The sequence below is a fragment of the Macaca nemestrina genome, chromosome 5 (assembly GCF_043159975.1).
Source record: "Macaca nemestrina isolate mMacNem1 chromosome 5, mMacNem.hap1, whole genome shotgun sequence".
Lineage (NCBI taxonomy): Eukaryota > Metazoa > Chordata > Mammalia > Primates > Cercopithecidae > Macaca > Macaca nemestrina.
In genome coordinates, this window is record NC_092129.1 from 169908872 (window position 1) to 169967499 (window position 58628).

Consider the following 58628-nt stretch of genomic DNA (forward strand, 5'->3'; position numbering starts at 1 on the left):
CTTAATATATGCCAGATACCAGACTAAACAATTCACATGAATTACACATTTAAGTGTTAAAGTAATCCTATGAGCTAGATTACAATTGTTCGTCGTTAGCGGTGGTGGTGGTATAGCTATCATTTTCTGGATCGTACAGTGAAGGCTTAGAGATGCTAAGTAACTTGTGCACGGGTCTCACAACTAAGAAGGAGTACAGCTGAGTTTCATATTACAGTCATCTGACTCCAGGACGCATGCTCTTAAGTGGAAATTGGTGTCTCACTATGGAAGCTACGTGGAAGAGCAGAAGAACAGAAAGCTCACCATTTAAATAGAAATAAAATCAGTATCCATTTTACCTAACACATCCCATTCCACCTAGCAGGCTACCTCCCTATTACAGTATAGACTGGGATGATTTCTTCAGATTCTGTGTTCATTTCTCAGTTACACTGTGGCCACATTATGTCACTGGAGTCCTACCCATAGGAACAATCTTTAAGTATCCCAGTCTTACTATGAAGTCTTTGGGTAATCCCCTAAATCTCATTGGCTAGGGTCTAAGACGGAATCTTCTTATACTAAATTCCACTCAAAATTTTAAAATATTTTCATAAGGACCCAGTACATTTACAGAATGTGTGAATATCTCTTTTCCCACTTAAAAAATGAGAGAAATTCTGGATGAGATATTACCACCAAGACAGATCATCTTCTCCACATTAGGACTGCGGGCAACCAAGGAAATATCATGATATATGGAAGAGGAGCTGAGTGGGAGAGCCCTTCTGAAAAGACCTCATGAAATACTTGCTTAGAAAAAGGCACTCATAGTTCAGCCTCTACTGACTCAAAGAACAGGGTTGAAATAATTTACATTCGATGTCTGCATAGCAGGGAGTATAGAATTCAGCTCTAAATATTTTTTTAAAAACCAGACAAATGTTTCTTTGGGGGAGTGCAATCTGACAGCCAGGCCCAGGATCAACACTAACGTGGTCAGACACTTGTGCGATCAGCTGCAAAAATCACAGCAGGCGTGGAGCTCCGGGCAGCCTCCTGGAAAATGTGACAAATAGCCGAGCTGCCCACCCTGGGACATACCTGCGTACACCAGGATGCGATTCTGACTAGTAAGTGTATTAATTATGTCCAAGGCCTGGCAATAACTCTCAGGAATTCTGTAGCAGAATTTCCAGGGCAGCACTCTGAGCACTGTCAGAGAAGGCAGGAGGTGGACTGGGAATATTCCCACGTGTGGCCCTAGGCTTCCCTCCAGCATCCACCTTCCATTTCTTTAGCCACATTTACATCATGTCCAAACCCGGCTGAGAAATAGAAAATGGAATAATTCAGTTATTCCCTTGAATAGCTCCCCAAATTTGTACTGGTCACTACAGTATTCCTAGCATGCCTGGACTTTATCATTCTCACCTCCAGCATTTTCTTTCATCTTCCCCAGAGGAGCCCCATGCCCAAAGGAAGCCCATCTCCCTGCCCCTTCCATAACACGTGGCTGCTTCGACCTCCTAGCCCCAGGGGATGCTTTCTCCTAGCCTGGGGTGCTCTCTACCCCTCTCCACAGGCTCACTCACCTCCCAGACCCTGTTCAGATCCTGGACAGGTGGTTGGCTGTCTGATCGTCCCACCCCACTCAGCTCTCTTCACCGACAATGGGTGAAGGCTGAGGGGAGGTGACTGCAATCAGAAAAGGATTGCTTTTTTATTTTGCGGGTGCTTGCTTATCTGGCAAGCCTAAGTCCCATGCACAGGAACGCCATGGAGGACCAGTGAGTATAAGACTCTCCACTGTCCACCCAGAAGAGACAGGGGGGTGAAGGAGATGGGCATAAAATAGAAAAATGAGGGGAGCGGGGACTCATCTGAGGCTGCTCTAATTCAATGGAAGGGTGACCCAACGAAAAAAGTGGACAACCGTCTTACACCTTCTGGAATTTGCTGTCTAGAGCTGTCTATCAGCAAGATTGTGCCCTTGCGTCCCACGTGACTTTGAGACATAGTAGAAGTTAACAGCAGGGCTCCAGAAGACACTGAGCTGCCCTTGCCTTCCTTGATTGTACCTGGTTCTATGCCTTTCCGGCATTCATTATCAGTACTGCACACACTTGCTCTTCAGTCGCCTGTCTTCTATTTTTGCACGCTCTCTGGGTGTACACCTTTCCTTCCAAATGAGTTGCTAATCTGGAAGGCAGGGCTAGTCTCCCATAACCTGGAACTTAAGCATGCGCTAAGTTACATAATTTTTTAAAATCTCTAATAAGATGTAGTTTTTCTGTTATTGTGTCATATAAAAACAGCAGGGTGGATTTTCATCATCTTTGCAGAGTTTCAGATTTTTTTTTTTCTTAAAAAAAAAAAAAAGGATTTATCAGCTTTCAGGTCTGGAGGTCAGAAGTCCCAGACGGGTTTTACTGGGCTAGAGTCCAGGTGCCCGCCGGGCGCAGTGGCTCACGACTGTAATCCCAGCACTTTGGGAGGCTGAGGCAGGTGGATCACTTGAGGTCAGCAGCTTACAACCAGCCTGGCCAAGATAGTGAAACCCCATCTCTACTGAAAATATAAAAAATTAGCTGGGCATGGTGGCGGGTGCCTGTAATCCCAGCTACTAGGAAGGCTGAGGCAGGAAAATCGTTTGAACTCAGGAGGCAGAGGTTGCAGTGAGCTGAGATCACGCACTGCACCCCAACCTGGGCCGCAACTGCGAAACTCCGTCTCAAAAAAAAAAAATAAATAAATAATAAAGTCCAGGTGCCAGCAGGGCAGTACTCCTTGTGAGGCCTGCAGAGGGGCATGTTTCCTTGCTCTGTCCAGCTGCTATAAAGGCTGCTCCTTTCTTTGGCTCAAGATCCCTTTCTCCATCTCGGAAGCCAGCCACAGAGCATCTTCCCACCTCTCTCCAACTCCCACTCCCCTCCCTTCCTCTTTCCCCTATAAGGATCCTTATCAAGGACACCTGGCATGGGGCTCAAGCCACTCTACCCTACAATAGGGCACCGTGTCAGAGTGAATATTTTAAGCCAAAAGAACTTGAGAAATAGCACGTGCAGGAAAGTGTCTCTGACTCCCCCTGCCCTTCTCCCCTGGGGCAGGTCATAAGAACCTCATGTAAGAGGAGCCTCTCTACACTTAGAGGAAGGGGACATTCTTATCTCCAAGATGAGGGACACTGAGAGGAATCTGAGCAAAGGGTCTTGCTGTTCCCCCAGTTTCTCACCCTGAGCTTATACTCCTTTTGTTTTCCCTCAATCATATTTTTCCACGACTCTCCACTCTTCTTCAAGTCCACTATAAAAACACTCGGGTTTGGCCAGGCGTGGTGGCTCATCCCTGTAATCCCAGCACTTTGGGAGGCCAAGGCATGCGGATCAGGAGGTCAGGAGATCGAGATCATGCTGGCCAACATGGCAAAACTCCTTCTGTACTAAAAAAATATACAAATAGTGAAACCCCATCTCTACTGAAAATACAAAAATTTAGATGGGTGTGGTGGCATACCCCTGTAATTCCAGCTACTCGGAAGGCTGAGGCAGGAGAATCGCTTGAACCCAGGAGGCGGAAGTGGCAGTGAGCCGAGATCATGCCACTGCACTCCAGCCTGGGTGAATGAGACTCGTCTCAAACAAACAAACCAACCACTGGGGTTTAACTGCCTCTTGGGGGTCTTCATTTCCTTGTAAAAGTCCCCATGTCACATAAAAATGATATTAAATAGACTTGTATGCTTTTCTTTCTTCTAAATCTATCTTTTGTGACAGAGGTCCCAGCCAGTGAGCCTAAAATGGGTGACGCAAAGAAACTTTTCCTCCCTTATACTTGGATAATTCAGGATACTCTCTTCTCAAGGTTCTTAACTACAGCTGCAAAGTCCCTTTTGCCATGTCAGGTAACACAATCACAGGTTTAGGGGACAGACATCTTTGGGGGACACATCATTCTGTCTACCACAAATGGGAGCTGTTATTATCCACAGGCCTGAAGGGGCAGGAAAGGGAACTGTTTCTAGAACCCAGAGAGTATGATGATGGGGAGGTGGTGGGAGGCCCAGTGGTGGTGGTAATAAATGCCAGAATTCAATCTCTTCTTACTTTGTAGTCTTTTTTTTTTTTTTTTTTTTTTTTTAAGATGGACTGACTTAAAGTAGAAGCTGCACAAGAGCCCAGCTGAAGGTTCAGACACTGTATTGCAACACAATGAAGGAAGTCGATGTCCAGACTCTAAAGCCAAGTCTCTGGGCTCAAACCCTAGTGCTACCATTTACTGGCTGGATGACCCTGGGAAAATTATTTCATCTCTCAGTATCCCCATTGTAAAATACAGATGATGATACAAGTATCTAACTCATAGAGAGGTTGTGAGTATTTAATGAATTGGTATTCATGGAGCACTTAACACAGCTAATAGTAAGTGCTATTGTTATTATTCTTTAGAGAGACTGAAGTGGATTTCAGGGAGAACCCTCTCCATGTTGCATACAGAGAAAATAAAAATGGTTTGAGAGTAGAAGGTACAAAGTCAAACACTCTGAACCACAGGTCCTGATTTTCAGACAACCTGCTTCTCATATTGGGCAAGTCTGTGTGGACTCCCTCCAAAGTGCAGAGCAAGCAGGATTTACAAATTTAACAAGCACATCTGGAAAGGCCGGCTACTGCTCAAAACATACCTGTCAAATTGCATCAAAGCAACAGCTCTGATGGATTTAAAATATGTCCTTAAAAGACAAGATGGTATGTGTCTTTGGAAAGTAAATCATAAAAGGCATTGTGGTGTCCTTCTTGGTCCTTTTCTTGGATAATTTACTGTGGCAAAAATGAACTGCTGCATCATAAGGACACTTAGGAAGCCTAGGGAGAGACCCAGGTCGTGAGGAACTGAGGCCTCCTGCCAATAGCCATGTGAGTGCGCCGTCTTGGAAGTAGGTCTTCCGGTACCAGTCAAGCCGTCAGATGACTGCAGCCCCTGTTGATCATCCTGACAGTAACATCATGAGAGACCCTGAGCCAGAATCGCCAGCTAAGCAGCTCCCAGAATCCTCACCCACAGAAACTGTGAGATAATAAAGGTTTGTTGTACTAAATCACTAGGTTTGGGGGTAATTTGTTACACAGCAACAGAGAACAAAGAAAAGCTCTTTTGTTGATAAGCTATCAAATAACCAGTCTACCTCTTTTACCAGTATCATCTTAAAACTTGTTTCAACATCATGCATATTTGCCCGATTTCACACATTGGGCAGTGAACTTGAATCCTTTAGGGTTTGTAAAGGCATTCTCAATGTGTGCATGTGTACCTCTTGAAAACCATAGGTATATCTTAGGGGTCCTCTTTGCATGCCCTGTCTCAGATATGGAAGATAATTATTTGGATGGTACTGGGGCAGTGTGCCCTGTTACTATAGGTGCCCATCAAACCTTTTGTCATTTTTAAGGATCCTATCAAAGACTTAAGAAAATTGTTCTAATTCATTTTTAAATAAAATCGTAATCTAATAGGTCCTGTCATTCTCCAGCAATGTCTCACACAAATATACACACAAACTTAGGAAGCATTAAAGTTCATTCATTTAACATTAAGTAATTATTAATAAAGTTAATTAATAATGAATGTGCCAGGCTGCTGTCTTTACAAAAACAAAAAGACATAATCCCTGCCCCCATGATCCCACACTAGAATCACATAATATTGTTATGTAGGAACTGCAGTGGAGAAGCAGCCCAAGATGCCTGCAGAAGAGCAGGGAGACTGCACAGGCATTAAAGAGCGCATGTTAGCACTGAGACCTGACTTTCACTTTCAAAAAGGATTTTTGCAGCAGCTCCAGCACCCCTATTCTTGGGTGGAAAATCAGAAGGAAAAGGAGCATGATGTTTCTGATCAGCAGTATTAGCCAATGCCTAGTGGAGTGTTCAAGGTCAACAAAAGCACCAAAAAAAAATCTACCATAATCCAAGAAGTCCACAGGAGCCCTGAACACCCGCTTGGTTCTTGTGAAAGGTTGTTGAGTGCTCAGTGATAGGCAGGGTCACAGCAAACATTGCTTTTCCTCAGCCGGCTTTGTTCCAGGTGGGTCTGAAAGGTACACAATACTGCCCGAGCTCAGAGGCCGGCAGAACTCACAGAACAGGTGGAATTATATACCAGAAAGAGACTTGAGAGTGTTTATTCGCTTGCCAGATTTATTTATCAGGTATGGGATTGAAAGGATTTCCCCACAGGATAAGTAGAGATTAGCATGCGGAGAAAATGCTTTTTCAACAAACGCTTACGCTAATCAGGCCTTGGTTTTCGTATCCAAGCACAACAGTGTTTGCTGCCCTTCCCAGGCGTTGCTGGTAAGAACAAACATACCCAGTGACAAACAAAGCAAGCTAAAATGTGGACACCTGTCTGTCACTCTGAAGAGCAGCTGTCACTTTTTAAAAGCCCACAAACATATTTTAATAATATGTTAGACACGTTATATTAGTTCCTTTATGATAAAGCCAGTCTAGGTCTACCTGAGCCTCAAACATTTGAATGAGAAGGGAAAATTTCTCTCATTCAGTACTTTGTCTACCTGGAGCCAATGATCAGATTGAATGATTTCCAGAAACTTCTCAAGCCCACGCTGGGTCTAAGGAATGCGTTCATTAAGAATCGATCACATCGAAGCTTAAAAATGCAGCTGAATGTTCATGGGTCTCCTGAAGGGCAAGTTGAGAATGAGGACAAGGCCACTCCAGCAAGCTTCTTATATAACTGCCCTCTTTCGCTGTGTCTATAGAGAGGCCAAAGCATCCAGATGAAAAGCGAAAAAGTCATCCCTCATCTGGTCTGGCTGATGCCGAACATCTGGATGTTATATAATAAGCCATTGGGGTCGTTTTTCTTGCTCTCTTTTAAAAGTAGGCCTAACAATTAATTCTGGATTTTAAACTCTAAATTTCATCTATTTTTCATAAGCTCTTTGAGCGGGCTGGTCTCGATTATTCTCCTCCATTAAAAACTGTACAGGAATGCTCAGAGAGGAAACTGCTCAAATGGAGCTAACAGCCACAAAGGTAATCTCTGACCCTTCCTCCGAGTCTTCAGATTTCCATTCATCATGAGTAAAGGGCCTTACCACAGCGAGGAAAATACCGACATGCGAAATGTTCATAGGCATCAGTGACCTCACTTTGAAAAACACTCACTTCTGCACAGTGGCTCAGTTTTACACAAAAGTGAATCGTACCAACAACTCAAGCAATTCCTTTCTGTTTAGTTCCTTACAATTTTTCAAAGCTCCTTGAAACAGGACAATGGACTAGAAAGTGCTCTCGGGCCACAGCTGACCGTAAAGTCGCCAAGTTCTTGGTCAAACACAATGCATACTCGTGAGGAGTGAGCCTCATGGCCCTCTCCGTACCATGCGTTCTTCTCATTGAACCCCACTCCAGGACCCACGGCAGCCTCCTTTAATTCATCAGGAGCTGGTATGCCTTTCTCTGCTCACTGGAGTCTATTTTTACTTCCCTTGCTACTTTCTTTTGCACCTCTTGGTTACTCCTATAGATAGCTAACTTCCAGCCATCCACTCCCTGTTAAAGAAACAAGCACCGAAGCAAAAACAATGAAACACCACGTTTCAGGCACTGTAGTGGCAGCATTTTCTCTTAAAGGAAGGTAGTATCTCTACATTATTGTGGGAAAACTGGGGCTTAAGAAGATTAAGTAACTTGCCTTCCACGTGGCTGAGTTGGGATTTGAATTCGGATCTGTCGTCAGAAATGGAGGTGTCAAACAGCAGATAGGCGCTTGGCTTTCGAAGTCAACAACACGTGGGTGCGAACTTGAGCTCTTGTGCTTAACTGTGGAACTGAGCGAATTGTCAAACTTCTCTAAACCTCACTTTCCCCATCTGTGAAATGGAGATAATGACAATAGTGTCTCCATTGGGTTTTGGGATCATAGGATTGTAGAGTACTTGATTTAGTGACGACTGGCATGCTAGCTTTCATCATTATTATTATTATCTACTAGATTTCCTATGTTTCATTCTGTGACACAACTTCAACAAGAACACTCTTGTCTTTTCCTATTAGGTTTTTAAACAAATGCCCTAGTTATTCTACATTCAGCTGCAACTAACAAAAACCCAGTGAAGAATTGCTTAAACCATCAGGATATTTATTGTTTACTCTACAAACAGTTGGAAAGTAGATGGTCCAAAGGTAGATTTAGGAACTGAATGATGCCATCAAGGAATCAGGCTCATGTATTATCTGCCACAGCTCCAGACAGCACATCCTCATATGACAGAATGGAAGAGAGGAGACAAAAAGAACATTCTCATATTCCTCTGTCTTATCAGGGAAGGCAATATTTCTCAGATGCTTCCATCAGAATTTACCTTACCTTTCCTTGGTCAAAAGTGGTTATATGACTACCCCTAATCTTAGCAAAGGAGAATGGATTGCCATTGTTGCCTTAGACCAAGGGTCTTCAAACTTTTTGCTCAAAGGACCAGATAGCAAAGAATTTAGGAGGCCATACAGTCTCTCTCACTACCACCTAACTCTGCTGCTATAATACAAAAGTAGCCACAGGCACTAAGGAAGCAAATGAACACGTCTGGGTTCCAATAAAACTTTATTTACCAAAAGAGTTAGCCGCTGGGTTTGGCCAATCCTTGCCTTAGGTCAGTCACCATGTCACTGAGTACTTGGCTGTCCTAACTAAAATTGGATTCTATTAGCAAAGAAGAAAGAGGAATGGCTAGGTATAGAGCCTGCCACAGGGACGGTGGCTCCAAAACACTCCTGAGAGAGTTGAGATGTGACACTGTGAGAACCAGATACTGATGGAGGACTGTCAGGAAGCCAGGGGCTACATGTGGACAGACAGACAAAAGGAACATGCTATCCAGTGTTTCCCAGTGTCCACACCAGTGGTTCAAACTGCCCTGGAAGAGCCCGAGGATTCCTCAGAGGTGCCTGGCATGTGCATATAGGGAACCACATCGATGAAGTCATATCTGGGTCCCTCCCCCATGATTTTAACCGGAGCCCTTTTGCTTTTATCTGCTTTACAAATTGTGTTCTTATATATGGTTTAGGGAATTTTGAGGCAGGGAAGAGGGAGCAGGGGAAAATCTTAATGATAATAAAAATTGAAACCACTATCATAGAGGATAAGCATCTAATCTGCCATAAAACATCCCTTTCTAATCTATCTCCCATGATCCCACTAAGTAACCTCTGCCCCCGTGAGATGCTCTAGCCAAGTAGGCCGAATGTTTCTCATGTTACTCCAGCATTGCACCTTCTCTCCAGCCTTGGACCTCAGCTCATCTGCATGGCTGGAAACCCCCTCTTCATTCTGCTTGGATAGAAACTTTCCCCAAATTTTGTCAGTCTAATGAAAACCATACTTATTTTGTACTTATTATGTACAAGTCCCCAGGTTGTAAAAAGGAATGAGAAACATAAAAAGATACAATCTAGGCCACGCACTTTGGGAGGCTGAGGCAGGAGGATTGCTTGAGCCCAGGAGTTTAAGAGCAGCCCGGGTGACATCGCGAGATCTCATCTCTACAAAGAAATACAAAAATTAGCCAGCTGTGGTGGTGTGTGCCTGTAGTCCAGCTCCTGGGGAGGCTAAGGCAGGAGAATTACTTGAGCCAAGGAGGTCGAGGCTGCAGTGAGCTGTAATCCCACCACTGCACTCCAGCCTGGGTGACAGAGCGAGATCCTGTCTCAAAAACAAAAGAGAAAAGAAAAGAAAAAGAAGCTAGTCTCCTTCCTCACAATTTCATAATCTAGTTGCACAGAAAGAACATAAATAAATGAAAGCTGAGTACAATGATGAGCATGATTAGAAAAATTGATTAAAAAAAGGAACAGATACTTGCAAATGAGTTTTACCCTGCATAGATCCTTTGGAACACATGCTTTCCAGTAAGGCTGCCAAGACATACTTTTGGGGGGACTTTTTTGGGAATCACACTTAGTTCCATCTTTTAAACCATAGAAGAAAAGCAGTCTCATTCAGTTAGAGTGCACCCTATTTCATTGTACCAAAAATGGTTTCTCAAAGCTTGACTGCTGGCTTTTTCACTGGACTCCAAGTGGTGTCTGGATGGCTCCAAACATCCTATCCACTATCAAAAGAGCAGTTCCAGGATCGAACGTATTTAATAGATGTACTGCAGGTTCTGAACATGATTCCACAAAAGAAGCCCCCACTGTCTAAGGTGACGGCCACTCTGCAGCCACGACGGCACCCCTGGAAGCACAGGACAGTAGGGGAGGCTCCTTCAGCTGACACAGCCAAGGAAGCTTCTGAGCTGGGGAGGTTGGAGTTAGGGCTTGAAGTCAGGCGAGGTTTGGTTAAGAATGGAAATAAGGATTCAGCGATGGGGAAACATTTTAGTTCCACAACTAGACACTGAAGTCTGGATTCAAATCCCAGTTTTGCCATTTACTAGCTGTGGACCTTGACGAATTTCTTAACCTCTCTGGCCTTCAGCCTCCTCAATTATGCAATGGGAATTATAAGAGTTGGTGAAGCACACAAACCTAATTAATAAGTTAATAAGGCCGGGCGCGGTGGCTCAAGCCTGTAATCCCAGCACTTTGGGAGGCCGAGACGGGCGGATCACGAGGTCAGGAGATCGAGACCATCCTGGCTAACACGGTGAAACCCTGTCTGTACTAAAAAATACAAAAAACTAGCCGGGCGAAGTGGCGGGCGCCTGTAGTCCCAGCTACTCGGGAGGCTGAGGCAGGAGAATGGCGTAAACCCGGGAGGCGGAGCTTGCAGTGAGCTGAGATCCGGCCACTGCACTCCAGCCTGGGCGACAGAGCATGATTCCGTCTCAAAAAAAAAAAAAAAAAAAAAAAGTTAATAAATGTAAGACACTAAATGTGGTGTCAACGTTTGCTATTATCCATATTTTTATGTTATCCCCATGGCAGAATGAAATCTCATGGACCAGCTTTCCTGGTTAATCTCATAAACTGTCTCATTTTTCAACTATTACAAAATACAGTCCAACCAAACTGAGAAATGTGACCATCTCATTCAAATCAGTACTTCTCTCCTCCCTCCAACACCTGGAGGCTGGCTTAAGTCTGGAAGCATGTGGCTGGGAGGGGGACCCAGTCAGTGTTTGTTCCTGCTTCCTGGATCCTCCACCTTCTCCAATCACTGAGCGATTCTGGAGGCTGGAAAGTCCAAGGTCAAGGTGCTGGCAGATTCAGTGTCTGGGGAGGGCCTGTTCTTCACAGATGGTACCTTCCACGGGTACTCTCATGGTGGAAGAGGAAGGCAGTTTCCTTCTATCTCTTTTATAAAAGCACTGATCTCATTTATGAGGGCTCCACCTTCATGACTTAATCACTTTCCAGAAGTCCCACCTCTTAATACTGTCATATTGAGTATGAGGGTTCACAATCAAATTCGGGGGGGGGGGGATATCAACATTCAGACCATAGCAGTTTCTCAGGTTCCAAAGAACAAAGCTCTTCAAGGATGGATTCAGTTGCATCTAGGGGTTGGTGCCCTTGGGAGTGGCAGATGTGTACACGCTGGCTCTTCTGTGGATGCTTTTGTGAGTTTTCTCAATCCTCTTCCTCTATTGCTGCCAGTTCATGAGCTGCAGCTCCGGAACATGGGCAGCCCCTGTTAGCTGGCACTCACTCGTCACCTTCAGGTCCTGGCATGTGCTGCTCACCTCGCCCCGGTGGGGGGACGTGGATCCACCCTACCCCTAGGGAGACTTGGTGCATGTATGACTCACTGACTCTTGGAAGAAGAGGTAGCTTCAAATACCGCCTTCTCTCGCCACTGCAAACAGCCGTCTGCTTTGCAGGTCACATCAGTCCTTACGCCTCCCAAACTCCACGAGACACTTAAAGCTCTCCAGGGAGTTCTCTGGAACCCAGGTCATTTATCTTGAGGTAGGTGAAGAAGCACAGCATATAGACACCCCTCTAAAAAGAAAGACTCACTGCTAGCCTCTCCTGCATCCTTAGCCTCCTATTGTATCGCCCCAAGGCGAGGCTGGTGTCAGTCCCTTAATACCCCACAGAAGGTCCATACCTCACTTGAGAACGGAGGTGGGAGTTGTTTGACACATATATTGTTCTGTGTCAGGGTCTCAGCAGAAATTCTAGCAGTCACGAACACAGAGTCCCTTTTAGTGTCCTGTCAGGGGCTGGAGAAGACTAGGGGCATCTTTGGAAGTTACCCAGAGGGTAGCCCAGTGTGAAAGGCCTGACTACCAGGGAATGGAATCCGGGCTTCGTGGTGTAGACAATGGGCTGGCAAGGTGTGTTTCTCTTTCCTTTCCACATGTAGGTAAGTGCAGCCCCGGTTCCTGGACTTGCCTTCACATCCACGGACCTGCCCTTTCCCAGGGTTAGCTGGGTTCAAAGGGCTCTCAGAATGTTTTCTTTAAAGGAAAAAGAGAGAGTGGCAAACGCGTGCCTAGGTGGGAGCAGGGGGTAGAAGGAGGCGGTTTAGACAGTAGTAAAGGGACATCAGACCAGCTACAAGCCAACAAGGAAAAAAAGTGACGTAAGGAAAAAAATCCCAGGGAGCAGAGAGAAAAGTAGACTCTCCAATGCCTCGCAGTAAATGAGGACGCCTGGCGCCTGCGGCGAGGTCAACTGAGGTCAGACGAGCTTATCGCTCCTGTCCCGGGAATTAAGGGCATCCTGGGGACAGCTGCAGAGCAGGAGGCTCCCTGTGCCCTCCTCTTCCTAAGCAAGTCAGGATCCCAGGAGGCGCGTGCGGGGAGGCCCCTCCGAAGGGCTGCTGGCTTGTGTTTTGCACCAGCGCAAAGGGAGGCTGTAGGTTGCTTCTGCAGTGAGGCAAGCTCAACCGGACGCCCAGAAGAGAGACGAGGCGCCGCTGTCGGGGTGTCTGCCTGCCTCTTTAGGATCAATTATTAGCGTACAGATCCTAAAACAAAACAAAACAACAAAACAAAAACATCGACTTGCATTAATGACAGGCCCCAAGTTCGGGACGCCAGGAGACGCCAGCGGGGCTGTGAAGTGCAAATCGCCCCGAGGCAACCCGCGAACGGGAGGGCTGTCACCAGCCCGCCCGGAGAGTGCGACGCCCGGGTCCGTTCCGGAGCAGGGAAACTTTCGCGGGAGGCTGCGCTGGCACCGGCCGCCTGGCGCGGCTCGCGCGGACCGGGGCGAGGGGACACGCAGCGCGGCACTGCCACCTTGTGGGCATCAGCGGCAGCGGCGCGGCGGGGCGAAGCCGGCGAGGCGAGCGACCCGCGGCTCGGAGCCCGACGCCGGCCAGCGCACGCCCGCAGGAACGCGCCGACCGAGCGGGAGCCCGCGGGGGCGGGGCGCGCGGCGCCGGTCACGTGGGTTAGCAACAGGCAGCAGCCAATGAGAACGCGAGTCAGGTGGTGCGTGCGCCCGCCGCGCGCGGGAGGTGAGGGGTCCGGGAGGAGGCGTGGGCGCGCCACGGGCTCGGTGGGGCCGCGGGTGGGGAAGTCCAAAAGGGTTGCTCTTCCCTGTCGGGAGCCGCCTGCCGCAGGCGGGATGAACAAGAGTTGTAAAATGGGACTGTCCCATTCACACGCTCCACGGCTGTGACCCCTGTACGGGGCAGTGGGCGGCGGCGCGGGTAGGAAGCAGGCGGGAGCGACGCCGGGAGTCCAGTTTGTCCCTACTCCAGCCACTTGTTGCTTTGCCAAATCCTTGGGCCTTAGACTGCCATTTGGATCCACATAGGGGAATTAAAACAAAAAGATAATGAGGCTCCTGGCCGTGGTGGGGTGCGCATTGGCCCTCTTGCCCTGCATGTAGCAGGTGGAGGAGACAGGCTCCATCCTTAGAGCTTCCCAGAGCCCAAGGCTGGCACGAAGACACCAAAGCAGAGGACAGCCAGGAATTGGGTCAGAAAGAAAACCCTTCGTTGGTTTTAATTATTTTAAATAGAAAAGCCACATCCAAAAGTACCAATAATGACTTTTCCAGTAATCCCACCATGTTGACATAAAGCAGCCCACCCCTGAACGCAGAAGACTGTAGCACAACCTGTGAGAGGCGTTTTGAAGGACTGGGGCAAAACCAGAACTGACAGGGAGGCGTGGTTTCCATCAGGGTCTTACTCTTCTGGTTTCCTAGTTTGAGCAGATTTCACCCTGTTAATAGGGTCCGTGGATCGGTCTCTCTCTCTCTCTCTCTCTATTTCCATTTCCATCTCGTGTTTCATTCCTCTGAAACAAATCCAGAGAGCAGATGGCGTCAGAGGGTATCTAATCCATGCCCGACCTCGAGGCACTTCCTATAAGCTGTGATACCGTGGTAAGGTGTTATTATAGAGACAAAAATATCTCAGACTGCAGGATCTAGCCATCCTATTCTTAAAGTTCCCTAGGGAAAGATGTTGTACAATATTCTTTGATAACCTACTACAAATGCTAACCACTTTAAGTACAATATAAGAACGTTCTGATCCTAGGTTTTATTTGTTTCTGTTTAAACTCATTCAGGGTCAGGCTACCCCAGAGGGCAGTTGAACACCTGTCCGGTGGCTTATGGGAATGGCTTGCACGATATGCACTTCCCTCCATCAGGATCAGTGTGTCTGCTGACACTGGGGACCATGCCTGACACACAGGTACAATTGGGCTCTGCCAGGCAGCTCAGAGAAAGTGATCCACTCTGAGTTAGACTCTGCCGGCTGAGTAACTTGCTTCCTTTTTTTTTTTTTTTTTGAAAGGGAGTTTCGCTCTTTTTGTCCAGGTTGGAGTGCAATGGTGCAATCTTGGCTCACTGCAACCTCCGCCTCCCAGGTTCAAGCGATTCCCCTGCCTTCAGCCTCCTGAGTAGCTGGGATTACAGGTGCCCACCAGCACACCCAGCTAATTTTGTATTTTTACTAGAGACGGAGTTTCACCATGTTAGCCAGGCTGGTCTTGAACTCCTGACCTCCAGTAATCCACCTACCTCGGCCTCCCAAAGTGCTGGGATTACAGGCATGAGCCACCACACCCAGCCACTTGCTTCTTTTAGAGAGCAGGCTTTGTGCACTTACCAGTATTGAAATACACTACCATACTTAATGGTTATGCTTCTACAAATTTGATATATATTTGATTTTTAAATGTACCATACTCTTGAGTTCCTGACCAGTACACTGTTTGAAGGATGTCATGAGGACGTGCATTTAAAAGTCTGAATCCACAAAAATGTATTGTGCTCTAAGTGCCAGGCCTGGGCTTAGATACTGGGGATACAGCATTGCAGGAGGAAATTTGCAGAATGAAATGGAACCTTGAAGAAAGCAAATGAAAATAAATCACCCTGTTTCCATAGTCACCTCCCCCACACTAGTGACTATTCTCTCTTAATCGGCTCCCTCAAACTCCTGCCTCTAGGATCTTCATTCTCTCTGACTTCTTTGATCATGAAGCAGTAAGATCACCATATGTTGGATATTGTTAAATAACATGATATGTTGGGAAAAGTCATGCACTAGGAATGGAAAATACCGTACAGCTAGCTTCAGCCCTGGCTCTGCCACTTGACAGAATCCATAACTTTCTACAAAACTTTAAGATCTGAATTTTGGTATCTTAGTTTCCTGATCCCTAGAATGGAATAAAGAGTCTTACTTGGCAACTCCACAGGTTCAAGATTCCAGGCCTCAGTTTTCTCGTCTGTAAATTGAGGGGTTTGACCTAGATTTACAGCTTGCAAATTTTCCTTAGAAGTGGATTCCCCATTTATAACAAAATCCAACATAAAACCCCAACATGTAAAACAGATAGAGACAGACTTGCTTTAATGGCCCTGAGGGAGAAGGCTCTGAGTCCTATATACTCTCTTCTCCTACCTTTTAAAGGCCTTGAGGCATCTGTGCAGAACCCTGGGGTTTCACTGAACACAGTTTGAAACTCACTGTGCTAGGGATTGTTTTAAAGTACCTTCCATTCCTAAAATCAAAATCTCCTAACGTTGTATATTTCTATGATGAGATTTAACCCGTTTTCTTTCCTCATTTATTTAATTATGTTATAGGAGACAGTCACAAGCTAAAACAAAAATATCTTTCATTACTCCCTCCCTATTTGTAAAGCCAATCTCTCTGCTACGGCGGGGGCGGGGGAAGATTTTGATGGAACACATATGGCGTAATGAGAAAAACACCACAATGGGGATGAGAAGACATTAGTTCTAACCCTGGTCCTGCTTTTAACTGGTTCTATAACCAGTTAGTTTGATCAAGGAATCTTATTAACCTATCTAAATCCAGAAAATTAAGAGGTTGGGTGACTTAGTAACCACAGTCATGCACATGAACATTGCAGGAGCCTGTGCCCTCGTGGGTTTCCTTAAATAACTCAATTCCTACTCAACCTACAGGCTGACTTACTTTATCACCCTTTCTTTAATATATATATCCTCACTCCAGAGGGAGTGAAGGGTGAGAAGACAAATTAGGTTGTAAGTGACACCACCAGGACATCAAAATAGAAATATCAACTCAGTCATTGTTGTGTTTGCACAGATGGTTCAAGCCCACAGCACGCCTTGACCCCAGCTCCCCAAGCAGGAGGCACATCTACTTTAAGACAGGGTTCATGCAGTATACACATTCATAAGGGCAAACTACGAAATCTTAAAAACCCCAGAATTTGGAGAATGTTTAAAGGAAACCGTCTGGGTTAAGGACCCAGGACCTGGGGTTGAACCAAACGGAGTGACCCCACAAAGGACAAACAGTATGATTCATTGCCTCCGAGTAAACACATCCTGGGAAAAGGCAACTTTAGGGGTGGATGCAAGAACAACAGCTCTGGTCATGGCTGTGACTTGGTTATAAGTTAAGTTTATGGGTCACTGAGTGTCTGGAAACAGACTATAAAAAGAAGAAAGGATGGCCCAAGCAGCTTTGTGTTGGAAATGGCTGTGACCAGTTGCTTCTGGAAAGGAGATGTATTGACTGCAATAAAACTTGATAGGCTCAGCACTTGTCTGTTAAGGCTAGGATCGGAAGTCAACTTTGGACCTGAGTAATTGGTATAAATTTGTGTTTAAGGGCAGGACAGAAGGGATTTTACTCCAAGTGGTAAACAATATGGTGTCCAACTGCTGCATATGATCTGCCTTCTCTCTGACCTCTAATCCCACGAGACTATCTGCACCATCGGGGTAATCCTAGTATCCAAGTAAGTGGATACACTTTCACTTTCACCATACTGGTTTTTTTTTTCTTTTTTCTTTTCCTTAAACTTTGCTGCTCTTGGCAATAGCAGAACATTTAAGGTAAAAATAAATAAACACATCATAGATACTTGCTATTCTTAACTATGTCTGTTCTTGGGAAAACAAATGGTACACAATGTTAACTTCTAGCTAATCATCATCCCTAACTTTAGTGTCATTTGGTTAGCCGACAATTATTTATTAAGCACACACTTGCACATATCTAGTGTTACAGAGTCCAAAGTTGTAGGCAATAAATATAAAACAAGATGATGCCAGAAATGCTTCAAAAAATACACATCATGTTTTATACTTAATTATTTTTCAAGCGTGGTGGCGGGAAGTGGCACAGGGGGGTGCATTGTAAGTTACACTCAGAGTATGATGTAGAAAAGCCTTGAGCTGAGTTTCAGAGGCCAAGAAGCTCATTTTAAATATCATTATCTATAGCTGTGTGGCAGCTGAACAGAACATCACATTTCTGAGGCTCAGTTTTTTCATGTGAAAAACAAAGGAGGTCGAACTAGGTCGTAGTCCATATCACAAAGCTTAACAATGACAGTAGCCAATATTTTTTGAGACAAGCACTTTGCTTTATCAGTTACTCCTCATAAGAACCCTATGATATATGCATTACTATTTCCCCCATTTTTCAGATAAGGAAACTGGGTTTTGAAACTTAACCAAGGTCACACAGTGAGTAAGTGGCAAATCTGACATTGAAGCTAGTCTTTCCCAGCTCCCAAGTTGCGCCCAACTGTTTCACAATACTGAACTGCCTCAGAGTTTATCTAGGAAGAAGATAAGATTTTTTTTTTTTTTTTTACTTATTCAGATTTTCACCTTGACTCCCTTAGAGCTGCAAATAGAAGTCATCCCTCCATTGGCTACCACGATATGATCTTCAGAGACTCTCTTAAACGTGGATGGATGCTGCAGGAAAACAAGGTAGAAACGGCTACTCGGGGAGAAAGGAGGTAGCTTCAGGAAACATTGTGCCCACTCCTATGAGGATTGAGTAGGAGACTAGACTTTTGCTTAGGGAGTGTGCCCCAGAATTCTACATCTACAAGGAAATGAGCACCCAGAAATGACAGGTAGGAGGGAAAAGGGGAAACCAATGATGCCTGGTGAAGACCTTTCTGTCACTTCTTCTCACAGACCCCTTAGACCAAGCCTGGCTTCTGAATTTCCCATAGCTGTTCAATCAACACAGGGCCAGGTATGTACCTGAGTATAGCTAGGAAATAGCAGCTGAACCCTGCTTAGGAAGCTGGGGTGTCCAGTGGATGACATGGCCCGATTTCATTTCTGGTCCCCCACACCTGAGGTCACTGCTGCTGCATGGATGCCTGCAGAGTGCTCACGAGCTCCAACAGACAAAACACTACGTAGGGCTTACGTGCTGAGTGATCAAAGACTCGGAGCCTCCGGAATGAAAGGATCCCATTAATGCAGATAGGATCTAAAGATAGTATCTGCATAGATACTCTGCAGTCCATAGTCCTAAAGGAATGTTTTGGCTTCCACAAAAAAATAGCACTTTATACTGAGAGGGACAATGGAGCCAAAGACAGATTACACAGAGTCCCTGCTCTTGGAAAAACTCACTATCTCTTGGGGTATACCAGGGCACCCCTTTGGGACTGCTTGGGTTAGTCTAGTTATCCCAAGATAAGAAAAAAAGTACACGAGAGATACGTATGAGTGTTTTATAAAAATACACAAGTTATTGACATGTACTTAAGGGATTAAATAGAAAATAATCAGTTGAGGAATGACAACTTCAAGAAATTTCACATTTTGTCTTGAAAATACTGGAGATGTTGGCTGGGCGTGGTGGCTCACGCCTCTAATCCCGGCACTTTGGGAGGCCAAGGCGGGTAGATCACCTGAGGTCAGGAGTTTGAGACCAGCCTGGCCAACATGGTGAAACCCCACCTCTATGAAAAACACAAAAATTAGCTGGGCATGGTGGCACATGCCTGTAGTCCCAGCTGCTAGGAAGGCTGAGGTGGGAGGAATGCTTGAACCGGGGAGGCGGAGGTTGCCACTGCACTTCAGCCTGGGTGACACAGACTATGTCTCAAAAAAAAGAAAGGAAAAGAAAATACTGGAGCTGTCAGGAACAATAAAAATAATCTTACCCGTTATCAAGAAAAAGGAAGTGATTATGCATATTCTCAAAAATAACAGTCAGAAGAGTTAATTCTCCATGTCTGCTCTATATTAGATCAATCTTGAATCTGTATTTCACATGTAAATTACACTTCCTCCAATACATTCAATTTTACAGATGTAGACGTACTCCTCTTCCAATCTATTTTTAATTGCTTGAAAACTGCCCCACATTTTGCTGACCACACATAGATACTATGAACCCCTTTGTCAGCTCCCTGAGGTTACCATCACCATTTGGGGACTCCCGCTTGAGGAATGAGTGACTGCTCCAGTGGAAAGAGGTCTTAGACCAATAATTGAGTCTAGCTCTGCCTCTAACTAGATGTGAACTTACAGACAAATTACATGGCCTCTCTAGTTCTGCATACAGTAAAGGAGCAAAATTAGATTTCTTTTAGCTCTAAAATTCTGTCCTTGCCTAACTCTGATGAGCAAAATCAAGGGTTCCTTCTGCATGAAAACACTGGGCCTACTGGGAGGAATGGTAAAAGGACTCTGGGGACTGGAGATGGAGCCAGAGACTCTGGAATGAAGCACACAAACTAATGCCAGGGACAAGGACTACCCCCCAGTTCCCAGGAAACTCCCTGGATGGATTTCAGACAGAAGGAGAAATTCTGGTTTTATCCTGGAGCACACATTGGGGACTGAGACCGTTGGACACTTCGGGGTGAGACATTGGATAGACCTGTTTGTTGTCCTCTGAGTCAGCCAAGGATACTTTCATCCAGAGAGAGGACAGTTGTTTTTTTCTTATTTGTTCATTTTTTAATTCAGGAAGAGTGAGACTACCCTTTGAAGAGCTCAATAAAGAAAGACACAAATGGTGAAAAAATACCCATCTCCCATCCCAGTGGCAGTAGAAGCTACTTGCTGGATTCTTGCACTCCCATTGGCTGTGATAGAAGCAGAGAGTCAACATGTGTGCCAACAGCAATGTCTGATCCCTTGGAAGGTCTGTGTTGAGAAGTAAGGTAGTAGCAGCAACAGAAGCACTGCAACCAAAGAGATGGACCCAAGAAAATTTTCACAGTTTCAAAGGCAACATAGGAGTCCTCAAATCCCAGCTACAGCAAGAGAGGAGATTTGGAGGAGAGGAAAGAGGGGTGCCAGTGACTTGGTGCATGGATGATTCACGCCAATGCTTGTTCTCATCCCCCCTATAATTACTATTTGTGATTCACCTTCCCTGGGTTCCTGGGGCCTGGTAAAGAAGGGTTTTTTGCTAAAGCCAGCATATCCTCCAGCCACCCACTGGCAGGGCTTTGTCATCCACTGTTGCACTTCCAGCCTGATATTGACATCTCTTCCACCTTCTAGGACTTGCCTCTGATTTGAACATCCAAGGGAGAAAATTTTTTCTTCCAATTTGAACATGGGCGTCAAGGTGGCTAGAGCCAATTTTGTTCCCATCACCTGAAGAAAATACCAGGACTTGTAGCCTTTCTATGCCTATATGACAGATCCATGTACTCAGCAGCTGAAGTGTACCAGGAAATGAGGAATCACTTAAACTCACCCAAAAAAGCACTTTGTGCTATTTCTAGCAGGCTCTCTCTTCTTGCAGCTTGCTAGTTACTTTGGTATTACTTTGTGTGTTTGTAATGACAACATTTCACAAGGGGCGAGAATTTCCACTCTCCATTATTCATTTTATACACGTCACCCCCTTTCATTTTCAACGCAACCAGGCAACATAGCATTATCTTAGTTTTACAAAAGTGGAAACTAAGGCCCTGGGAGGTAAAGTGCCTTCCTTAAGCAGGAGAGCTGACAACTACAGCAAGTTCTTCTGATTCCAGGGCCTGTGGTCTCCTTCCACCCCACAGTAGGCAAGAAACCAAGTGACCAAGAAGAAGGCTCAGGAGCCGGGCCGCAGACAAAGGGATGGCAAGTGCAGACAGTTTACCGCAGCGTCGGAGAGCGAGGAGTTGGTGTGTAATGACTTGCCATGTGGACAGACAGGCTAAAACAAGGACATTCTTTGTATCTGAGCATCCTTTATGTATGAAACATAAACGAGGCAGGTACAGAGCTGTTTCTTAGGAAATCCCATCCTGCCCCTGTGGGCTTTCTTTATCTTCTCATCTTATCCTCATAATGTTCGCTCCTTGGAGTCTTCCTGTCCACCAGCGCCTGCCTCATTTAATCCTGGAGCTAACGGGAGCCCAGAAGGATCCTGACAGTGCCAGGGGACAAGAAGGAAAAGAGAGAAGGGCAAAGCCACAGCACTCCAGAAGACCCAAGCCGTCTCCCTGTGTCAGGCTCCCACACAGCGCTCAGGCCCTGCTTCTCTTCTCACCACTCAGCCCCCAGTGGCTACATCTTCAGGGGGAAAGATGAAGGAGCCTTGCTAAGTTCCATGTTCTTCTCAAGTGCTGGCTTTCTGCATGCCATCCCTGTGAAACAGGAACTTTCTAGAATGTGTCTCATTATCACTAATGGTGAAGTGCTCAGAAAAACGTTCAGAAGGAGGGGGTGCTTTTTTACTGGAGCAGGAGGGCAGGGAACTAGCTGCAAGGCTGTTCACTCCAGGCAAGAGACAAAACCCTGGAAAGAAACCAGAAGCTGGGTGAGTGAGGAATCAGGAGGCTTGCATGAGCTGAAGAGAAGGAAGGACAGTGTGTGCGCATATGTGTGCATGTGCGTCTGTGTGTATGTGAATCTCTATGTGTGTCTGTGTGTGTCTGCATGTATGTCTGTTTATGTGTGTCTTTCTGTGTATGAGTCTGTGTGTATGTGTCTGTGTGTTTCCCTCTGTGTATATGTGTGTGTGTATCTGTGTGTCTGTGTTTCTATGTGTCTGTCTATGTGTTTCTGCATGTCTGTGTGTCTGCATATCTGTATGTGTGTGTGTTTATGTGTCTTTGTGTCTGTGCACAAAGACACATAAACTCTGGACGACAGGGGGTGGAGGGACAGTGGAGCGGCAATGGTAAGGGCTAACGGGAGATGATCAAGGCTGAGAAATGCTCTGAGCTGAAGGTTGGCTTTCAAAAATTTACAAAATGCTTGAAAATTCGAACTGGAATGCTGCTCCTGCCACCTGACTGCATGCCTGACACCCCAGGCCCCACAGCTCGGAGCTCCTCTCAGCAAGGGGCCCCGCAGCACCCCACAGAGATTCCCACTCAGCTGCCTGTTCAGAGGACTCCTCTGGTCTCTGCCAGTTTCCTGTGAGATGATTGCACATCCTGAGACCCCACTGCTTCATCAGCGACATGGGAATAATACCAATACCCACTGCACAGGACTGGAGTGAAAAACGAATGTGTGAACACAGGAGAAAGCACAGTGCCAGACACATGGGAGGGGATCATATGTTTTGGTTTCTGAACACCGAGTGGGTGACAGCCATGTGGCAAGAGGAGGCAAGCGTGGAGTTGGGGGCCAGACAGACTCTGCATCAAGACCTGGTTCTCACCTTTCTCACTGTTTGGCCTTGCGCAAGCCCCTGAACCTCTCTGGACCTCAGTTCCAGCCTTCCTTCCACCACGGCTCCATTATGAACCCCACCTCCAGCTCCAGGACTAATCCACCTGCAAAACCCAGCCCTCTTGCCCAGGGAGATAGGGAGAAGCCGCCAGCCAGACGGGAGAACACAGGTCCAGAATTGAACTCATGACCTCAGCTCGTCTTGCCAATGTGAAGCATGTGACTTCAGTTTGCAGGTCAGAAGAGTGAAGCTGTCCATGCTGACTGGACATGAACAAGGAGGCTGCCATCCTGTGAACAGTCCCCTACGTGGCTGGTAGCCATTTTGTGATAATGTTGGAAGCCAGGCTTGGGGTGATGTTGACTCTGAGGAGGCTAGAGAGGCAGGTGGAGCCAAACCAGGGGATATTGTGGAGCCACTGGATCCAGTCCCTCCTGAAACCAGCCCATCTCTGGCCCTTTCAGTTACCGCAGACAATTAAAGCCCTGTTGTGCATAAGTTAGTCTGAGCAGGTTTTCTGTTGGTTGCAAGAAAGGTGCTCCTTACCACCTTACACCTTACACTTTGACACATTGCCAATCTGAGCCAGAGTTTTTGGTGATCGTGTCTGTTTCAAGAAGACTATCCTCAGCTCAACTCAGACCCATCTAAATCATCTCAGAGAAAATTCAAAGCCCCAAGTCCTTCAAGGTACTCAAGTCTCCCTCTGCTGATTTCTTTGCTGCCCAGGTGCACAAAGTGTGTCCCCGAGTCTAAAGATAGATGTGGATCTGCTATGGTCTGGATGTTTATGTTCTCCCAAAATTCATGGATTGAAATCCTAACCCCCAAGGTGATGGTATTAGGAGGAAGGGTCTATGGAATTAGGTCATAATGGCAAGACCTTCGTAAATGAGATTAGTGCCCTTAGAAAAGAGGCCTGAGAGACACTCCTCATCCCTTCCACCATGTGAGCACATGGCAAGAAAGTGCCATGTATGAACCATAAAATAGGCCTTTGTTGAATCTGCTAGTACCTTAATCTTTGACTTCTCAGCCTCCAGAACGGTAAGAAATACATTTCTGTTGTTTATAAGCTACTGTATTAGGCCATTCTTGCATTGCTATAGAGAAATCCCTGAGACTAGGTAATCTATAAAGAAAAGAGGTTTAATTGGCTCATGGTTCTGCAGGCTATACAGGAAGTATGGTGCTGGCATCTGCCCAGCTTCTGGGGAGGCCTCAGGAAGCTTTCAATCATGGCAGAAGGCAAAGAGGGAGCCAACATATCACGTGGCCAAAGGAGGAGCAAGAGAGAGAAGGAGAGAGGAACACACTTTTAAATGACCAGATCTTGCAAGAACTCATTCACTATGGTGAGGACAGCACCAAGCCATGAAGGATTTGCCCCTATGACCAATCACCTCCCTTCAGGCCCCACCTCCAACATCAGGGATTGCATTTCAACATGAGTTTTAGTGGGGACATATATTCAAACTATATCCACTACCAAGTCTATGGTATTTTGTTACTGCAGCCTGATTGGACTAAAACAGGATCAGAGTCAATTTTCCACTCAGAACCCTCCATAGAACAACAGACATCACTGTGAATAATGTGCTCTTTGTCTCCTCTACCACTGTATTCGTTAGCTATTGCTGCATAACAAATTACCCCCCAACATTACCAACTTAAAAGAGATGGTAATGTATTAAAGTATTACCTGAGGGATCTAGGAGCAGCTCCTCTAGGTTGTTTTGGCTCAGGGGCTCTCATGGGGCTGTAATCACCTCAAGACTCACCTAGCACCAATGGAGTTCCTTGCAAGATCACTCATGTAGTTTCTGACAGAATTCAGCTCCTTATTGGCTGTCGTCCAGAGTCTTCAGATCCTTGCTACATGAGCTTCTCCACAGCTGCTCACAGAGAGAGATCCCAAGAAGAAGCCATGCTCTTTTATAACCTAATTTTGAAAGTGCCACACTGCCATTCCTGTCATATTCTAATTGGCCACATAAACCAGCCCCAGTACAACATGGAGGAGAGTTATGTTGTGTGAATACTGGGTGTGAATACCAGGAAACAGGGCCACCTTGAAGGCTGGCGGCCACAACCTCCATGGGGCCTTCCTGGCCCTCACTCTCCTAGTCCAGCCATGTCACTGAGTTTTCCTTCTCTCTCCTCTTCACCCAGCTCTTCCCTCAAAGCAGTGAACTCTCTTTCTTAACCCTTGTCATCTGTCCATGTCTATGGAGTCTCACCTGCCCCAAGCAGACGTTCCCAAAGGCAGTTCTCTCTCCAAAAAAATTATTAGTAACTCTTTTAAGAAATGGAATGTTTGTATCCTGTTCTACTATCTATATATGTATTTATGTATCTATTTATTCTTTCTTGATAATAAAAGAAAAAACTTTAAATAACTGTAAAGCACTGTCCATTCCTTAAATCCTTCTCCCAACTTTCCGCATGCTCTACCCAAGATCACGGTGCTCTTTTTCTGTGAGAATTATTTATCCTTAGAAGTTCATCCTTGTCGCTGTAATTTCCCATGCCTCATTCTGTCCAAGCCATGTGGAAAGACAGCATAGCTCTTAAATAGGCTGGGTCTGGGGAGCAACACCAGAGAGTAGCTCCCCTTCTGTGCCAGGAAATGGAAACATCATGAGCTTCACTCAAACATAAATGGAAGTGGCCGGGCAGAGACAAGTGGTTTTTCTCAGATGCTGCTTTAGAGGAATAAAGTCCTGAGATAGAGGGGAAAAGTAATACAGCAGATCATTGATCCAGGATATTTAAGACCTAATTTTCATGTTTGCATGTATTTAACCAATATCACTGAACATCCATTAGGTAGCAGGCACTATTCCGTAGCCCAGGCATACAATAGGGAATAAAGACACCCAAAATCCCTACCCTCATGGAGCTTATGTTTTAGTAGGTAGAGCCCAGCAATAAACACATAAATATATATTAGGCCAAGAAGAAAAATAAGGCAACCCAAGTAGAATGTCAAGATGATGCACTATATTAGATCAAGTAGTCAGAGAAGGCCTGATAGCCCATTTTGCTTAACTTTATTTTCAGAATTTAGATCTGTTGACTCCAAAGAGTATAATCATTGAACAAAAGGTCTTTTACCAGGTAAAGAATGGCACATAATATGTGACATAAAGGAGTTAAAAAGAGTATGCCTTAGAAAACTCTTTATATAATATACATATTATATAATATATCATTGGAATCCACCAAAAAAAGTATTAAAAATCATTCTGTAGGGCAGGCTCAGTGACTCACACCTGCAATTCCAGCACTTTGGGAGGCCGAGGCGGGTGGATCATGAGGTCAGGAGATCGAGACCATCCTGACTAACACAGTGAAACCCCATCTCTACTAAAAATACAAAAAATTAGCCAGACGTGGTGGTGGGCATCTGTAATCCCAGCTACTCGGGAGGTTGAGGCAGGAGAATGGCGTGAACCCAGGAGGTGGAGTTTGCAGTGAGCTGAGATCCTACCACTGCACTCCAGCCTGGACGACACAGCGAGACTCTGTCTCAAAAAAAAAAAAAAAGAAAAAGAAAAAAAAAATCATCCTGTATCCCCTGAATACATCTGGATCTACCTTAAAACAAAAATAATATATTACAAATGAAATGCAAAACATTTAGTGATGGAAACAAATGAATACATGTCACTTAACAATTCTTTTCTGGAAAATTGGGATATTCAGTGCACATCCACTTCCTTAAAGATGACCCAAACAAAAAAAATCATGTTATAATGAAAAATCTATGAAATTGCTCTTCACTGAGAAATCCTTCTTGATTGCACAGGGAGGAATGGCAAATTCACTTATCCTCAGAAGTTGTTAGCGCATTCAGATAGAAAGGGAAGAGGGCACGATGGCTCTTTCACGAAGATCCATCTGTATCATTTTTGGCCCTTGCTATGCTTTTCTTTCCAAATTTCCTATTCAGCTTTTTTTTTATCTGATAAGTCTATTGCACAGTAGTCAATGACCAATGTCCTATGAATTTGCAAGCCTTTCACAAGATCAAACAGCCTCTAATGGAGTCATGTGTGACCACGACCACTCTACCTGATCACATTGAATTGCCATCAGCCTGCTCACCTGTTGGGACTGTCACCAGGCACCATGTGCCTTAGCAAACTGTTCTTGGAATTGGCATTTAAGAAAACAAATGGATGAGAGCTTTACATTTCTATTATTTGGAATATTCCTACGTTTGGGCATCTACATTAGGAATTGGCTATAATATCATAGTGTTTTATGATTTACAGAGCTGTCTCCTCTGCTTTCACTCATTTAATCTTACAACAGCCTGGTGAAAAACTAGGAGTTGGAATTGCCAGTCAGTGGCCAAAACCATTTCCTTTTATGCCTGCAGACATCCCTAGATGGCATTTCCCAGCATCCCTTGCACATGGTGGTGGCCATGGGACTGAGTCACTTTCTGGTCCACAGAAACATCCTACAGGAGTTTTCCACACTTCTTCACCTTCCACAGCAAACCCGTGGAGGTGGAGGAGCCACAGATGAAAGGGGCTTCAGTCTCTAAATTTACCACAGAGACTGGAGCTACCTACCTGCCAGTTAGGAAGACCCATTCTGAGAAAAGGAAAAAAAGAAAATGTCTATTGCATCACACTGCAGATATGTGGGAGTTTTCTCTTGTAAAAGTTAATGTTACTTAAGAATGCTTATTTCTCCAGTGTTTCCTTATTAACACAACAGTTTCATATACTTTATCTCATGTTGGGAAGCTGGGAATTAGTATTTTCATTACACACCCCCTTCCTTTCAAATTGGACATACTAAGGCTCAAAGATGCTGAATAATGTACCCAAAGTCACACAGCTGGGAAGAGGTGGAATTTGATGTTTTATTTAGGTCTAGTCAGACCCAACCCTGTCGCCTTTCCACGAGATCATGATAATTTCACAAAAGTTTAGTGATTACACTGGTCTTAATGTTCTAGGTGATTTTGTAGGTATTGTGCAGAGGGAAATAATTAACCAGTATGCATTTGCTATTGGTATTCTTCTGGTTCCAAATTTAGGACTTAAATCATGTTCACTCACTTGCTCACCGCCTACAGGGCTCCATAAATAGTTTTATGCCATTGTTCTTTGGTAAGATACCATCTATCTACTGGACTTTACTGTTCTAAAATCTGACACAAACACTTTAACCCTTTACTTCTCCCTCACGTTCACAGCAAAGGCTTGCATTCTTTAAAAAAAATCATTGGATAAATATTCACTGTCCTCTAGGTGCAAGGCACTATTTGTGATGCTGTGAGAGATATACAAATAAATAAAACACACAGTATAGTGGTTAAGAAAGTAGACTCGGTTCAACCTTGGAAAGCTGAAAGAAAAATTTGGGGGGGTGGGGGGAAAGACAGCATACTCTGGAATAAGTGCCTGAATTTGAATACAGGTTCCATTTCTTACTAGCTTTGTGACTTTGGACAAATTATCAATACTTAACTTCTCTGTTCCTATGTTTCTTGCCCTGTGGAATGGGGATAGTATTGTTAGCAGTGGCTGCAAATCTATACGAGTCTGTAGCATCTCAATTCTTGCCTCCTCAGAAGAAAGTCTTCAACTGAGGGCCCGAAGGAGAGACTGAGGTAAGTTTTAGAGCAGGTGTGAAAGTTTGTTAAAAAGTTTACAAGAGGAACAATAGGAAATAAAGTACACTTGGAAGAGGCCCAAGTGGGCAATGAGAGATCAGGTGCATGGTTTGACCTTTGGACTTGCAGTTTTCCATGTTGGCATGCTTTGGGGGTCTTGTGTCCTTCTCTCCTGATTCTTCCCCTGGGGTGAGAAGAATCACAGTGGCCTCTCAGCACTTGGGAGGGGAGCCTGTGCAGTGTGTTTACTGGAGTTGCACGCATGTTTACTTGAAGCACTCTTCTTTTACTAGTCGAACGTACCTAGCAGGTCATATACCAGTTAAGCTCCGCCATTTTGCCTCTTAATGCGCATGCTTGAGCCCACTCGCCCAACTCCTGACGCGTTATCAGGAAGCTGCTGATCCCCGGTTTCAGGTGTTTGTGTTTATTGGGAGACTGCCTTTTCCCTGGTGCTGGCTGCAAACAACTATTATTTTAGAGAGACAGTTAACAACCGCCTGACCATCACCTGGTGGTTGCCTGACATTTTTGGTGGGGGTGGTGGGGAAGCCCTCTCCTGCCCTGCTCATGCCTGACTGGCTACCTCCTGTAACAGTATTAGTGCCTACTCATGATGGTATTTTGAAGATTAAATGAAACAACACATATAAAGCACTTAAAGGGCACTTGGCACCAAGCAAATGCACAAGAACTGTTAACTTACTAGATAAATGAAAGACATATGCCTAAGCGTTGGCTATGAACAGTTATTGTATCAGTGCCATCCACAAACGCAAATAGTTATGAGCTTCCATTGTCCTCTTACTACCTAAAATGACCAAGATCTTGGTGCAAATTTTTCTTAAACCATAAAAACCTCTTTCCTTCATATATTAGCGAATAGTGCATTTTAAAAATTCTCCCATCTTTTCTGTAATCAGGCACTCAGGAAGGAAACACACACACTCTTTTTTTTCTATGCCAGGCACTACACTAAGCACTTTACATCTGGGTTTTTGGTTTTGTTTTGTTGTGTTTAATCCTCTCAACAATCTCAATTTCTCATTTGCAGATGAAGACCCCTAGACTTCAGAGAAGATGATATCTAAGTGTCACAGCTGGGATTCAAAACCGGATCTGTCCACCTCCGAAGACTGAGCTCATAACCCTCAACACTAATCCCCTCTCTGACCCAGCGCTGTGATTCTAGGCTAGTCTGATTAAAGCCCCAGAATTTCACAACCTTTTAAGAATACAGTCAAAAAAGGAGAGATCATTGTTTCAACTTGCCTCTGAATGGTAGGAAATAATGGGCCCTGATATTAACAAGGCAGTTTCCCTCCTAAGTGCGAAGGACCCTTGAAAAGGGTATCTTAATCATGGGTGTCATATTTTATGATTGTGTCTGTTTGTATTTAGTACACTTGTTATCCTTGATGTTTTCGCCCCGAGGACATCAACTGAACAAAATTGCATACATCTTTGTGGATTACCCTTTCTGCATCCATAAGTTATCTGCCCTTTTAAAATAATTTGCACTAAAACACCGAGTGTTTTTTCTAATGGGAATAGACAGCTAGTGTTTTTTAATGCAAATGACTTCTCCCCACATTCTCCCCAGCCCAAAGCTACATCTGCAGCAGCAGTGGAGGGGCTCCGTGCTTCCAGAAGCAATTTAGGCACAGCAGTTGGGAGCAGCAGTGTGACTTAAAGCCCCCTGCTCCATATTAGGGAAAGCTACACGAGAATTCACAAAGAGATTCCATAAGATGAGCAGAGATGTGTTCAGGGCATTTATTATCATACTCGCTGCTCTTGTTTTTAAGAAACCAGCTTCTCTTCAGGTGGTTTTGTTTGTATGCAAAGATTAAACTGTTAAATAAAATCACAAGCACCATCTATTGTATCACAGACTTTCATTTTCTCCCGGAGGTGAAACATTTTGATTTTTTAAAACTATGACAGTATTTCTGAACTCTATCTACAGTGAAAATCAAAAAGCCCAATTTTAACTTACACCTTATTCCAGCACTTAAACATATGAAGTTATGAGTTTCTAAGTATGTACCTTTATTTAGCTACTTCTACCAGAATAAACCAAATCTCAGTTCAATATAGTAATAGATCTGAATATTTAAATAGAGAAAGAGAAATAAGCCCTGCACTGAGAAGGAAAGCTTGAGTATTGCTGCCTCTTGGCTAAATATAAATCTATTTCTATAGCTCCTGTTTTTATACAACTATAATCCTTTTTTATATGTACAACTGACTCTGGAAGAAAAAATTTTATATAGAAAAAAACTATTTTAAGACTAATGAGATGTTTGAGAAATTAGACTCCGCAGGCAAAAGGCAGCCCACAGAAAGAATTATGCAGGACCTCAATTGTTGTTAGGGTCATAATTAATAATTACAGTTAGTTCTTAAGCAATAATTGCTACAGTGCCACTTCCAGCAACTTTCTGGCCAAAGCACCCCACCCAGCACAGTGGCTCCCCGCCTGCTAGCTGTTGGACAGCACAGCTCCTCTATGGTGGGAATGGAGACAATTTACCCTGGGAACCCTGACTGGGGGGATGTTAAATCATTTGCAGACCATTAAATGATCTGCACCCTGGGGGAGCAGGGAGTCCTGGAGCAACTTTCTCATGCATTCCACACCCCAGCCTCCCAGGCATTCCACTGTCCTCAGTCCACCCTGGGACTCCAGTCTCTCCTGTACACTAAAACCTGTCCTTAGGAGACAGGGACCTACCACCTCAGGAGCTGCTCTTTCAACTATCCCCCTCCACTCATTCTAGGCACCCACTAGGAATTTTCCTGGGTTTCTTGATTCTACGCCCTGTCCTTAGATATCTCATTTAGTGCATTTCAAGGCGTGCTTTGCAGAGTGCTCATGTCATGATCAAACCATGGCCTAGACCCACTGCATTGGAGCCTCAAGAGGTCCTAGGGAAAGGCACTTCATAGTCACCTTCCTGCCTCCGCCTGACTCTAATGCACACTGAAGATTGAGATGCACTCTACTCATCAAATGACTCATTTACCTTTCTATCACAGACTTCTCCCTTCTTGCTTTTTCTTCTCAGGCATCACTTTTACGATAGCTCATTACCATTCCCAAAAAGAACTCTAATAGTCTTTGGTCCTCCCCTAAAAGCCTTCCTTTCTGCTCAGTGCCACTCCCTAAACTCTTTCCCATGGGCAGACTCAAGGGCATTTTAAATTCCACGCTTTCCTTTTCCCCAACTTTAAAAGCAAATGCTTGTATCATTTAAATAATCATTCTTTCATCTCACTGAAATCTCTTCTAGACTCTTAGGCACACTGACAATCGGAGTACAAACCCAGGCTTTCTCCTCTGCTTTCAGGAGGCGGGGACCCTGGGATTAGTCCAGGTGACTTCCTATTAGGAAGATGGTGCCTGATACCTCCTCCCAAGCACACCACCACCATACCAAGCTTCAGAGCAGTGGGCCTCAGTATGTCTCTTCCGGCCATTCCAGGGTGTTTCCCCATAAGGAGGACTGGTGGATTTGTGTTATGAACAGCATATGAGAATGCCAAACGTGACTGTGCCAATCTGGTATTAACCCCCACCAGTGTTGCTTTCTACAGTTACACGTGGATTACTGGCAGCCTTCAATCTGTTCCTGGCAGCAAGAGTTATGCTCTTCTGGACTCCTGGAGATAGCCAGTGTGGGATGGACAGATGCTTTCTCTCTGTTGAGTTCCCAGGCAGGGCGCTATCTATGGGTCATGGAGTAGGAAGGGTGATCTTGGCTGGTTGGCTCTTCTCAAACCCCTCCAAAGCCCCTTGGGTAAAAGGAGTATTAAAAGTTCAAAGGACAAACATTAACTTATTAAAAAAAACTTTCAGGCTGCTCATGAGTTATGAATATTAAAATTAGGATTGTTCCGATTTTCCTCTTTGTTCCCAGGGCAATGGCTCCCCCGACTGTAAAACAGAGGCAGAGGAAGAGCAGCCTGCATTTAGGCATATAAGGGAGCTCTCGGTGCATTCCAGCTTGTTTCTGGAATTGCGATATCTACCACACCAGAGAGATATTTTTTTTCCTTTGCAGAATAAAATCCTTATTATTTTTCATACCAATCCCATGAGATAAGAAAAAGAAGAAGAAGAAGAAAGAAGAAGAAAACGAAGAGGAGAAGGGATGAAAAGGTTTAGGGTCTGCAATTTGACCCCACATTCTATTTGGGACGAGATGAATTATGGAGGAGATATTTTAAGGTGCTGTTTCTGACCCAAATAGCCAATGAATATCCTTCTTTCTTGCTCCCACTGCTTAAGCAAAAACCAGCTGTGCTCAGCATCTGGAAGAGTGGTTCTGACCTTGTTTTATCTTAGTTGATTCCCACTGGCTTTTATGTTTTCCATAAATGATTGAAGAAAAGTTCTCAGTTGGAAATAGCAATAAAAACTTCCATAAATTCTTGGTGAGCACCAGCTTCAGGCAGCTCATTGGATTCTCACTCTGAAGAGTCTAGAGGTCTGTGAGGCTGACTGTCTGAGATGCAAGGAGGGCCTGAATCCAGTCAAGGAGCAAGCCCAAGAGCCCGCATCCACTCCTAGGTCTAACTTCTGACAGCCACAGAATTCCTAGGGCCTCTTTTCAGCCACAGGTCCCATGTGCCATTCCCTCAAGGTTATTTTTCATCTCTAAAACTGTATTTTCCATCTATTAAGTGAGGATAGCAACAGTGTCAACCTCTAGCCACTTAGGACAGCACCTAGCACATTGTACAGATGCATTTTGATGATTATCACTCATTTATTTAATTTGTAATCATAAAAATAAGGAATACTTATTGAGTGACTGTGATAGGCATTTTACCTTCTTTGTGTTGTTTAATCCTCCAAACAGCCCTACTAGGTAGAAACAATAATTGCATTTTACAGGAGAAAAAAATTGAAAAACATTTTGTGAAATTAAGTAATGGACCGAGGGCCTCTCAACTTATAAATGGCGATGGAGGGGCTGCGCTAAACCATACCTGTGCTCTTTCCAACACTCAATAGCACCCAGTATTGAGGACCTACTGTGTGTTCTAGGTGCTGGGGGTACAGAAGGGATGATGTGGAGAAGCGCCTAAAGCTCACGGATTATACGTACCACTCTGCCATAATTCCTAATTCCTTAAATGATTGGTGGTGAGGTCGTAATGAAAGAGCCACCATCAGCTGCCTGTCAACTCCTGGGAACGCGGTTTCCCATCCTCACACCTCCCTACCCTCTGCTTATGTGAAGTTGCCTGCCTCTTAGTCTCTGTGATAGCTTTAATCCTCCCCCTGCCCTGGGTATTGTAATACTCCCAGCTTCATTTTTATCTGTTGGCAAAACAAGAGCTCCGATCAGACCAATTGCCTATCAAATTGGCTCAGAAAATTCATGTTTTACTTGGATGTGAACCTTCTCAGAAAGCCTGGCTGGAGGATTACTGCTCCCAAGGGCCCTGTGTCTGAAAATCGGAGAGAAGGAAAGACAACACTCAACACGCATTAACGAAAACTGTGAGAAAACCAACCCAAAGTTTACTCAACCCTATCCAGCCTCCAGCTCACGCCGCACATGGCTCGAGCCACCCTTCCTTCAGAGAGGGAGCAAGATTTCAGATCTTCCAACATGTGCCTTCCTATCGCACCTCCAGGGGCCCATTTGGCAATTTCAACTTCAACTAATAATGACATAAGGGGATTTTGCAAATTTATAATCTCCAAAATGTACATTAGCCAATATTCTATTATAATTTTTAAACTCCATTTCTTTCATTAAGGAGCTATTTTGGCTCTCAAGGGGGTCACTAGTTTTGTCTCCATTTTGACTAATTTAACACATATTATCAACCACTAACTAAGGTTGTCTGAGCTGATGGGAAACTTTCAGTTCTTGCTTTACCCAGCCTTTCACCAGAAGGAATCTTGTCAACTCCAATCACATTTAATGGACTTTAAATGTGTTTTCTATGACATTTTCCAAAACTAGAATAAGCGAAGAGTGTTTTGCATTTCCCATAGGGTAGTGCTAACCTCACTACAAAATTTAGGGCCAAATTTTATCCACTTGAGTCTCTTTTCATAACCCAAAGCTATGGTCCTAGCTGAATCAAACCAACATTTATCTATCCCAAATATTTATCTTTCCTTCTACTATTGCCTGATATTGTTTACTTTTTGGTCGAGATAAGATTTCTCCTCCCGCTCTTTAGCAAAAGAGGCCATAGGCTCAGGGACAGACAATTACACTGTCAAAACTGTAAACTCAGTATACGCTTCTGAAAGTAATAGAATGGAATTGTTTTAAGACCTTTTTCCCTAAGCACAACGGTTTCTGCGGGGAATATAAGGGAAAAGGATAAATGTGAAGGCAGGATGGTTTTCCATGTGACTGATTAGGAACAGCACATTTGTAAATTAATGCTATTTTTCAAAAACAGTAAATGGGGAATGGGATTGAGGGGCGTCTATTTTGTAATTGTCTTTACAACAGGAGTTTGAAACTTTCTATTTCATGGTCAGTGAAATAGTGCATCTCCCATTTCATCATGAAGCTGAGCAACGCTGCAAACCCTGGGAGATGAATGCAAAATGTACTCACCCTGCCTCTCCTTCCTGTTACTTTTTCAACTAATTTTTACAAAAATTTTAACAAATTTTGGAATTTGCCGATGACCTCTTTGGTACCGATCGTGTCTGATTCTTCTCTTAGTCTAATGCGATGGGAGCAGTGGAGAGGGACAGGTATGTAGCCAAACAGGGAGGGAGAAAGAAAAGAGCAGTGTCCACAAACATGGGTATAATCAACCTGGGTTGGGAAGCCAAGGAAAACTTCGCTAGGCCCAGATATAAATATTTTGCACCTTTCTGCCAGGCACTGTAGTTTATCACAGGAACCGCGGTTTAGAAATCCACAGGCAAGTGTTATAAATTTGAGAACATAAGTTGGAGCCCTTCCCATTCCAATAAGCAGTCGCAGGTGTGGTTTTTATGAAATTGTATATTTAGGGATGCAGTAGGAGGGAGGGAGAGGAGAGAGTTGCATGTTCTAAGCAAACTGTATTTGCATACACATTATGCATGTACCCAACACACACTTGTGCAAAGATGATTAAATATGTTTCATGTTGGCAGCCTCTTACTGTGTTTCCTTAAAGCAGGAATAGCAAATAGGTTCAACTTGCATGCCAAATCCAATCAATTTGTAGTGGCTGTTTGAAGTGTTATGTTGAGAAGGATTCAGAGGTCATATCTGGTTCATTCAATGAATTTTTATTTTGTGTCTACTATGTTCTATGCACAATGGCAGGGCTACCCCGTTTTATGACAGCAAGGTACATTCCCATAGAGTATAATACAACTGGTGCCTCCTGGAGTGGTACCACCCAGCAACCCTGAATCACAGTGAGGCTCTGGGATCTGGGATGGATTTAGGAAGAGTGTAGTGACCGATTAGCAATGTCTGCCAGGGCATCAGACCAGCATGGGAGGGCAGCAGGTCGCTGTATGTTGCAACATTTGTGTCATATATTTCCATCAACAATATGCCCACTTTACTATGTTACAAACTAACATACCTTGTTCATCTGAACAATCCAGTGTTGTGTCGTGAAAATGTTGATAACTGGGGCAGGGCAATGCAGAAGGTAATAATAAAATGAAAGAATTGTCCTTCTTTAGTATCGTGGAAGCAGAATAATGTTGGTGCTCCTGAATGTTTTGCCATGATGTTTCTCAAAAACCAGGGCATAGTGGAATTTCCTGTACTCTGATTTCTGTCATTTCCCTTCTACTGCCAACTGCTTGTTCACTGGATAGCTGTTAGCTGTTCTCACAGAGGTGTCTGTTGACAATTCTTGAATCCTTGGGTGTAAGGAACCTCAAGAGGTCTTTAGGGGTCATTCTGCTGCCTTTGGTAGGGTCACATCCCAGAACGAGGATCTGTTTTTACCTGACAGGATTGCAGTTAAGGAGCCCTTCAGCCAGCCTACTGACTGCAGGCCACAGTATTTGAGAGAAGTTCCTTCAGATGTGGTAGCTGGCCCATGAGAGAGAGTTAAGACCATGTTAGGATATTCCATTCTTAGCCAGCCATGGTGGCACAAACATATAGTCTCAGCTACTCAAGAGGCTGATGGGGGAGAATTGCTTGAGGCCAGGAGTTCAAGACCATCCTGGGTCACACAGTGAGACCCTGTGTCTGAAAAGCAAAATTTTAATGTAATAAAAAAATGAATATTCTACTCTTCTCCCAACTCTCCTATAGGCCACTCTAAAGAATCAAGCGTAAAAATGCCAATTTTGAAAAAAGAAAATATAAATTAAACTTGATGACAGAGTCTCATAACCTGACCTCATTAATTGCTACAAATACCATCATTTCTTCACCTTTTTCCTAAGCCTACTTAAAAGGTGTCGAAATAAATGGGCCTCATAAATTATTAGAAATTCTCTTATTTTGCTTTGATTCATTTTGAGGAGTTTGCTTTATGTTTTGTACTTCAGGTGATGCTATTTAGTCATGCAAAAATCATTTAGCTGTAACATCTATTAGGAATTCTTTCTCATGCATGTGTTTAATGTGGCACTGTTGAGTACAGCCGTGAACAGACAGACTCAGGAAGTTCTTGTCTAGATGTGGCAGCCTCTCAGAAGCCTTTCCTGACCCGCCTTCCTCTTGTTGCCCGGACTTCTCCTATTCCAGCACCTCCCACACTATCTTGTGATTGTCTCAGACTTTCATGAAGCACTGAGCTCCCCGAGACTCACTGAGACTTGAAGAATAATTTCCGACTTAAGGGCTTGTTTAGGATGAAAGGAAAACATGTTAAATGCCTTGAAAATGTACTTATCTGATATGCTTGTCCTTTTAACCAGTAGCTCTATTTCTAGAATATTTCCTAAAGAACTAATCAGACAAGTGCACAAATGTATAGGTACAAGAATATTCATCTCAGCTCTATTTGTAATGGGACAGAAAGGGGAAAAGAATGAGAAGAAAATTTAAAAACAACCTAGATAATCAACAGTAGGAAATTGGATCACTAAATCAAGATATACATTCACATGACTGAGTATAAATGCAGCCATTAAAAGTCATCCTGTAGACCAATGTTTCTTGATATGTAGAAATGTTCACAATAGCTTCCTGAAAGAAAAATAAATCAGACTACAAAGGCCAGTCTAGGGCCTGGCCATTCATAGATAGAAGGAAAAGCCACGGATCAGCAACATCAGCCTCTCCAGGAAGCTTGTCAGAATGCTGAATCTCAAGCCCCACCCTACACTTATTGAATCAAAGCCTGCATTTGGGGCTGGGCGCCATGGCTCACACCTGTAATCCTAGCACTTTGGGAGGCCAAGGCAGGGGGATTGCCTGAGCTCAGGAGTTCGACACCAGCCTGGGCAACACGGTGAAACCCCGTCTCTGCTAAAATACAAAAAATTCGCCGGGCGTGGCTACCTGTAGTCCCAGCTACTTGGGAGGCTGAGGCAGGAGAATTGCCTGAACCCGGGGCAGGTGGGGGGCGGAGGGGAGTTGCAGTGAGCCGAGATCACGCCACTGCACTCCAGCCTGGGCGATTCCGTCTCCAAAAAAAAAAAAAATGCCTGCATTTGGACAAGAGGCCTGAATGCTCTGAACACATTAGAGCCTGAGAAGCACAGGGTTAGACCACGGACCACTACGGGTCTACAGTGAAGTTTCTGCTGGTCCATGGCATTGTGAGAAAAATAAGGGCAATGTATTGAGTTTTTCACACAGTTAAATATATTTAACTTAGAGTCCCATTCTTTATTCTGAGAGTATAATCTTGCTTTTATAAAGTTAAGCTTGCTTTCTTTTATACAATGATGGTGATTTTTGGATGGTAGGTTTTCTTGGTTGTTTTGCTGTTGTTTCAGTGGCCTTAGTTGGCAAAATAAACAGTTGGTATGGTAATCCTATGTGTTGTTTTTGAAATTTTACTAAGAAATCTGAGAATCATGATGAATACTAAAACACACCGCTTTCAAGTAAAATATGAGCGGGTGTGCGTTTTCGGGGAGGGGGGGTGTAAATTACAAACATGTAAACACCGGTTCTCTTGGGGAGGTGGGACTGTGGACACTTCCCGCATTTTGTTTTCTTCTTTTCTGAGTTGCCCAAGTTTTCTGCATTTAGCAATTCAAAAAATAAGTTGAAGCAGAAGTTAGAGGAGTCTAAAAAAGACAGGGGTTTGGGTCAATAGCTTAGAAAGCTGTGTCTGTTTGGGGACTTGGGACGCAATGGTTACACACATGGATTGTGGAGGCCCAGCGGCCTGGTGCCACCCAGTGACAGCCACTTAGGAGCCAGGAAACCTTGGCCAGGTCACTCTGTCCTTGCACCTCAGGTTCTTTAGCTGTAAGATAACTTATGATCATAATCATACCTAAAATCTAGGGTCATTCCAAAGCTTAGGTGTATCACCTTACAAGGATTGCTGAAACAAATGACCACAAACTGGGTGGTTTAAAACAACAGAAATTCATTCCTTTACACTTCTGGAGGTTTGAAGTCCAAAATCATAGTGTGGGCAGGGCCATGCTTCCTTCAAAGGTTCTAGGGGAGAATCCAACCCCTAGAGAATCCAGCATCTGGTGGCTCCAGGCTTCCCTTGGCTTGTGGCTGCATCACTCCAATCTCTGCCTCCATCTCTGCAGGGACTTCTCTTCTTTCCCTGTGTTCTCCTCTCTGTCTTTTATAAGGACCCTCCAACTGGACTTAGGGCATCCCTGGGTAAACCAGGATCATCTTATCTTGAGATCCTTAACTTAGACACATCTGCAAAGACTCTTTTTCCAAATAAGGTCACATTCACAGGCATGGGGGGTTAGAACATGGGGATAGCTTTTGGGAGCTACTATTCAACCTGTCAGTCAGCATATATAATTCAATTTAAAACAACATGTGACACATAGCAAGTGTAGATTTTGTCCCATTTCAGTTCCCAGTATCTGGGAAGTTTTTGTTCTAAATTCTCTCAGCCAGGCGTGGTGGCTCACGCCCGTAATCCCAGCACCTTGGGAGGCTGAGGAAGGAAGATCACTTGAGGCCAAGAGTTCAAGACCAGCCTGGGCAGCATAGCAAGATTCCCACTTCTACAAAAAGTAAGAATTAGCCAAGTGTGGTGGCACATGCCTATAGTTCCAGCTACTCAGTAGACTGAAGCAAGTGGATCTCTTGAGTCCAGGAGTCTGAGGCTGCACTGAGCCATGATTGCATCACTGCACTCCAGCCTGGGCAACATAGGGAGACACTGTCTCTACAGATAAATAAAATAAAATATTCTCTAAAGGTTCTTGCTTGGATATAAGTCTCTTGCTTTCCAATGTCCAAACCAACTGAATTATTCGTGTTACTAACGATCTCCATCTCAAGAATCATAGTTTTAAAGAGCTCAGCATTTCTGTTTGCCATAGTTACCACTTGAAAATAGAGAGGCTGAGGGAAGCATCAGAAAATCCTAAAGGAATCCTCTCTAGATTAAATATTAAGTATATTAATATTTAGTAAAAGTGAGCTCACAGCTCACACATAATTCAGGTCATTTTTCCTTTCTCCAGGTAGTCACTTCACATTCAAATGACAAATAACTATTCCACAAAGAGCACAGGAAACTAGTGATCTTAGGTGTAGAGCGGATTATCATTCAGGATGGCCTTCGTTAAGGGCACCTCTGAAGATGATTCATACAAAGAGACAACCACATCTCTCTGAATGGTCCTCCGGACTTCATGGGCAGCCTCCTAGCGACTCGGCCAAGGAGATTGCTGTCACCACCAACCAAGATCCCAACCTGACTTTAAAGTGCTGAAATACCATATTTCCTTGTAACCATTTTAGGTCTTCATATGGGTGAGGATTCATATAAAGTTTTGCATCAGAAAGTAAGTGCAGTACTTGGCCTACAGCAGGCGCTTGGTTCATGTTTTATTCAATGAATGAATGAATGTGTTTGGGACTTGGAAAGAGTCAAACTTTAGAATTCATGGACTGTAGTTTCATCAGACAAGTTATGTACATTCTTCAACTAAATGATCGTTTTTTCCTCCAAAATAGAGGCTTTCTTCTAAATGGGAAACTGAACTGCCAGGAGGGTAAATCATTTCCACTACTTGCCAAAGGCAGTGAGTCTGCCCTCTGATGCATTTCTAGAGTCAGGACTAAGCAGAGAATCTGCAATGCAGCTTCTTGAGTGTGCATGGGGTGGGAGGTGCCTAATCGCCCACGGGCTGCCTCTTCCAGGAAAGTAGGCATCACATCCACATGGCACCCCGTCTACTGGAATAACAGTACAAGGGGAGACACAAGACAGAATCCTTCTTCGAGCCTTCTTAAGCAGCCTTCGATCTCTCAACTGCAAACTCACAAATTTTTCATAGAGTGATGCAGACTTTTCACGTGTATGTTCAGGAATACCTTTGTTGCTCTCACTGGCTGACTTAGGGACCATGCAGGAGAAACCACTTGTCAGTCACTCCCAGTATCTCTTCAAACCCAACTTCCCAACACTTAGTCCAAAAAATGGATGTCTCCACATGCAGACGTAGAAACATAAAGCTGTCATTTGGATATTTCAGATGGAAAATAATTATAGCCTCCTGAAAATTCAAACGACTAAGGCCGAAGCCGTGGTTGCTATTTGGATTAGCAAGAAAATTGCCTCGATTCTTCCCTCAATCTGCAGTCACCTATGAATGAAGGTTACAGTGACATCCTACTATTACTAGTTCTATCTCTCACTAGTGAACTCCAGAATTAAACTCTGTCAGCAGTGAAGCCATTACGAAAGCAGACTTCCAGATAATTAGAACCAATAGCAACTATAAAAGTTTCAAAAGTGCCTTATGGAATGGCATATTTGGCTAATGTTACACCCATTTTATTGGTGGTGTTTTTTTTTAAATTTCAGGCTATGGGCAAGCTTTGTAAGAATGTGAAAATCAATACAAAAGGTTTGTCAGGGGTCACGTGTTTATTAATGTTTTATTGATTATGCTATTGGTTGTAAATTTTCTAACTTAATAAGGCTCAAGTTTTTTGCAGTAAAAGACAGAGGTTATTTAATTAACTGGCAACTTAATGCAAACTACTAACATGACACATTGTGACTACTTCAAAGTGACACCTAATTTATCACTCTACAAGTAGGCATGATGTCACACACACTCTCATACACACACACACACACACACACACACACAAGAATATTATGCCACTGAAAAGATTAGACAAGGGCAGACTGATACGAAAAGGAAAACATCCTAGTATTTAATGCAAAAGAACCTGGCAGTATGCACTTCATACTAAAAAAAAACCAACTATGCATATCGTTTTCTGTATAACAGAAGATTAGGAATGGGCTCTTTAAAAGCTAAGCAAAGTTACAAATGCCCATAATTCAGGCAGCATTTGTTAAAAAAAAAAAAAATCATGATAATCTACATTTTGTGTCCAGAGTGAAAACTCTGTGACTTAACCCAATGAGCTTGTGAAGTCACAATGACTTATGTCACGTACCTAAGAAATCACATAAATCCAGTCCAGCCATGGTTTGTGTTACTGTTTCCCAGAAGTGTTCAGTCTGCTTTATACTATTGCATATTCACTCTACTAAAGTCCTGTACTAAAATGATTTTGCTTCTCCACTGTTCACTGTCATGAGCTCAAATTCTCTCCTGAAGTAGGACACCAAGGTACAAAATGGTTAGACTCAAAGCATCGACCAACAAACCACTAGTAAAAACAAATCTCAGCCGGGCACAGTGGCTCACGCCTGTAATCCCAGCACTTTGGGAGGCCGAGGCGAGCAGATCACTTGAGGTCAGGAGTTTGAGACCAGCCTGACCAACATGGTGAAACCTCCGTCTCTACTAAAGATAGGAAAATTAGCCAGGCTTGGTGGCAGGTGCCTGTAATCCCAGCTGCTCAGGAGGCTGAGGCAGGAGAATGACTTGAACCCGGGAGGCAGAGGTTGTAATGAGCTGAGATCACGCCACTGCACTCCAGCCTGGGCAACAGAGCGAGACTCTGTCTCAACAACAACAACAAACAACTCTCTTTCTCAATACAATTCCTTCAGGAAGGGAAATGTAGTTGACTCAGGTTCTATTTTCTTGGTTGTTAGTTCTTTTCCTACCATAAGCCCTGACACACAATGTTCTATCTCTTGCAACATTCCTAGAATCACATCATGGTATTGAACTTGGAAGAGGATGGTTCCTATTTTCCACCATGAAACTCAGCTCTCATGTTTGCCAAGATGTGACATTGTTTTTTGAGCCACAGAAAGTAGAGTGCAGCTGGTAAACATTTCTTTAAGTCCCCATCATTCCCACACTAATAGCTAAACTGGCATTAATTATTTTTATCTTCTTCCAAACTTCTTTCCTCAGGAAATGATTTAAATAATTGTTTTGCAGTCACAAAAGCCTCTTGAATCACCAACTCTTCCAAGAAATTGTAAAGATTCTTATGGAATCGCTTCAATAAAGCATTTATTTCCTCCAAAGAATGGTGGAAGGGGAAGAATTACATCCTGAGCACTAATTTCCCCAATTACCATGAATGGGTTTTCTTTCTACCTGCCAGGTTAATAACCAGCCTGTTTTATCACCCTGGCCATATAAAAAGCCTCCATATCTGGCAATTACCTTTTCTCTCTTTTTTTGAATTATTTTTAACATGTCTTTTCAAGCCCTTTCAAACTTTCAAATGGAGCCCTCATGTGAATGTTTCCATTTTTCCCTTCTCGCTCTTACATAAGGTCTTCCAAATTCTCAACAGTAATTCTCGATTAATAAAAATTTCACTGAGACATGAGTTGCTTTCCTTCCCACTCATCTGAAGTCTCCCACAGTGGCTTCCTAAAATATGTGAAAAACAATTTTCAGTAAAAAATAATTCTATAAATATGTAGCCATGAAACCAGATTCCCTTTGAGTTTTACCTAGTGTTGGTCGCAAGTTAGTGCCTCCTGGAAAAGGCCTTTTTCTCTCCTTTCTTTTATTTTATTACAGCTTTGTTATCTTTTTATATTAAGAAAAAAATCCCCCCAATTTAAAAACATACGTTTTAGAAATTTATACACATGCGATAAAACTATATAAAGCTTAAAGGAACAAAATTAGGAACACAGGGTTAAGGATGCCTTTTCCTTGGGTAGTGGAAGAGAGATGAGCTGTCCTGGGACGGTGACACAATAAAAGTCATTGTCAAGGTCCTAGTTTTACCCCGGGTGCTAAGATTACAGCTGCTGATCAAATAAAAATAAATAAATGAACGAATACATGAAGATATACTTGAAACCAATACTGAAAGTGAGCCATAAACTAAGATTATGACTGAAAGGCACTTAGATGTTCATCTGTACAATGTGAATAATGATTTCCTATATCACCAACTTGTAATTCTTTGAAATTCTGAGTTCAAAAAAGGTTCTTTGAAACCCTGCTTAAGAGATGCATTATTATAACAACAAAGAGCATGCACTTGCCAGCAGACAGCTGTGTTGAAATCATACTTGGACACCTGCTTGCTGAGTTACCTTGGATAAGTGATTCAAACTCTAAGGGCCTCAGTTTTCTCATCTATAGAAAGGGGATAATGGGCTGGGTGTGGCAGCTTACACTTGTAATCCCAGCACTCTGGGAGGCCAAGGCAGATTGATATCTTGAGGTCAGGAGTTTGAGACCAGCCTGGCCTACATGGTGAAACCCCATCTCTACCAAAAATACAAAAATTAGCTGGGTATGGTGGTACATGCCTTATTCCCAGCAACTTGGGAGGCTGAGGCAGGGGAATCTATTGAACCCGTGAGGCCAAGTTTGCGGTGAGCCAAGATCATGCACTGCACTCTAGCCTGGACGACAGAGTGAGACTCCGTCTCAAAAATAAATAAATAAATAAATAAATAAATAAATAAATAAATAAATGGGTGGGGCTGGATAATGATACTTATACTTCTTCATTGGGTTGTTGTCAGGAGCAAGAAAAAAATATATTGAGAAGCATTTAGAGCAATGCTTGGCGTGTGGGGAATACTGAGTGCATATTAACTGTTCTCCTTTTCCGGTGCATGTCCCTAGCACGAGTGTGAGATGTAATTGATCCAGTAACTATTCTTTTCTCTTTCCATGTCCACAAGATTATCTGCAGGCTAAATGAGGTAAGAATTTTGAAGCTGCTTGGTGAGTTCTAAGGAGTTATTGAAATGAAAGGGGTGGGTTTGGCAGTGGCAGAGAGAGGGGAGTGTCAGCGAACAGGCCCTGGGGACAGCCAGAGCCGCCCTGGATAAGCCAGGCTGCTGCTGAGCTTCACCACATCTGCCTCTTCCTACTCAAGCCCATTAGCCCCACGGAGACAAAAAGTGAAAAGTTCCCATGTTTTGGCTAAGCTCTACTGCTTTCTAGAAGTCAGAATGCACCATCTTTCAGAAGAGTTCTCAAGGAAGGAATAGTCTTCCCCAGGAAGCAGAGCTGGCCCTTCCTGTCTGCCAGGGCTGTTGCTGTCTTCCCTCTGGTGGCCCCACCTGGCTGTGAGTACACGTGGGACTCCACTGCCAGGAGGGAGAGAGACACGAACAAGGCACTCCTGGAGGGTCACTGAAGAGGAAGTCAGCATCCAGCTCTACAAGAGCAGGACAAGGCCTGTTTGAGACAAAGTTAGGGTAGGGGGATGGAAAGCTAAGTGTTCTGCCCGTCACAGAGCGCTGGACGCTGTCCGCAGCTTGGGAGTGTCCTGTCCTCACAGCCAGTGGGCTCCGCTGGTCTGTAAAGGACAGCATCTTCCTTGGGAGGTGAACACTGTACTCCTGAGGATTGTTGACATTGTCAGCAGGGGCGAAGGGCAGACATCAGCTCCCTTTTGCATTTGGGAAATCACCTGCTGTGCCTTCGCAATGGTGAGAAAGAAAAGAATTATTTTCCTTCCTGGATTTTCCACATTTAATCACTCCACAGACCCCAGGGCATGCTCTGGCTCTGCAGAGGATGAGGAGGTAGTTTAAGCTTCTCCTACAAAATAGGGGCAGCTTTTGCCAGAGAACTTGCTGAAAGCTACCAAGCCATGAAAGCAGAGAGACAGGTGCTTAAGGCTTACTGAGTATCTGGTAGTTATGGCTCCATTGTCATGCTCAACTGTTCCACAAAGCAACCACTCTGGAGGAGGATTCTGAACTCACAACATTTGTGTTTTTTTTTTTTTGAGACAGAGTTTCCCTCTTGTTGTCCAGGCTGGAGTTCAGTGGCACGATCTCAGCTCCATTCAACCTCTGCCTCCTGGGTTCAAGTGATTCTCCTACCTCAGCCTCCCAAGTAGCTGGGATTACAGGCGTCCCCCACAGCACCCAGCTAATTTTTTGTATTTTTTAGTAGAGATGTGGTTTCACCATGTTGGCCAGGCTGGTCTTGAATTCCTGACCTCAGGTGATCTACCTCACCTGACCTCAGGTGATCCACCTCACCTGACCTCAGGTGATCCACCTTCCAAAGTGCTGGGATTGCAGGTGTGAACCACTGCACCCGGCCTGAACTCACAACTTCTTACAGTGACCTGATTATCACATGGAGCACTAAGGCAGAAACGACCCATGTTCAGGCTAGTTATTTAAAATAGTGAGGAAACAGTGAGCGCCTCTTTTAAGCTGGCCACATACTTTCCTTGGCATTTTGTATGCCTCTACTGAGCTTTTCCTCATAGGCATCCCAGAGGGCGGCACTATATCAGCTCCCCTTTTAAGAGTGAGAAAACTGAAGCGTGGAGAAGTGAAGGCACCACCCAGCATTACAAAGCTATGAAGAGGGAGGGACAACCATGGATCGAAGTTCTCTGCGTCCCAAGCTTTTGTGCTATGGCACTGTATGACAGTGCCTCCCTGAGAATGCAGCATCCACTTGAAGAGTAGAATAGTGAATCTGAGAGTCCGCAGCACCCACAGTTCAGGAGTCTATATTTATCGATACCAGAAGGAGTACTTCTACTCAGCACTTCATGAAACCAACAAAAAGACTCAATTAACAAAGACTTACGCAGTAAGAACAATGGAATTTACTACGCATTTTTACATACAATAGAAGAATCTAAGCAATTTAGGGTAGACTCTGACATTCCTTTTCCGATCATTTCGGTGATGTCCTGCAAACGTCTGATGGCTATGTAAATAATCCCAAATGCACTCCTTGCCCCATGTAAGCACGCAGTCTGCTCTGCAATGCCTCCTTGAATCAAGGCTCTTCTTACTAACAAATTTTAGTCTTTGCTTAAGCCCTTTTACTAAGCACTTTCAAATGTTGACTCAATATCAATTGATTTCTCCAGAAATCTTTGCTTCCCTCCGATACACTCTGCCAAGTGTTGCCTTCAATAGATGAATACTTCCTGTCTGTCTGTCCAAAGCGTGGGTGGGTGAGCAATCTGAGTTCTCTTGGGGGGCCCTTCTTCCTGGGAGCATGTTATTCCAGACACTGTGGCCATGCAGGAAATAGGGAACGTGGAGTCTTCTTTGCTAGAACAAGAGTTGTTGGGATACTCTCTTGGGAAGATTTGTGAATGCCATTAGCCTTGACAGTTCCTGTGCAACACCATTAAAAATTGTTTCTTTGACAGCCACAGCTGGTACACAGGACTGTTTAATCATTTAGTGCATTAGGCCAGGTGGGCTTCAAGAAATCCTTAGCTAGAGATCTTCCTTGGGCCTCTGCCCTGTTGTCTCAAACCAACTCAATGAATTTGGACACACCCTAAGCTGGCTTTCTGTTATTCAGGTGTATTATCCATCAACAAGTTACTACTGAACACCTGTTCTGTGATCACTGCATGTGTTGGTACACTGAACTAAAACATCATTTGTCCCTTCCCCTGAGCCCTCTCAGTATTCCCAACCTGCCCACAACCATATAACACTAGAACCAAATTAAAGGCCATGTGCAAGGTCCACTCTACAACATTGCAGCCTGACTTTGCATTTCAGGCTGACACAGTGACATTAGCTTCATCTTCAGTGAAGACATTTAAGGCTGACACAGTGAAGGTAGCTCTGTCTTCAGGCCTAACCTTGGTCAGATTTGTACAGCATCAATTGGAACAGGAAGAGAAAGAGCAATAGAAATACAACTGCAAACTTGGTGTGGCTGCCGCAGGGTATTTCAAGACCCTCCTCTTTCTGGCTGCTTTCTGCCCCATTTCATTTGACACCCTATCTTTGCCTGGCCCACGTGGGTAACGACCCAGTACTGGACTGTTTTCCTTGCTAGAACCTGGTAGTCACTTCGGATTTTGCTTCAATTGCTGCCCCTCTGCAGCAACATTCCTCCCCACACCCTGCCAGCCACTTCTCCCCAGCACCCCCACTTTCTGCACACACCCCAGTGTTCTACACAGCCTTGGAAATAACCTTGGCCAAACTTACTAGCCTGACAAGAAAAACAGTTTTAATCCCTTAGGTGGGTGTCATTTCACCTCATCTGCCTAATTAGGGCATTTTCTTGAAAACAACTCATGTTATTTGGGTCTATGCGGTTAAGACGCCTCTCCTAAACAAAACAAAGGGCAGAATAGATCCAGAGCTTTATAAATACAAAAGATTGAGCCAGTGGAAAAGATCGGAGCACACGCACTTCTAAATGAACTGCACTGGAGGTTAACCGAAGCATTCCGTGTCTAAATATAATGAACCTATAAAATAATGACTACAGTGATAAAACTAAAATACTTCCAGGTGTTAACCATTGATCCCTTCTCATGAACGCATTATTGCAGTCATTTAGTGAGTAGTACTAGGTTATTATGTCTCTCTTGTCTGGTCCATTTTCTCGTATTTCCTTGTACTGTTCCTCCCCATTTGTGTCGGCCATCTCCGTATGCACTCTGCGCCTGCCAGAACAGACCTTTTTTGACACTGATACATGAAGCAGGTATAGTCTCTGCCTGTCTCTCTGTCTGTCTGCAATTTCTGAAGTTCATCCCCGAATGGGAATGTTTCCTGTGGCAGCCACACCAAGTTTACAGTTCCCTTTCTATTGCTTTTGCTCTTCCTGTTCCAATTGATACTGCACAAACCTGAGCAAGGTAGGACTGTCGACAGAGCTACCTTCACTGTGTCAGCCTTTAGTGCAAATCACCCACTTAAGAGCCCCTGTTTCTGCAGAGAAGGGACCGTCATAGACTTCCCTGGCTTTAGGTGAACAAAAAGGTGTCTTCTTTGGCTGAGAGTTTCGTTCCCCTCCATGGTCCATTGCTCATCCTCTCAGTTGGTTTCCCACCTCTCCTGCAAATGAGCAACCTTTCCTTAAGGAGGGATGGACTCTAGCAGGCCAAGCTGCTACTGCACTACTTAACCACACTACCAGAAAGGAAGATACAGAAACTCAAGTTCTTGCAGGCTAGGTGTATCTGTTTTTTAGTGCTGCTGTAACAAAGTTCCATGAACTAAGAGGCTTATAACAACACACATGTCTTATTTTACCATTCTAGAAGTCAGAAGTCTCGAATGGGGTGACAGTGCTGCCTTCTGTAGGCTCTAGGGGTGAATCCATTTCCTTACCTTTTCCAGCTTCCAGAGGCCAGCTGCATGTGTTGGCTTCTATCTCCAAAGCCAGCAGCTCAGTGTCTTCGGATCTCTTCTCTCTCTCTAACCCTGACACTCTTGCTTCCCTCTTGTGAGGACCCCTGTAATTACACTGCTCCCCCACCCCCAGGATAATTCGGAGTCATCTCTCCATCTCAAGATCCTTAATTATATCTGCAAAGTCCTTCTGCCATGTAAGGAAACATATTCACAGGTTCCAGGTGTTAGGAGGGGAACATGTTTGGGAGGCCATTATTCTGCCTGCTAGCCTACTGAAAAAAATAAACATCTAATAGAAAGTATTGCAGATTCTTAGACCATCAGGATTTTCATGGATGCCTAGGAAGCATACCTGAAAGATCAACTAACACCCTCATAAACAGATGAGGGAAACTGAGGCCCAGAGAGGCAAAATGCTTGCCACACACACACAGTAGCTCAGGGGCCTGGTGGGGTCCGGAATCCAGCCCTTGACTCACAGTCCAGTGCTCTCCACAAAACAATCAAACTCAAAAATCAGTCAGTCTTTTCCACTACTCATTCTCTCCTTCTGCTTTTAAAAAGAGCCATGTTGGCAGATGGAGCCTCTGAGTTTCCCGGCTGCTTCTGGGACAGCAGGCTTCTCTTGAAGCTGAGCGCCCCTTGCTGCAGGCCTCTCTAGCATGTACTCGCTACACGCCGGGCATTCTGCAGTCACGTTCTTTGAAGATCCTTTTCTTTCATCTCTGCTCAAAATGGTACCTGCCATTGTGTTAGCCTCAGAAACTTCAGTGAGGATCCAAAGGATGGGTAAATTTATCACCTGGTGAACTGACCTACATTCTGCTTAATTGTTTTTGGCCTGACCATTACCCCAGGCATCAGAGTCAAAAGGAATAAAAGCGATGGTTAGATCTAAATGCATGGAGATTTTTATGGCTCTGGTTGATCTCCCAAATTAATAATTGTCAGGAAGAAATTTAAAGATAAAAGACTCTTAACGTGGAGATAATTTTACAAAAGAAAACCACACTTCTGCTGATGCTTCAGGAAAAAGATGAGTCGGGCATTTCTCGGGGACAGATTAATCTGGTCTACTTCAGCCGCTCTTTTATTACGACACGTTGGGTCAGGTTTTATTTTATTACAAAAACGACTAAATCGCGTGCCATATCTTTTCTATACATAAGCGTTTTGCAAAAGCCACGGTTTCTCTGTAATTTACAAAATGTACCACATTATCAGATATAATCGAAGAAACAAAGTTTTTTCTGAAACAGGAACTGAAGATGTCAAAAGATATTTAAGATGTTTCTAAGGTCACTGTCAAATGCACATTATCTCTGTTTTTTTAATGCTTCGGTTGTAAAATCCTTTCGGAGAGCTTCAAAAAGACATTCACTTCCTCCTGATCTGATCATTTTGTACATTTGGCAGCTGTTGAGTTTCATTTTCTAATGTGTTTCCAATGGAGATGTACGTAGCATGGCTTGTTTAATATAATTTGTTGTTTATGGTTTCAGTATTCATGGTATTATCTGCCTAAATGTGCAAAAAGGAGCTGGAAGAATAACTGTTTTTGTGTTTCTTCTCTTTCTTTTTAAAAAAATTTTTAATTCAACATGTTTTCTTTTTCCACGTCTTGCAAAATATAATCAGAACTGGTAGAGTTTGCACATTTCAGCAAGAGAATGATGCTTCTTCAGATCTCTCCAAACAGCTCCCAGACCTTAGATTACTTTTTTTTTTTTTTTTTTTTTTGAGACGGAGTCTCGCTATGTCGCCCAGGGTGGAGTGCAGTGGCCGGATCTCAGCTCACTGCAAGCTCCGCCTCCCGGGTTTTTACGCCATTCTCCTGCCTCAGCCTCCCGAGTAGCCGGGACTACAGGCGCCCACCACCTCGCCCGGCTAGTTTTTTGTATTTTTTAGTAGAGACGGGGTTTCACCGTGTTAGCCAGGATGGTCTCGAACTCCTGACCTCGTGATCCGCCCGTCTCGGCCTCCCAAAGTGCTGGGATTACAGGCTTGAGCCACCGCGCCCGGCCAGACCTTAGATTACTATGATAAATGTAGGATAGGTATAATTCCAGCATGATGAATGCCATATCAAGAGAAGCTTCTGTTTAGTAAAGCAATGTTCATGTCCCATTTGTGGAGAGCTAAGTTGCTAACCTGACCACAGTAGGGTTTACACACAGTTTTCCATTTGCATCCTCCAGCACCACGGACACGTAAGACTAAGCGCGACCATGCTGAATTCATCCTTGTTCCCCAAATTCAGTCTTCTCCTGACGGCTTCCCATCTCAGCAGCAGACACCGCCATTCACCACCCAGCTGTGTAATCCCCACAGCCAACAATAAACCTATCAGTTTTTATCGTCTAGACAGCTCTCAAATGCATCTACATCACTTTACCTCTGCTCATGGAGCCAGAGCCACATTATGACTGCAGTGGTCTCCAAGGCACTTTTGCCTTCATGGGCCCCTCCACCCTAAAAAAAAAAAATCTAAAATTATGATTTATGACTGTTGGTATACAGTCAAATATAATCTAACTTGGGCTCATCACTGTATTTATTTTAAATTCTGATTTTAAGATAAACTAAAAGAGCCACCCTCAGCAATCCATTCTCCAGCAGCAGCTGGAGGACCTGAATATTCAAATTTGCCTACAATCCATCAAGTTCAATGCAAAGTGTTGCATTAAAATTTTTTAAATTGAGATTAAATTTCCATAACATAAAACATATCATTTTAATAATTTTAAGTGTATAATTTCGTAAAGTGATATTTTTTGAGAAATGGAGTCTCACTCTTGCCCAGGTTGGAGTCCAGTGGCACACTCATAGATCACTGCAGCCTCAAACACCTGGGTTCAAGTGATCCTCCCACCTCAGCCTCCCAAGTAGCTGGGACTGCAGGCTTGCACCACCACACCCAGCTGATTTTTAGTATATTTACAATCTTGTGCAAACATCACCGCTATCTAATTCCAGAATATTTCCATCACCTTATGAAGAAACCCCATACCTCTGAATTTCTCTCAACCCCTGACAACCAGTAGTCTACTTTCTGTCTCTATAGATTTGCCTCTTTGTGATGCTTCATATAAATAGAATCATACAATCTGTGGCTTTTTGTTCTGCCTTCTTTCATCTGGCATGCTTTCAAGATTTGTCCGTGTTATAACATTCATTAGGACTTCATCGTTTTTTGTGGCTGAATAATATTCCATTGTACGGAACGGATAATGGAATAATATTCCATTACAATATTTCATTTCAGGTCATCAGTTGAATGGTTTTTTTCCACTTTGGGGCTATTATGAATATCTGTGTATAACTTTTTTATGAATGTATATTTTCAATTCTCTTGTATATATGACTAGAAATGGAATTGCTGGGTCATGTGGTAACTCTATGCTTGACTTTTTGAGGAACTGCCAAATTGTTTTCATCAGCAGCTGCACCAGCAATGTTTTCTATTCCTACCAACAATGTTTGAGGGTTCCAGTTTCTCCACATCCTCACCAGCACTTGCTATTTTTCCTTTTTAAATAAATTATAGCCATCCTAGGGGGTATAAAGTGGTATCTCACTGTTGTTTTGATTTGCATTTCCCTAATGACTAATGATGTTGAGCATCTTTTCATGTGCTTGTTAGTCATTTGTGTTATCTTTAGAAACATGTCTATTCATCTCTTTGGAATTGGGTTGTTTTTGTTGAGTTGTAAGAGGTTTTAAAAAATATTTATTCTAGATGCTAAACTTTTATCAGATACAGAATTTGCAAACATTTCTCCCATTCCGTGGGTTGTCTTTTCACTGTCTTGATAGTGTCTTTTGATGTACCAAAGTTTTAATTTTAAAAACTATAACATCTATTTTTTCCTTTTGTTTTTTGTTGCTTGTGTTTTGTTTTGTTTTGTTTTTTGAGTCTCACTTTGTCACCGAGGCTGGAGTGCAGTGGCACAATCTTGGCTCACTGCAACCTCTGTTTCCTGAGTTTGAGCAATTCTCCTGCCTCAGCCTCCCTAGTAGCTGGGACCACAGGCGTGTGCCACCACGACTGGCTACTTTTTGTATTTTTAGTAGAGATGTGGTTTCACCATGTTGGCCAGGCTGGTCTCAAAGTCCTGACCTCAGGTGATCCACCTGCTGGGGTCTCCCAAAGTGCTGGGATTACAGGCGTGAGCCACCGCACCTGGTGCTTGTGCTTTTTATATCATATTTAAGAAATTATTTCCTAACCCAAGTTCACAGAGATTTACACCCCTTCAAATAGCTTTACAGTTTTCTCTCTTATATTTAGGTCTGTGATTCATTTTTAGTTCACTTTTGTATATGTTGTTAAGTAGGGATCAACACTTATTCTTTTGCATGTGGATATCCAGTTGTCCCAGCAACCCTTGTTGAAAAGACTATTATTTCCCTATTGAATTGTCTTGGCAGTCTTACTGAAAATCAGTTGACCATAGTGTGAGGGTTTCTTTCTGGACCCTCAATTCTATTCCATTGATTTATTTGCTCATCCTTATGCCAGTACCACATCATCTTGATTACTGTAGCCTTGTAGTAAGTTTTAAAATCATGAATTGTAAGTAATCCAATTTTGTTCCATTTCAAGATTGTTTTTGCTATTCTGAATCCTTCAAATTTCTATATGAATTTTAGGATCAGTTTGTCAACTTCTTCAAAGAAAAAGAAAAAAAGGCAGCTGAAATTTTGATAGAAATTGGCAAGAGTTGACAACCTTGTCTTGCTCCTGACCTAAGGGGTAAGTTTTCTTTTCAGTCTTTCACCACTGGGTATGATGCCAGCTATAGGTTTTTCCTAGATGCCTTTTATCATATTGAGGAAGTTTCCTTCTATTTTTATTAGCTTTCTATGTGTTTTGGGTTTTTTTGTCACGAAAGGGACGGATTTTTCTCTAATGCTTTCTCTAACTTGATTATGATTTTGCCCCTTTATTCTATTAATACGGTGTGTTTCACTGATTGATTTTCATATGTTGAAACAACCAAGCATCTCTAGGATAAATCCCACTTGGCCATAGTATATAATCTTTTTAACATGCTGTTGGATTGTTTGCAAGTATTTTGTTGAGGATTTTTGTGTCTATATTCATAAGAGATAGTAGTCTGCAGCTTTATTTCATGTGATGTATTTGTCTTCCTTGGAATTGTGGTAATACTGGTTTCCTAGATTAAGTTAGGAAGTGTTCTCTCTTCTACTGAAGTATTTTTAAATGTGTGTTGTTAATTCTTTTTTAAATATTTGATAGAATTCACCAGTGAAATCTTGTCCTGAGTTTTCTTTTTTTGAAAAATCTAGAGTTCCTGTTTCTTCCTTAATAAGTTTTGGCAGTTTTTGTTTCAAATATTTACATACTAATACTTGGCTGCTGTGCAGCTCCATACTTCACTTTATGTTACCATTGTCACAGATCACAACTTTGTGCATATGTTCTCATAAACATACATTTATATTTATTGCTTTATGTAGTTGTCATTTAGATCAGTTAGGAAAAAGAGGAGTTACAACCAAAGGAATACATTAATATTGTCTTGTATAATTTGTTATGTAATTATTTACCTTAACCAGTGTTCTTAATGTCTTCATGTGAATTAAACTTCTGGTGTCCCTTTATTTCAGCCTAAAGGCCTCCCTGTAACATTTCTCATAGGGCATGTCTAATAGTGCAAACTCTCTCAGATTTTGTTTATTTGGAGTGGTGTTAATTTCTCAATCATTTTTGAAAGATAGTTTTGCTGGGTATAGAATTTTTGATTGACAGTTTTTCATCTTTCAGCACTTTGAATTAGCATTCCACTGCTTTCTGGCTTTCATGGTTTCTGATGAGGAGTCAGCTCTAAGTCTTATTAAGAATCTCTTGTATGTGATCTGTTACTTCTCTCTTGTTGCTTGCAAGATTCTCCCTTTGTCTTTGGCTTCAACAGTTTGATTAGCAATTACAGTCAGTATAGTGGAAAAGACAGTGGTTTTGGTGTGATGCAAACATCAACTTTAACCTCAACTGTGTCGCTTTTTAGCTAGTTTCCTCATTTTTGAAATATGAGATCCACTATTAGGATTATCGTGAGAATCAAACGAAATAATGTAAATGAGGCATGAAGGCAAGCAATAAATCATTGTTCAATTTTCACAGTCTCAGGACAGAGCAGGTTTCCACTTCACTGCTGACTTATGGGTTACTATTGTTACTGTCATTTTATTCACCCTTCACTATGTGTTGCCTCTAAAAGAGCTTACATCTGTAGTCAGGAAATGCTACTTATTATACCCTAGGTTATTTCAGTGGCCCATCCAAACCAGTATTATTTCTCTTAGAGTATCATCCAGGGATGCTTAATAGCAGAATATAATGTTGTCACCTCATGGCCCTCCCTGAGATACAACTGGTACCCTTAACTTCCCTTAAATAGTGAATTCTGGTGATAAACTGGCTTTACCTATGTTTTTATTTTTTCTAGAACTGTGTCTACAACTGTGTGTTTTAGCTCTGCTTCATGGGGGATTACTTGTGTATAATTACTTGTTCCATGTGTATAAGACAAGGCAAATATTTCTGCTTCTGCTCTCTACAGAGACAGATCTCATCTGAGACATACAACCTGCTCCAGGAACATTCAAGCCCTTTGAGCCAAACTGTCTACACCTATGGGCAGGACCCAACAACATAAAGCTTAAGATGTGTGTGTTCAGGTCAGAGGGCTGAAATCCTAGCTGACTCTTGACTCTCTTGCACTCTGGTTCCTGTCTACTTAAATCTATGGAACCCACCTACTGTTTCCTAACCTACCTGCCTCCTCTGGACAAGCTTCCACCTATTGTTCTTGCTGACTTTGCTGGACCTTTCTTTCTTGGCTGAAGAATGAGTCTTGACTCTCCTTAGAATGTTTAATTTTTTCAACAAATACTAGTTCAGTACTTAACATATGCAAAGTTCTGTTCTAGGTGCTAGAGATACAGCCCCTGGCAACAAGTCAGAGAAAAATCTCTGCTCTCATGGAACTTGCATTCTAGTTAGTCTCTAATACCCTGATGTAACAAAGAGTTCACTACTCTATCTCAAAAAAAGATTGGCTGACATAAGTCTGTATCCATCAGGTTCCAGAACACCCTCTTTGAACCTTAAAAAGGATAGTTAGAACTTCATGCCTTAATGACATCTAACAAACAGGTCAGACACATCCTCCCCTCTTAATGATGGTGCTTCCTTGAGCTTTCTCTGTTTCTCTGTTATTTTCCCCACTACCTGACCAGCTGTGGAAGGGAGATTCTCTCACTGCAGTTCCTGGGCATCCTTTGGAGATCTTATAAATGGAAGTCCCTCTGACGATCTGCCACTCCTCAGCTAATCAGTCAGTGCCCAGGGGCTACTGATTCCTGCATATTATAAGTGATGGCTAAAAATTTCATAATGTGGTCTTTCAGTTATGTCTAAACTCTTGGGTGGGTAATTTAGGAGCCTGAGAATTTATTTTCATACCCAGGTTTTTAGTTTTAGAACAGCCTATGATCTTACAACTATTTGTCTAATATTTTTGCCCGATTAGCTTCAAAAGAAAATGTAGAGTTGTGAATTTCATCAATACGGAAATCCAAACGAGGTGTTATTGAGCCTCTCTATGCTTCTCTTTGGTCTCAAACCATCTTTTGTAACATGGTTATTAAGTGGCCCTTCTGGTTCTCTAGTCGTTTTCCTCTTCTTTTTTTTTTTTTTGGGCAGAAACTTTTACTCTTGGCTTTTGAGTCCATTGTAATAATGAGTCTCCCTAAATTGTTTCTTCCTAATTAGTATTGATTTGTAATTGACAAGTGCCGGCTTATGCTCTTTCTTAATCTCTTTCATCAAGCAACATTTTCCAATTTTGATGGGATTAGTTCTTTTATTCTACTAGACAGTCATAAAGGAGGCTTTTCTGGAGAAAATCTGCCTTTTAAAATCTTCAATGCCCATTTTTTTTCTAATAACCATCTTCAGGCTCTCTATATAAAGTCCACGAAAGCATCACCTTTATCAGTTTCATTTATTGTTATATGTCCAACACCCAGACTGGCGTAGGTACCCAAACATTTGACAATAGATGGACGGATGGATAAATGAATGAATGAATTTTAAAATAAAATGTTTCCATTTTTTCTAACTTACCCATACTTTTAGTCACGATTCCCTTTTCCAAATGTGAGCAGCCATTTAACGGATTTGTTTGCTACCCTGTGGGTTAATTTGTTTTCTTTTTCTCACCTGAGTGCTGTACATCATCATGCTTTGATCACAGCGACTCAGGGTTCCAACAAAGGCAGATGCTTTCAGCACCTGTTCTTTAAGAAACAAGTTTAAATTGTTTCCTTCTTTGTCGATCTAAAACTATTCTACTCTAGGAAACAGGAAAGAGCACATCTTGAATCATATGGTAGTTTTTACAGGATGAGTCTTAGAATAGTGTGACCCGCAGGCCAAGACTGAATGCTACTCACAGTGTGGTCCATGGACCTGGCCTGGCCCATGAGTTAACTGCATCACTTCTCTGAATAAGTACAGAACGTTAGAACAAGCACTTACAAACTTGAATGTGCTACTGACATTGCCACAGCATCCAAGCACTTTATTTTGTATTTTATAAAAGTATGGTCCATAACAGATATATCAGAAATAGAAATCACTGATTCTTCATCTACAAATAGTGTGGGGGCTGGGTCTCAGCTGGGTCAAATGTAGAGGCAGTCTAGCCAGTCTATAGAACAGACTCTGTGCCATGTGACTTGCAGAAAAACTGCCAACCTGGGGTAATGATTCTTGATGCCCGGGAGTCATAAGCCCTTTGCATATGCTTCAGGAGGAAAAAATATTCTGTTGATGGAATAATGGACATTTCCCTGAAGTTATGCAATATGGTGCAGTTTCAAAACCAATTTATCGTCTATCTTCGCAGCACACAAATGTAGTCGCTCTGCGAGGAAAACCTCATTCACTGATGTAAAAAGCCAGCTGTGCCAGAGGAGGGAGTAACCAGGGGAGCCTATAAGGAGTCAGAATACACCTTGTTGACACTAAAGCTGATTGATGAGCAAGGAGCCTTCTGAGTCCAGAGGACAACAAAGTGGAAACGAGATAGACAAATGGTTCTGTGATGTATGAGAAACCGTAGGTGTGACACAGATGTGTGTTCTCTGTGAAAGAGAAGATTAGGGTCTTTCAAGGCTGACAGTTGTTGTCAGTGCAGCTGACATAAGTTTTGCTAATGTTAATGGAAATGTACTAGCACGATTTACCAAAGTCATTTACAGCTGTTGAGTTAGAGTGAAATAGAAAGCAATTGTAAGAAGAAGAACCCAAGAGATTTCATACTTGTGTGTGCAAACAAATGCATATTTTAAAACTGCTATATACATAGAATTTCTCCCCTAATGTGACAATTTTTATTTTTCTTTAAAGCTGTTCTTTCAGATGTTAAGAAACTACAGCAAATTCGGTGGTTCCAGAAAGTCTTCTCAAATTCTCCACCATCTCCATTTTGTTTGTTTGTTTTTGAGACAGAATCTTACTGTGTGGCCCAGACTGGAGTGCAGT

The 58628-nt window shown here is 43.4% G+C and overlaps 1 long non-coding RNA gene across 2 annotated transcripts; it reads left to right on the forward strand.

Annotated features, from left to right (window-relative positions):
* The first annotated feature begins 13464 nt into the window (after positions 1-13464).
* LOC105482459 (uncharacterized) lies at positions 13465-30338 on the forward strand. Of its 2 annotated transcripts, none has more exons than XR_011624022.1 (4): positions 13465-13620; positions 17044-17173; positions 18046-18158; positions 29520-30338. It is a non-coding gene; the product is annotated as an uncharacterized lncRNA (long non-coding RNA). The 2 variants fall into 2 exon arrangements; XR_011624021.1 differs by having other exon boundaries at positions 18068-18158.
* Positions 30339-58628: the final 28290 nt, after the last annotated feature.